The sequence below is a fragment of the Limanda limanda genome, chromosome 18, assembly GCF_963576545.1.
Source record: "Limanda limanda chromosome 18, fLimLim1.1, whole genome shotgun sequence".
Lineage (NCBI taxonomy): Eukaryota > Metazoa > Chordata > Actinopteri > Pleuronectiformes > Pleuronectidae > Limanda > Limanda limanda.
Genome location: NC_083653.1, coordinates 3005668 through 3077756, shown reverse-complemented (window position 1 = coordinate 3077756; position 72089 = coordinate 3005668). Strand labels below are relative to the sequence as shown.

Here is a 72089-nt window from a genome sequence, read left to right as displayed (position 1 = left end):
GCTTCATTATCTGACAGAGACAGGTCTGACAGCAGAGTTACACCTCTTTGTTTTTAGCATTGAGCTAACTCCTAGCCACTGAGCTAACTCCTAGCTAATGAGCTAACTCCTAGCCACTGAGCTAACTCCTAGCCACTGAGCTAAACCCTAGCCACTCAGCTAACTCCTAGCTAATGAGCTAACTCCTAGCCACTGAGCTAACTCCTAGCCACTGAGCTAACTCCTAGCCACTCAGCTAACTCCTAGCTAATGAGCTAAATCCTAGCCACTGAGCTAACCCCTAGACACTGAGCTAACTCCCAGACACTGAGATAACTCCTAGCCACTGAGCTAACCCCTAGCCACTGAGCTAACTCCTAGCCACTGAGCTAACTTCTAGCCACTGAGCTAACTCCTAGCTAATGAGCTAACTCCTAGCCACTGAGCTAACCCCTAGCCACTGAGCTAACTCCTAGCTAACGAGCTAACCCCTAGCCACTGAGCTAACTCCTAGCTAATGAGCTAACTCCTAGCTACTGAGCTAACTCCTAGCTACTGAGCTAACTCCTAGCCACTGAGCTAACTCCTAGCTAATTAGATAACTGTTAGATAGATAGATGGATACTTTATTAATACCGTGGGAAATTTAGGTCACCAAGTAGCTTATACAATTACACACTTATACACCTCACCGACATACATACATAAATCACATATACATAGGGATAGGGAGAACATATTACAGATACAGCCAGTGAGCAAAGGGTTATTAATAGAATCATAAGTGGTTTATTCTTTAAACTACATTTCACTTAGAGGTTCAGTGTCTGTTGTTAGAAACTGAATATAAAATAATCCCAGTGATGTTAAATCCACTCTGATGATGAAGAGGCCCTCAGATATTTCTTCTCACTCCCAGTAGAGCCACAGCTCCACCAGTAGGATACAGGAGCGTTATAGAGCAGTGGGAAGCCGGACTCTGGTAGAAGTCTTTGAAATGAGAGTGGGTCTGTGTGGAGCTTCCTCTGAAGTCATAATATATATCATCTAAAGGCTCTTTACGTTATAGAGAAACCAACAGTTCCCACAGTGAGCAGCACTTTGGAGACTGTGGAGAGAAAAACTCCCTGATTCACTGGATGAAACCTCTAGTACCAGACTTAAGAACTAGATTCTAGAACCTTTAGAACCAGACCCAATGTGGACGACATGATTCTACGCTAAAGATAACCACAATTTGTACTATTTAAATGAAACACCAGTGAAAACATCACTAGGATTATTATATATTCAGATTCAGCCAACAGATCTTTTCACCTGATTCTCACACACTGAACCTCAGAGATCTGCTTGTATTCATCATAGATCTACACATCCAGTAACATCATGTATCTTGGATCTAAGAGTGTGTGTGTGTTTGTGTGCAGGTTCCAGACGCGGCGGCCCTCACAGCTCTGTCAGAGACCCTCACTCAGGCCGGTGTTTCCCACAAGTTGTGGATGGAGCAGCCGGAGAACATCCCCACGTGTCTGGCTCTGAAGCCGTATCCCAAAGAGACGGTGCAGCCGCTGCTGCGCAAGCTCAAACTCTTCAAGTAACCTGAAGACTCTTCCTCTCACTGCAGAGCCTCCTCTTCATCAAACCTGTTTACTCTTCCTCTCACCAGAGGCCTCAGAGCCTCCTCTTCATCAAACCTGTTTACTCTTCCTCTCACTGCAGCCTCAGAGCCTCCTCTTCATCAAACCTGTTTCCTCTTCCTCTCACCAGAGGCCTCAGAGCCTCCTCTTCATCAAACCTGTTTACAACATGACCTGAGGGCGTCACATAGTTCCTCTGCATGAGAACTGCTGTAATACACAATATTAAAATAAGGGAAAATGCAAAATGTGTGAAACTGCATCAATTTGTTCAGATTTTACAAACACAAAATAAACCTTTAGCGATGAATGTCTGTTGTAGCTTATTGTGATCATGATTTATTATTAATGTGCCACTGGGCTTTAATAAATTGTGTTGACACGTACATCACACACACGAAACTACCATCTAATAAAGTCTTCAATATTTAGAATTCAAATATATGTTATTGTATTTTTAATTCTTAATGAACATGGAACATTTCTGCCATTTCTGTTTTTAGTGCTGTGGTATGAAGTGAGTTCTGATCACAATATATATATGTTTGTAAAACCTGCTTCTGATTATAGAATCAGCTGTTATGATGGTTATAGATACACAAGCTGGTTGTTAAGGACAAAAACACAGACTTTCATAAGTGTCTGTACATCATGAAAGTGTTTCTTTATCTGTGTATCAAAAAAACAACTATATAACAAACTTTATTCATTAAGCATCTATTTCCAACACATTCTGATAGTAGACAATATAAAATACTACAAAATGTGGGATAAATTTGTCAATCTATAGATGAAGTGAAACATTTCTGGATCCAACCCCTTGATATTCAGCCTGCAGTGAAATCCTCGTTTGGTGCAAATCAATTCAGTGATTTTTGTGTTATTCTGTTAAAAAATAAGCCAGTAAACAGACGTCAGGTTTATTTAAAGTCTGATTTCTCTGTGTGTGAAACGTGAAGCAGCCTGATTGAATGTAAAGCCTGTGATTGGCCTTCGTTGGGGGTAAGTGCTCAACTGAGGGAACTTCCCCAGTGAAGTAACTTTTAATTAAGTTTTGATGTTGAGCTCTTGGTGTCAAACGTCATGTGTGAATAATGGTAGCGTGTGTGTGGTTGTGTAGTCGGCAGATAACCAGGGAGTGACTCAGGAGTAATTATTGATCGGGTTGTTTGTTTCCTCTGTAGTTTGACTCGACTCCACGTGTGACTCATGATCTCGTGGAAGTTTCAGCAGATTCCTCATTGTTTGGTTTGTTGTTGAGTTGTGTCTCACTCTAAAAACATCCGTAAACGCGGACAAGTTTACTGTACGTGCACGACAGCGGGCATGTACCCACTCATCATATGAGCCTCTGGGTTGTCACTGGTTCGATTCCCGGAGGATTTCATGTCTGACGGGTGTGACACCTGTCAATCAAAGAAAGAGACTGAAAATCAAAGTTTTAACATTGTCTCTGACAAACAGTCATTTAAAGATAAATGCATGGAAATTTAAATAAAATGCATCCAGCTAGAAAATACATCTGTTACTTAGTTATTTACATGAAATACATCTGTTTGACTGTGTGTGTTTGTGTTTGTGTAGATGTGGTTGTGCATCATCTCACATCAAATGTTAATTGACTGGAAATTGATCATCAATCGTTTTGTTTGATGAGTTAATGAGGTCAAAGGTCACGTTCTCAGCCATGTATAGTCAAATACTTATATTTATACCTCTACTATATATCATATATTATATCATACTCTCTGTATATTCTTTGTATATATAAGTCTACACATATTAATACATGTGTACATGTTATAATTATAATTATTATTATTATATTATTACTACTACTATTATTATTATTACATATACTGTTGCTGCCATTATTACTATATACTGCTATTATATTGGTATAATTACTATCATATATAAATATATATTATGTTATATTATATACTATATATAATGTACTATTTTTATATACTGTCTAACAATAACATTACCATCATATCATCAGTACTATTACCATCATCTTGCCACTGCACCATATCTACCTATTTATCTTGTGTTTCTGTTTTTATTCTATTTAACTCAATATTTTTTATTTTATTGTATTGTATTGTATTTTATTGTATTCAAATATACCGGCTGCTATGACGACTTAATTTCCCTTCGGGGATGAATAAAGTAATCTATCTATCTATCTATCTATCTATCTATCTATCTATCTATCTATCTATCTATCTATCTATCTATCTATCTATCTATCTATCTATCTATCTATCTATCTATCTATCTATCTATCTATCTATCTATCTATCTATCTATCTATCTATGTCAGTTTGTGTGTTTGTTTATTTGCAGGATAACACAAAAACTACTATACTGATTTTCACCAAACTTGGAGGAAAGGAACCAGTGTGATTTGATCTGATTGACATGTTGATCCAGAAACTTTGTTTAACAAAGTTTTATGATTAATAAATCCTTCAGGTTGTCTGCAGATAAACTGTGGCTCTGATAGTTTCATATTCTGTGCTCATTGACTCCAGCGCCCCCTGGTGACCCACAAAGGAAAAGTGTTATCCATAATGAAATAAAATATATGTTAAATTGGTTTTCATGGTCTTCATCAGCCTCTGTCAGTTTGTATGTTTGATGTTTGTATGAAGAATAACACAATTCAACAAAAATAATGTTTTCTTGATTGTCATGGATTTCTCACAGAATAATTCATGACTCTTGATAAAAGAACACGTTGGGAGGACTGATGTGTGCGGTTGTGTGTTCAACATGGTTTTATTATGTGTCTGTTGGGAATCGCACTCTCCCAGTTTTAAATAACGTTCTTCATTAATTGTCTTGTGTTGTTCGGTGAAGACAAAGACGTTTCCTCACGTTGTCCTGAATCTACCAGAGCCTCATGAATAATGGAGCTGCAGCAGGAAGCAACACCAGACACTATGGATTCAGTACACACACACACACACACACGCATATCTACACAGACACACATCTTCCCAGGTCCACACGTTGTTTTTGTGTTGTTGTGTGTCTTGTTATGAGGGACCATGTGATTGCATCATTAGTCATTTGCTGGGTAATTGTTTTGTTTGTGCTCTTTTTGTGTCTCTTTGTTGTCCTGAGGGTTCTCTCGCCCCATGGTCATGTGGCGACAACACAGACACACAAAACATACGACAACTGCAGTGTTGCTCTGTTCGTTGTGTGTCTTTGTTTTATTTCACATATGTACGTTATCATCACACATGTTCTACTTCTTCTTCATCATTACATAAGTTCTTCTTCATCCCACATCTTCTTCTTCATCACACATGTTCTTCTTCTTCTCCTGCGTCACATATATGTTCTTCTTCCTCATCCCACATGTTCTTCATCATCATCACATGTTCTTCTTCATCACACATCTTCTTCTTCTTCTTCATCATTACATAAGTTCTTCTTCATCCCACATCCTCTTCTTCATCACACATGTTCTTCATCATCATCACATGTTCTTCTTCTTCTTCATCATTACATAAGTTCTTCTTCATCCCACATCCTCTTCTTCATCCCACACGTTCTTCATCATCATCACATGTTCTTCTTCTTCTTCACACATGTTCTTCTTCCTCTTCATCACACATGTTCTTCTTAATCACACATGTAATTATTCTTCACATCATCACACATGTTCTTCTTCTTGTCCATCTTCTTCATCACACATGTTCTTCTTCTTCTTCATCACATATGATATTCTTCTTCTTCTTCATCACACATGTTCTTCTTCTTCATCACACATGATCTTCTTCTTCTTCATCACATATGATATTCTTCTTCTTCTTCATCACACATGTTCTTCTTCTTCTTCTTCATCACATATGATCTTCATCCCACATGTTCTTCTTCTTCATCACATATGATCTTCATCACACATGTTCTTCTTCTTCTTCTTCTTCTTCTTCAACGTTCTTCTTCTTCTTCTTCATCACATATGATCTTCATCACATATGTTCTTCATCATCATCATCACACATGTTTTTCTTCCTCTTCATCACACATGTTCTTCTTCTTCTTCAACGTTCTTCTTCTTCTTCATCACATATGATCTTCATCACACATGTTCTTCTACTTCATTACATATGATCTTCATCACACATGTTCTTCTTCTTCTTCCTCCTCTTCATCACACGGAGTCTTCTGCCCGCTGCCCTCCGCGGGGGCGCGCATGGACGCTCCTCGTGCCCGCGCAGCCCTGTTTGTTTGTGTTGAGCTTGGAAATGGCGGAGAGCGGAGAACGAAGCGAGAACTCGGGTTTGCAGACGCGAGTGCGCGGACATTGAGACACGGAAACGGACCGCCAGCGACCCCCGGGCTCGACGAGGATCCCCCCCGGCCGACGGGACTCGACCCGGACCCGGCCAGACGCGGATTCGTGGAGCGGGCTGTGGATCCAGCGAGGTGGCTAGCCCGCTAAGCTAACCAGGCTAGCAGCTAGCTCCGCGGAGCAGCGCTGGCTCTTTCCACGCAGCCGCTTGTTTGTCAACAGAGAGCGGGCGTTCGAGCAGCCTCGAGCCCGCTGGAGAAGCAGCTGCCCCCGGGGACCCGTGGAGCTCGACCCGGGCTCCAGCGAGTGGATCTCACGGTGAAGTGCGAGTGGAAAACAAAAACATTAAAAAAAGAGAAAAGTCCTCGGACAGTCCTGTAAGTTTAGCAGGTTAGCAGGTTAGCTGGTTAGCTAGTTAGCTGGTTAGCTAGTTAGCAGGTTAGCAGGTTAGCAGGGGCGAGCTAACCGCTGCTGCTTGGTTCCGACCCGCCGCTCACATGGGATTAACCCGCCCGGGGTGACGGGCTGCAGGCACAGCTCCACCGGCAGGATCCGCATCAGCAGCTGGGACCAGAACCAGGTAAGAGACCCGAGAACCACCCCCACACCCCCGGGGGAACACATGACAGCATGCCCGCCCCCCGGGTCCGGGTTCGGAGGATGCACCGCGGGCCTCCACCCTCCGGACCCGGGCTGCTCCCCCCCCCCTGGTAACGCAGCTGCAGCGGCGGTAGCGACACCATCTTGCTCGGTGGGACATTTTGCTTCCCTCGCCACCTGCAAAGAAGCACATCGGGCTGTGCTTATGTAAAGATGTCAACATTGCGATCGGCCGCCAGGGGGCGCTGCTCCTCGCTGCAGGTCACCTGCTCCTCGGAACCTGGGAGGGCATGTTGACCTCATGGCTCCTGCTCCTGGTCCCCGTTTGACTTCCAGTGCAGGAGAGAGAGGAGGGAATCTGTCAATAATCATATCCTCAGACCTTAAATCACCTTATACCTCAAACATCTGGACTGTCCATGTCTCCATCAGCTTCTGGAGACATTTAAATACATTAATAATGTCAGTATAACAGATCTAGAATCAGATATTAATGATCAGCAGCTTGAACCAGTGAATGAATCAATGATTGCTATCATTTTATTGGCAGGTTATGTTTAAATCAGAATTCTATGATTTCTTGTTATGTTTGAGTCCAAATCTTCCTTAAATATCTAGTTTATAATGATATTCAGAGAATCAGAATGAATCAGAATATTTTGCACATTGTCCCCATTGTTCGGCTCGACAATAATCAACTATTCTTCTATATAAATCTTAATATATGAACATTGCACTTCAACGTCTAACATCTTACTCGCTATTGTTCTGAAGTAAACAGAGACATCAGAGAAGTTGTAAACATGCGGACCAGAAACAAGAAGTAGACTCTAGAATAGAAACTCTACATTCACCTATGCACAGATATGAACTTCTACCTGCAGCTTGACTTTAAGTCGTCGTTAAGACACGAAAAACTCTACTTAAAAATCATATCCTCAGACCTTAAATCACCTTATGCCTCAAACATCTGGACTGTCCATGTCTCCATCTGCACCTTCTACTGCTTCTGGAGACATTTAAATACATTAATAATGTCAGTATAACAGATCTGGAATCAGATATTAATGAACAGCAGCTTGAACCAGTGAATGAATGATTGCTATCATTTTATTGGCAGGTTGTTTAAATCAGAATTCTATGATTTCTTGTTATGTTTGAGTCCTTAAATATCTAGTTCATAATGATCTTCAGAGAATCAGAATGAATCAGAATATTTTGCATATTGTCCCCATTGTTTGGCTCGACAATAATCAACTATTCTTCTATATAAATCTTAATATATGAACAGACCCCTGCATATCTTATGACTCCTTGAATAATCCAGTTAACTGCAACTTATACACATGTTCTTCAAGACTGTCAAGACTCTGACATGCACCCCCCCCTAAAAATGAGCTGTGATTGACAGCATCTTTTAATTGAGTCGAAGTAACGAACACGGACGTTGTCTTTCTCTTCTGTCGTTGCATTTCTATAAGATCAAGTAATTGCGCTTCAACGTCTAACATCTTGCTCGCTATTGTTCTGAAGTAAACAGAGACATCAGAGAAGTTGTAAACATAGAAGAAGACTCTAGAATAGAAACTCTACATTCACCTATGCACAGCTATGAACTTCTACCTGCAGCTTGACTTCAAGTCGTCGTTAAGACACGAAAAACTCGAGATAAAAATGTTCTGTTATCAGAAAAAGATGAAACTGGTGAACATTAAATCCCTCCTCTACCTCAGACCTGAAGCTCAGGTATGTTCCTCTGCTGCAAAGAGCAAAGTGCAACCTGCCCGTCAACAACAAAACAAAAACACCGTAGTAAGAAACAGGAAGTGGTCGTTAAGAGCTGTTTGTTTTTTTTATTGCTTCTTCAAAAACAGATAAAAACAATGACTCACTAGTTTCACCTTGGAACCATAAACCAGATCAAGCGATACACACATACAGTACATGATATGATTTATTAAAGATGCAGATCTCGGTGACTCTGGAGAGGAGATGAAGACCATTAACTGGACTTGCTGAAGTGTTATCGTTTCCTTCGGGTAGAAGACGAAGCACGTGAATATTAATTGGTTGAAAGTGTTTCTTCTTCATGAGTTTAGCTGCACGTTGTACGTCAGTCATCAGAGAACAATGGAAACAGTTTGATTCTCATGTTATTACCCACTTGCTGCAGAGCCCACCTTAAGGATGAGACACGTTTTTAGGCTTATTGTTGGTAGTGGGAGTCTCCCTCCTCCTCCTCCTCCTCCTCCTCCTCCTCCTCCTCCTCCTCCTCCTCCTCCTCCTCCTCCTCCTCCTCCTCCTCCTCCTCCTCCTCCTCCCAGCTAAGCTCTGTGTCTGTATGGAGAACGAGCAGCCATTTTAGCACTCAGCACCGCTGCAGCCGACCTGCCACTGTCACAGCATTCTTCCCCCGGAGCTGCCGGAGGTGTTTGAGCTGCTTGTGTTTGACCCCCCCCCCCCCCTTTAGGACACCTGCAGCCAACCTGTGGAAATGTCCTTCTGATGCTTTTAATAGAAATGAAATGAACATCCAACACAAACCCGAGCACTGGACTGGTTCAGTGAGGGTCAACGTACCACAACTTCTTCTGGAGACAATTGCACTTGAATGTCTCAGTTGTCAGTTGTTGTCGTGGTTGTATTGTGTAAATCTGTTTTTGATTGTGGAGTGAAAAAGTGTCATGTTTATGTCGAACTCACTTTTAACTAGGCCAAGGTGAAACGGCTAAAAATGTTTTATAAATGATAAAGAATGTCCAATCAGTTGCTAGCGGTATTTCTTTTAGGATTAAAGACTGTTTTTTCATGTTTTCTAAACTTGATAAACGACATTTTTCAAATCTGAGGTAGATCCACTGTCACATAAGCAATATATCGATAAATATTTAACCCTTGGATTGTGATCGCGAGTCACCGTTGCTATGGTGATGTCTGCCATCTGCAGAAGTTTGGAAACGCTCAAGCGGAAAACCAACAAATCCCTGCTCGTGCTTTTTCGCTATTGTTGCTTCTGGTTGGTAATATTTTCTGTTACTACAACTTCTTCTGGAGACAATTGCACTTGAATGTCTCAGTTGTCAGTTGTTGTCGTGGTTGTATTGTGTAAATCTGTTTTTGATTGTGGAGTGAAAAAGTTGCATGTTTATGTCGAACTCACTTTTAACTAGGCCAAGGCGAAACGGCTAAAAATGTTTTAAAATGATAAAGAATGTTCGATCAGTTGCTAGCGGTATTTCTTTTAGGATTAAAGACTGTTTTTTGTGTTTTCTAAACTCGATAAACGACATTTTACAAATCTGAGGTAGATCCACTGTCATTGCACTACACATAAGCAATATATCGATAAATATTTAACCCTTGGATTGTCATCACCGTTGCTATGGTGATGTCTGCCATCTGCAGAAGTTTGGAAACGCTCAAGCGGAAAACCAACAAATCCCTGCTCGTGCTTTTTCGCTATTGTTGCTTCTTCGTTGGGAGTATTTTCTGTTACTAAGCAACCTGCTGCAGAATAGACAATCTGCTTCCTGTTTACATCAGCTCATCGCTCATTGTACGTGAATGGTTACGCGAGGTTCCTTGTGGAGGTTGACGCTCGTGTGACTTGGAAAATGAACATGTGATACTGATATGTGATGAGGATTCTTTTGAATGTGAACATGCATTTCTATATTAACATTTCATGGTTCCTTCATCTGTCAACACACGCACAGTATTTTATATTTATATGTATCAACGATGTCCATTCAAATGTTTTTGATCAGGATCTGCAAAATAGTCCCTCTTCCTATTATTTTGGCTTGACCTTCAAGAGCTTTGGTCCTGCTGACCTGATGACATCAGAGCTGCTTTGCTTGTTATTATTAGGGACGGGAATCGGCAGGGACCTCCCGATACGATACTATCACGATACTTAGGTGGCGATACGATATGTATTGCGATTCTGTAAGTATTGCGATTCGATATTACGATTTCCTGGGATTTCTTTTGGTTATTTTTATGGAAAAATGTTGAATCATACCTTCAAATACAACACAGTCAAATTCACTTAGAGCTTTACCAGTTTTATTTCAAATATTAACATTAACTTAATGACTGCCGGGCAGCCAATAGAGAAAATAAATAAAGATGTGCCCTATTATTGTATAGCCCCTGTCAACTGCACACAAACTGACAGATTAAGAAATGTAAGCCACTTAGGCTACTTTTAAACAATAAATAAAAGTTAAAATTAAATAGAATGAATAAAAGTTTACTTAAAATATAAACTTTGAAATAAACAAAAAGTAGACTATTGTTGTTTGCATGTAGGCGATGCAAAGCTAGTGCTTGGGTATGTTTAGATTCTTGTGCAAAAACAAGAGCTGGTCAACATGCTCTGGGGTGATGTTGCTCCCCCAATATATCCCCCCGGTATAAACCAATAAATATGTTTTAAAAATCGATTTGGGAGGCAGCATATCGATTTAAAATCGCCATTCACAAGAATCGCGATTTGTAACTGAATCGATTTTTTTCCCCATCCCTAGTTATTATAATCACGTTTTAGAAACGTACAGAAATCTCTATTCTGGAAAGCAGTGGTGGATTAACTGTTTTGGTAGTGAAGCATAAAGTCCTCTGGACTCAAGTGTCATCCACCCACGTCTTGTGGTTCTGTGTTTGTTTACTTAAGGGATGTGAGGGGAAAATGATCTTTTTAGATGTTTTTGTTATGAACCAGCGACGTCTACAATTCTGCTCCAGTGTCAGCATGCGACCAGCGTGGGGGGTGCTTGGTTTACACAGTCCAGACAGATCAGTGTTATCACAAATCCGAGCGTGCAGCCGATCCCTGGTGCAGATCATCTTTGATACTATGCAGTGGGACGTGCAGGAGCTCTTGTTTCTGCTAAGTTGAAACAGATTGGCTGTTGCTGTAGCCTGCGTAGCACAGGCTGCTGTGTGCTGTGGTTTGTCCCTCAACTCGCTGCTCTGACTCAGTCTAAGACAGCAAAACACACACACGCACACACACACAGACACACACACACACACACGCCTACTGTCTTCAGCTGCTGTGCACGAGCAGAATGCTGGGAAGAGGAGAAGAGCGGCGCTGCTTCCACTCCGCGCTGCCTTCCTGCTGTCAGAGCGATGGCCTACATTCTCGCCTGGAAAAAAAAAACAAAAAAGGCTTGTGCAGCAGACTGTGTGAATTTGTGAGGGTTGGAAGGAAATGGAGGGAAGGAGAGAGGTAAAGGAGAAGAATGAGAGAAACGGACAGACTGCACAGTACAGGAAGGAACGGAAAGGGCAAGCGAGAAAACAGAGCACGGGGAGTAGTTGTTGTTGTGAGTTAACCGTCCGAGTCCCGATGGCACGTTTTCTCTTCTGTGAACAAGGTCAGGAGGACTCAAGAAGAAGATCTGCACAGTAGTTTTCATTTCCAGTGTGGATGTGGGTTGGTGATGATGTGTGTTAGAATGATAATACAGAGAATAGAGAAGGTATAAGAGGTAGAGAACCTTTCTTCCTCGGTGTTTGATTCTCTGCTGATGTGACCTGGATGTGTGTCTGTGGCCTGAGGACGCTGTCAGGTGACTTAGAGGAAGTTTAACAGTTATCATCTTGGCAACATATTGTGTGAGCACATCTTTTGTGAAGCGAAGCTGGATTGAAACTGGGTTGCAAAGGCTGTTCTTTAGTATTTTCAATGGATGACATCCCAAACAAACACAATACAAGCTCCTGAAGTCACATCATGTGTCAAAGGATCAAAAAAAGATTTAACCCCAGGTAGAATTATGTCAGTTTAATAATATCTCAAAAACGTTTCATCTCTTCATCAGTTATCCCTTAACAGTTAAACTTCTTTTTATTTAAAGCCACTGAAAGATGCTGTAAATTAGCTCCCATGATATATGTATTAACACATGATTACTAGGGGTGGGAATTGGCAAAAATGTGACGATTCAATAGTCCCCCATATTATTCAAAGGCATTACAAAAAATGAGGAAAATAAGACTGCTCAACTCACTTCAAATGTCACATTTAATTCTGTGAACAACATTGTCTTCTACACATTAACTGAAGTGCAAAAACTTTGTCCTTGAACATTCAGGACACAGGACCTTTGTAATTATCTTCTGAATAGGAGACCTCTCACATGAACGCTGAGCTCAATCGTATAATAAGAGTAACCTAGAGCTTCAATCAAATTGAGACCTGCAAGGTCATGACCCAAAATGTTAAATTCATTTGGGAATATTGGCATTTTTGTTCAGAAAAAGGAGTTGGTCAACATGCTCAGATGTTAAAGTTCCTCTGGGCCGTTACTATATCTCCTGCAGTGGAGAACATCCTTTCCTCATACACACTAGGTATCTTTTAAACTCTGAAACTCTCCTTGTCATTTTTTTTTAAATATTGCAATACTTTGTGCTACAGTATCGATGTAATCGCGGCCGCAAAATATCGCGATACTGAACAGAATCGATTTTTTTCCCCCACCACTAATGATTACGTTGTATTCTTACTCCCTGAAGAGTTTGGCAAACAAACAGATTCTCTCTCAAAGTGCATTGCAATTGTTTCATCTGCCCAAACAGCAGGAAAACTGGAAATGCAACCACATCATTACCTCGTCTAATTACGTGACTGTAACCAGTGGCAGGTGACTGTCGGAGAAAAGGTCTGACTGGAGTCCTGTGGTCGACCCAGCCCAACGTGAGCATCTGCTAACGATTTCACTTTTGATTCCTGTGCAGTGGCCACTTCACACCCGCTCCTGACTCGGGGGTCAGAGACGAGTGAAACCAGGTGAAGCTGTAGAGACGTGAGTGAGAGCAGGTGAGACAGTGAGAGCAGGCGTAAGGACACTGGAACTCTGTCCTCTAATTAGCATCGTTAGAAACCTCAGTGCTCTGGGTGAATAGAGGGTGGAAGAGCGTTTATCTGTTTCGGGACTCGGAGGATAAACGCAGTGATTTATTGCCCAGTAGCAGTGATCAACATCGACTGAGTGAAACCGAGCGTTTACAGGAAGGAAGTGGCTTGTTTGTGGTGAACGCCGGCTGTGAAATTACAACTGAGGGTTTCATAATATTGTGGTTTGTTATCTTTCCACCCACTCGTTATATTGAGGAAAAACACATTTGAATTGTGTCTTCAACCAGTTTTCACCCCGTCAGGTTTGTTTGTTTGTTGGTGGGAGTGTTTGTTTGTCAACATGATTAAACAAACAACTTCTCAGTGCACTTTAACTTAAAAACTCGAGGGGAGTTTTGTGCGATGTCATGTGGCTGCACCCTCTAGCATGTGAGGCCTTTTTGAATTCAATGGTTGAATGCTGTTCACATGTTGCAAGCGTGACTCACTGTGCCGCCTCTTCACGTGAAGCAGCAGTTATCGATTATGGCTTTTTTACAGGGAAGAAGCTGATTCGCTTGGTCGACGTGATTATCCAATAAACATCGTATGATATGTGCCAGGTCAGAGGTCAGAGGTGGTGGAGATGATCTGTAGCCGTGACAGTGACGAGTCTCCAGGGCAACGCTGGTCTTCAAATCTCAATTACTGCACGGACAGAACTCTTATGACATTAATTTGCTGACCTTTTTATAAAGGCTGTAAAGAACATCCTCAGCAATTCTTTATGTTTCAGACTAGTTATGCTAACAGAAAGTTTATAAGCCTGATAAGCATAGTTTTCATGAGGTGGGAGAAGAAGTTATTTCTCCATCTTATTCACCTCTTATTTATTTATTAGCTTTCAAAAGGGAAATCCCGCTGAATCACAGATGAAGCATCTTACTCTGTTAACAAAGACCGGATATATTACATGCATTTATAATTATTATAATTATAGATGCCTTCCATTACTATGAGATGTATGATTGTCACCTGGTCACGCTCATATCTGAAAGTATTTATGGTCTCTGTTAATTATTAGGTCTGTGTTTATTCTTCTCACTCATAGTTCCTTCTTAAGTTTGACTTATTCTAACCCTGTTGTCGAGGGGAGTCGGTCTGAAGCGTCTCTTCTGTCCCCGGACGTGGTCCAAAGAGACGTCCGTCCAGCGTCTCTTACGTCCTCTCTCAGGTTTTCATCTCCACGTCTTTTCAGCTGCACCTGACGTAGAAGTATGATTGGAGGAAAAACAGGTTTGGTGGCAATGCGAGTGATGACCGCACAAAAAGGTGTCAAGTCACTGACTACACAGCAGACAGCAGCTCACTGTGGGAACTCAGGTTGAGGAGAGAGACTGTGTTTACATACGTGCAGCGACGGTTTGAAACCAGAGTGAACCGGCAGCGGTGAGTCGATCTCTGCTTCTTCCTTTTGGGCTTACCACCAATCTGAGCTGGATTTGAGTTATTAAATACATAGTAAGGGATGCTATCTTGAGATCTGGATGGATTAAAGATCTGAACATTTGAAACTAAAGTGAGAAAATACAGTTTTTCTTTGCTCCTGTGCATGAATTAGATTTTCTTTTATATATATAATACACTCAAGTCTTTTTAAGTTTACTCTATTTCAAATCTTTTAGTCTTTGAGGGACATTCCTCACTGGTTTTGTGTCCACACTTTGTTTTTGTTTTTAAATGGTTCCTGAAGATCCAGTGTCGAGCACCACACTAACAAACACAAGACGAGGAAACTCACCACGAGAAAAAGAAAGCGCTGTGATTACGGGACACATCGAGCTGTAATTATTGACCTTATCAGCTGTAATTTGCCAGTAAGTCAAAACCACTTCACCAGATAGTGGGAAAAAACAGCTCACACTTCCTCTTTCCTGTTTTCAGCTCAAATGGATGAAGTCCCTTGTAAAAGAGACTTTCCGCCTCAATGGAACTAACCTGATGATGCAAAGGATAATTAATTCAATCATTTAAATGAATTGTATTTGTTTGATTAATATTGATATAAATAAGACTCCCTAAGAAAGCTAAACCACAACCCTCTCTCCAGTTGTTTACAGGTAAATCCTGCTGCTGCCTCTTTATCACACACGGGCATTTTATTAGGTGCATGTAGCTGAAACTAGTGCAGCCGTCCTGCAGTAAATCCAACCTTCATGAAGGTTTTATTGCTTCAGATAGTGTCCATGCCACTTTAGGAGGCTGCGGCTTAGTGTTGCTGTTGAATCGTTCGGCCGTTTCATTCCACGCCGGCTGAACGAGTAACAGAACCATCTCTCTGTGTTATTCACTTCCTCCGACGTGATCAAACAGTCGGATCAGAATCTCTCTGCAGCAGATGTGGTCAAATCTGAGCTGCACAAACCGTCATGAGGGAAAAATGTATTCCATTTGACTGCAGGGGTTTCAGAGAGGTGTTTCAATGTTCCGTAACAAGGTGTTGAACTCCGAGTGCCGCGGCATGTGATGCCTTTCCTCTCATTAACCGCATATCTAATTGGTTTATTTCAAAGAAGAGCAGACGTCTGATCCTGGAGTCCTTAATTGACCTTCCTTGCCGATAGCATGTGCTTGTGTGAGCCGGCAGACAAGTTCCACATCTGTGCCGCTGGTCACGTAGACCTTGTCCTTGCCCTGGCTTTGATAGAAGAGACATAAAGACAGTTTGGCAGTTCCAAAACAAGTCCTTCCTACAAGCTGGGACTAGAGTTGGGACCAAATCTGGTGAAAGACACATGCAGCTTCCTCTCGAACTCCATGAAATCAAGGACAATGTGAAATACAGGCTTGACTCGTATTGAAGACATGCACAGCTACAGTTAAAGACACGAGGTGTGGATGTGAGGTTCCGGAGTAGGGCTGGGCGATTTTTCGATCCCGATTCGGGATCGCGATAAAATTTTGATCGATTTCGATTATCTCCTCGTGACATGTATTCGATCTCACGTGGCAAAAGTAAGCGCAACAACAGTGTCGGAGTCTGCCGGCTGCCGTCTGCAGTTAGGACACGCCCACTTCCCATCGTGAGAGCTGCTGCAGTTGCGAGTTGAAAAAATGAGTGAAACTGAAGTCGGGGACAGTGAAAATAATGCCGAATGTGAGAGCGACATCCCTACATCACCCGGAACCGAAGACATTTTCGAAAAAAAGCGTAACGCGACGTCAGTTGTGTGGAAGTGGTTTGGATACGGCTAAAAGGACGAGGAGCAGACGAAGCCGGTCTGCAAAATATGCCGGCGGTCGGTACCAGCCAGGACGGGAAACACCACAAACCTTTTCAATCACCTGAGACAGCTCCATCCCAGTGATTACACAGAGAGTTTGACTCTGCGGGCTCAAGTTTGCACGACACCAAACAAAGAGACAGGAAAGACCACTACGTCTCCCGTTAGCATCGCTAACGTTAGCATCGCTAACGTTAGCGATGCTATGTTAGCAAAACAACAGTCCATCCAGTCGTGTTTTGCAGCCATTGCCCCATATGAAAACAATCGAAGCGGGGAAAAAATATAACGAGCGCTTTTACTTATTGCTTAGCTACAGATATGATGCCCCTGAGCACAGTGGAGAGGGACGGCTTCAGGAAACTGATCAAAAACTACATATCGTGATAAGAATCGAGATCGATCAATATGGAAAAACATATCGTGATAACATTTTTTCCCATACCGCCCAGCCCTAATGTGAGGTTCCGGAGTGTGAGGCAGTGCTGGTATTAATTTCTCTATGTATGTTTAGAACATGTATACGTTGGCCGGATCCTTTTACCATCCTGCTGCAAGAAAGGCAACACTGCTTCTCCTGAGCACACATGCACATCTGGAGCGAGTCCAGATCTTTATTAAATAAGCTTGATGTCTTTACTCGCGGATGTTGTCACTCTTGCCGATGAAGTTCCAGCTTTGCATGTCACCACCAGTACCTGAAATCTCAGTGCGCTCACTTTCTTAAAAGATTAATATGCTATATTTAATTCAAGGCAGAAATGAGAATGAGAGTCAATGATATCAAAAGCAGGGATGGACATTTTGTTCAAATACTTTTTGTTTGTGTTGTGTAGGGTTTAGAGAGATGAAGCTTGTTGTAAAACACACATTTTCACCTGTACCTGTTAACTCAGTATAGGTCGTAAACTCGGGTTTCATTTTGATTGATATTTTGATGAATATGATTGACAGCCGAGAGGTATACGACCTCGATACCGTTGCCGCTGTGCACACTCAGCGTTTGTAAACAGGATGTTTTGGCTTCAAGAAAGTGGGATGAAAACGAGACGTGTTGTCCATAGTTTATGTTGTATAAATAGTTTATGGTTTTGACCTGCAGGTTTTTGATTTCATGTTTTCCTTACCCGGGGCAGCAGCCAAACGAAGATGTCCTTGCAGCTCCGCGTTCAAAGGTTTAGGACTGTCAACCGATCGTGTTTCACATCAAATCTAAATGTGATGAGTTGTTTCCCACAGAACAAGGAAAGTGGTTCCAACTTTTCAAAACCATCACACGTACTTATGACTGTGACTCCGGCTGCAGATTTGAAAACTGCACTGTAACGCACAGCTGCAAGTTTCTCCAGACGGAGTGACTGATGTGCATGTTGCACCGGGGGGGGTCAGATCTGTGTCAGCGGAACAGATGGAGACAGGAACCGTGGAGGGACGCTAGATCCAGTCGGACATTTACAACCAGATAATAATGACCAGAGCTCAGACTCGTCCAAACACGAGGATCAGGACCAGGATCAGGACCAGGACCAGGATGTGTTAGGAGACCAGGGAGCTGTGTGTTAACAGTGTTTGCTGTCCTGGCTCCTAAACGGTGGAATGAGCTCCCCATCGACATCTGGACATCAGAAAGTTTACACATCTTCCGCCGCAAACTAAATCAGAATCAGAATCAGAAGTATTTTATTACCAAGTACATTCACACATAAAAGGAATTTGCTCTGGTTATTGGTGCAAACAACGAACATAGAAACATAAAAACGCAATAAATACAACATACATAGGAGAGCAAAAAAAATAGGAAACCAGTATATATTTACTCACTGTTTACTTCTTATTTACTCACTTTTTACCAATATTTATACAAAGTAACGTTTATTTTGACATAAACATTTCTGAATAAAAATATATAAAAGATAAAAGATATAAAAAGTGAAGTAAAAAGTGAAATGCTAAATGCAAAACAGTGAACAGTTTCAGATTGCAATATGCAATGTAATGCAGTATAATATAATATGATATGATATAATGTGTTAATTTAACACATCCTAGAGGTGTGGGGGGTGGAGTAAAAGTCCGAGTCAGGTGGGGGTCCCGGGCCTTGTTGATAAGGCCCACTGCAGTCGGGAAGAAGCTGGTCTTGTGGCGGGAGGTTTTGGTCCTGATGGCCCGCAGCCTCTTCCGACTATACTTTGAATACAAAATTTAAAAAATACTAACAATTTTTGAAACTAACAATTTAGTAGCACTGAAATGTCACTTACTTATAGCATTTTGTAGTTTTGCTTTATTTTTGAAGAAATTGTACTTTCTTGATTCTTGTTGTTCTTGGTTTGTTCCCTCGGGGTTGATGCACTTATTGTGAGTTGCTTTGGATAAAAGCGTCAGCTAAATGAAATGTAATGAAATGTAATGAAATGTAATGTAATGTTATGTTTGCATTTTTACGTCCGCAAGTCTTCGCTTTAAGGTTTTATTGACAGAAATATTTGAACTAGAGGAAGCTATGAAATAGTGGTGGGGAAAAAAATCGCTTCTGTTCAGTATCGCGATATTTTGCGCCCACGATTATATCGATACTGTAGCACAAAGTATTGCAATATTTAATAAAAAAAATAAATTATTATTATTTTTTTATATTTATTTACAATTATATATGTAACAGCCCCTGGCTGGCAAAGCATGACAAGGAGAGTTTCAGAGTTTAAAAGATACCTAGTGTGTATGTGGAAAGGATGTTCTCCACTGCAGGAGATATAGTAACGGCCCAGAGGAACTTTAACATCTGAGCAGGTTGACCAACTGCTTTTTCTGAACAAAAATGCCAATATTCCCAAATGAATTTAACATTTTGGGTCATGACCTTGCAGATCTCAATTTGATTGAAGCTGGAGGTTACTCTTATTTATATGATTGAGCTCAGTGTTCATGTGAGAGGTCTCCTATTCAGAAAATAATTACAAAGGTCCTGTGTCCTGAATGTTCAAGGACAAAGTTTTTGCACTTCAGTTAATGTGTAGAAGACAATGTTGTTCACAGAATTAAATGTGACATTTGGAGTTAGTTGAGCAGTCTTATTTTCCTCATTTTTTGTAATGCCTTTGAATAATATGGGGGACATGAATCGCAATATATCGCAGAATCGAATCGCAATACTTGCAGTATCGCAATATATCGCAGAATCGCAATACTATTGAATCGTCACATTTTTGCCAATTCCCACCTCTGCTATGAAATATCATTATCATACGAGGACACTCCCAACGTGCCTGGTTATTTTCCGGATGGTGACCCTGTTGTCTTCAGATCGATTCTTCATATATTTTAAACCAGGATTCATGATATTGAATGAAAAACCTACAGTACTTAATATTCATATCGTTTTCTTTGTCTTTCCAGTCTGAGGCCAACAGGCCCCCCCACCCCTGCACCGGGGATGGTGCCTTGCGACAGAGTGGCTGTGGAGCCATAACCTCACCAGCAGCACCAGCAGCACCACCAGCAGCAGCTCCATCATCTCGACTCTGAGACCACCACTGACCTCACCCCCCCCTCCAGGCTCCCCTTCCTCTTCTAAGCTTTGCTCAGAGCCCTGGACAAGGCCACCACAGACACCACATGACTCACCCACTGGAGCCCTAGATCAAGTGAGTGCAGCCGCTCAGCGTTGTGTGTCTGTCTGTGTGTGTCTGTGTGTGTGTGTGTGTGTGTGTGTGTGTGTGTGTGTGTGCTGCAGTACGTCTCCCAGGTGAATACAGTGTCGCAGCCTGTGGCACGTTCTGCAAACACCCCTGCTTATTATTCAGGGTCGATTCCCTCTGAATATCCCTGGAATAATCTGTCATATCGATTGGGGAATGTGTGTAAATGAGTTTCTACCTGAGGCTGAAGGCCATGTCGGTAGGATGGACGTTTACAAATGATGTGCCGGTGCATACATTGATTTATAAAACAAATTGTTAATACAAAACCAAACCCTTTTTTTTTTCCTTTGTGCATTTTAAGATCTCTTGAATAAGAGACACTTTCCTGCCTCTGGAACCTGAGGGAGCAGCTGTGTGTGTGTGTTCTCATTTACGCCGCACGCTCGGTTGGCTGAATCTGTGAAAGCCACTGTCTCCGTGCAGACTTCTCCGGCACGTCAGTTTAATTATAAAAAAGGCCGGTTAGTTCATGCTTAAAAGATAGTTTGGAGGAAAAGCACCAGGAAGATAACACCCCCTCCTCCTCCTCCTCCTCACCGCTCTCTCTCTTTCTCTCTCTCTGCATTATTCTCCTGCACCATGTGCTCTGAGATCCAGGGCCCCAGCAGGTTTCCCATCAGCCTCCCATGGCGCCTCTGGAGTTGAAATGAGGACACACACACACACACACACACACACACACACACACACACACACACACACACACACACACACACTCGCTCACAGATTACAACGAGGCAAATTTACGCAGCGGAGACCGGTGGCGTTCAATAAGCGATGAATATTCACGTGGGGGTTATCTGTCTGGCAGAGGACACGTTCGGAGGTGGATGCTATTCTAATAAATGTGGATCTTCTTAAAGTATTGTGTCGCCATTTTAAGGATTAAGAATGGAATGTAAATGTTTTATGTGCATAGAAGGGGGGCGGCTCCCTTTTCATGGCCTATAATAGAATTTGTTTTAACATTTGGGTTATGCATATTGTATGATTCGCTCGTACCATTTCCCTCGTGCGTCCTTACACTAGATCTGGGTTTTCTGCTCCCATTGTTGCACGGATGAGAGAAGTGTGTTAGTGCAGCACGCAGTCCTCCGGCTGCAGCTCGGCTCTGCAGACGGCTCCACGCTATGTATTCCATACACTCAGCTGTAGTAGCGTCGGTGGAACTGAGCCGAGTCCAAGGTTATTTCTCACTCTCGGTAAACATCCTGGATCTGGGTCTACACAGATGGTGGGAAACAATGGACTGAGACTTAACAGGGCATTCAGTCCAGGAGCCGGGACTCTTAAAGGACCACAGGCTGCTTCTGTTTCTGTCATGTTTACCACAAATCATGCATACATGCATTTCTCGTCTTTTACGCTTCGATGGTTGGTTTCTTTTAATTCCAGTAAACTAGAACGGCACTTGTAGAAACCCATATCTCCGCCAATCCCACCAGCTGAGATCAGATGCATCCAGATCATAATCCAGTTCTGCACCATCTTTCACCTCCTTATAGATATGTCAGATTTTTAATTGTACCAAGAAGATCTCTGCATTATTTCTTGATAAATTCACAAAAACACAAAAGTGAATTATTTCTTCCTTGGCCTATTCCCCATCCTTCCTTTGGAAACATAACCTCCTTGATGGAGGAAAGTTTAGAGACTTTAGAGATGATTTCATTGAAAATCAAGTGAAGTGCTGAATCTATTAATTCATTTTGAAGCGAACACATGGAAACCAGCTTCTTAAATGTGAATACCTGCAACAAGGAGGTTGTGTTTCCATTTCTTTGTGTTATTTAGCAGCATTACACACAAACTACTGTTCACCAGTCCTTTAACTCGGTGACTTTAGTTTTATTGTTTGTGTGTCACAGTTGATTGACCGTAACATTTCATACAGCACTTTGAGCTGCATTTCTTGTAATAAGGATGCTACATAAATAAAGTTTATTATTATACGACACAATATAAATAATCGCAGCCAAACCTATAATCATAACAAGTGAAACAGATCAGGGCGAACCCCGAGGGAACAAAAGGAAACCGCAACAGAAGAGAACTAAGCACAGGAGATCATTAACATCAAATGATATGAGGAATGATTACGAGTAATTAAAATAATAAACAAAGCGACTCACCAGGAAACCAGCTGTCACTGTCAGTAAACTGTTGAGGTATTTTAAAAACCTTATTACTTTTGTCAGTTCTATTGTTGTTTTTTCCGTGCAGCAGATTTTCCGGTCAGTTTGCTCCGACAGGTTCGATTCCCGGCATCTTCAGCCATGTTTACATGTGACTGCAGTTTGAAAAATATGGGTCAGATGAACATGCCACACGTAATAACTACTTTCCAGGTGCATCCACCCGATTTCTCTGTGGTTTTAGTTGTTGGTAAATTAGTTTTCTTTGTCCCGCTTATAACTTATCTGCAGATTTGTGGGAGGAAGGAAATGGATTTAACGTGGCTCATCTGCAAAAACTAACCGAGACTTAATCTTTGACTCTGTATCCATGTTTTTATTGATTTATTATTCAAGCTCTTCTACGCAGATGAAGCCTTCTTCATGTGCATCGTAATAAAGTTAGCTGGGCATGATGATGCTTGCAGGCCGGGTAATATTTATTAGCTTTTGTAAAGTAATATTGCAGCCGTCTCTTAAATTTAGCAAATTAAATCACTGTGCTCTGCTCAAAGTGAAGGTCACGACATTTATTTCAATACTAAATCACATCTCGGCCTCTTTTAAATTGAAGAGACGACACATAATCAATAATCAGACCTTGTTTTGGTAAAGAACATATTTTTGTAAACAATTATTGCGATTGCTTTGTTGATTTGTCGAGTAAAGTGACACAAGGCGTTTTCCAGACATAAACATGATCGGACAATCGCCGTGACGATAAGATCTTTCTATTCTAAGTTCGGGAGAAATTCTTTTGCATGTCTGAAAGCAGCTGTTTGCCTCTTATAGTTTATTTACTGATTAACAATGAAATCTCCTCCATGCAGTTGTGTCTTCACGCTGCAGCTCAGTGAAACGTGCTGCAGCGAACACAAGGCCGTGCACACGTCTCGTGCACACGTCTCGTGCACACGTCTCGTGCACACGTCTCGTGCACACGTCTCGTGCACACGTCTCGTGCAGCACGTGAGAAGATGGCTGCACCGTGGCCTTGTTTGACAGAAGCTCTATACATTCCCTGGTCATGTCCTATATTCCACGGGGGGGGGGGGGGAGGGGCCTTAGCAACAGTGACTGAGCTTCTCATGGACTGTACCAAGTCAGTAGAGCACAGAGAGGGGGGGGGGGGAGGCGTGTGCATATATTACTGAAATTAGCTTAAATAATAGAGTATGATCCGGTTAGAGGTTGTATTTACTTTAGTCGTATTAATAATGGATCATAATGAGTTGTCAGTCTTGCTCTCTTTTCTCTCTCCTCTCACATTTACACTGTCCTGCCTTCACCCCCACCCCCCCCCCCCCCTCAGATGTTACAATAAGAGCAAACTGTGAACGCTGTCATGTGTTAAATATCCCCGAGTTGCCCACATTGAGTCGTCATGCGAAAAGTTCATTTCAGGCCAATTTAACGGCAGAGATTTGTTTATTTAGAAAGCGTATTGTTTTATGCTACCTGGCTGAAGATGTAGATGTCGTTGGTTACTTCCGCCAATTGTGTTTTCGCCCGGCTTTGTGTGAGTGCAGATCCAAATAAACTATTGTCAGGGTTGACTTTACTACATGAACTTCCTTGAGATAATATGTGTTGTGATTTATTGCTATGCAGATACAATTAAATCAAAGTGAATCAAACTGGAAACTATTATTATTATTGACTTCCACGATGGCAAAGCATTTCCTTTGAATGTCCCTTTTCCACTATTTTCAAACATCTTATCGGCAAAAAGATTGATGTAGAAGATAACGATGCAGATTGATAATCAAAATAATCAGATTATTATTCTAGTAACGATGTTCGAGCAGCAACAAACAAGATGAGCAGAGACGTGAACCGGTGCATCAGAATCAAAAGGAACCTGCTGACATTGTTATGATGTGGATGAAAAGCCGGCTAGCAAGTATAACAATATTAATCATAAACACTTATCAGGTGGGAGGAGCTGCTGCTATATGACACATAATCATAATGGTGGGGAAACAGGAGAGACCAAAAATATAACGGTGGTTGTTGATGGCTTGTCGACTGATGACCACACGCACCCGGCTTCCCTCGGCGCTTCGGCTGTTTGTTAGACAACGTGTTAATATACGTGAGTTAATATAAATAAAATCATCTGCATAGAGCCTGGCAGAGTGCAGGGTGTCCACTGGGTTCTCGGTAAATCATTAAATGTAACTGCAGTGTAGTTTATATTCATGCTGACAATAAATTACACCCCTGTTGACTTATTGCCAAGAATATAAAGGAATATAAAGTGCACGCATTACTTGGGCTTGTCAACAATCATAAACGATCAGGCACACGGGCGCCAAGGTCATTGTGAAGAGATGGAAACTTTCTCCTCTGCTCACAAGTGTCACATCAGAGCGGAAACAATCAGTTGATCTGGAGGTTATTGACTTTTTTCTGTTCTGAAATCAAATAACTTGGCAAAACACGACAAAATACATATACTTTGAAGTTATATTACATTTATTCATGGATTGCAACTTACATCTCTTCACATGCTTCCGTTTCCTTCAGTTTCATCTTCTTTGTTTGATTTATTGCTTTGGATTTAAAACCCTAACGCCTGATAAATTAAAAGGCTTTTAAACTTTAATGTTTGGTTAAATTAATCGTGCAGGTTCACTGATAAATGCACACGGTATGCCTCATCAAATGTTGCCAGCGTTCCCTGTTGCCATGGTTACTCACCCCTGAATCTGCAGGATCGAGTGAATGAAAAATTCAGACTGAAGAGGCAAGTCCAAGATCTACAAGACAAAATATTAGGGAGGTATCTACATATAATGCTTCAGATCTATATCACAGAAAGAATATATGTAGAATCTGAGAAACATAAACAGGACGTTGATTCGTTTCTGAGCTGTGGTTCAAAACCCAAATATTTTATTGTCGTCGTTATTGATGACAAATTGTCGACTTGTCATTTTATCTCTACATTCTTCAGACATCCGCTTTCCTTATGTATTTGGATGCTTATTTGTTTGTGTTTTGGAGAACGACCATATGCAAATATCTCCTCCTGTCATCTTGTTCTTGTTTTTCCTCGGCTGTTCTAAAAACAAACTGAACTGTGACCCGACGCTGAAGTTCATGCACTGTGTGAACCTTACCACCGGCGTTATGCCACGACAATATACAAATATACCTTGTGTGTGTGGCCGTAGCTGCTCTTATGTAACAGATGATTGTGTCTGGAAACAACACCCTGCGGTTTCTCTGAAGGTACTCGAAGAAAAACACAGATTTTCACTCGAAATAACAGAGATTATCCTGACAGGAAAAAAAACAAGAGCAAGGGTCGTTGTGGTTTTTCTTTATTTGGTTTCTGACCCGTCTCTTTATCATGTGTTTCCTCTCTCTCAGGTCAGTTGAAGCTGAAAGATGAGTGCAGTAGGGGAAAGCCCCCTGGACCCTGCCACGCCGGAGTCACGCAAGAGGAAGGGCTCGCCATGCGACACATCAGGGCAAAGGTAAAGACACAACCACGTCGGTGACACCACATTCATAAGCAGAAGTATACAGTGCAATTAAATTCCTAGCAGGAGGGATGTGCTTTGATATTAATGGACCGTGGGTACGCTGAGAACGAGAGACAAGTGTCCTCCTGCGTCTTCTCTGCGCTGAGAGAGACAGAGGCAGCTTTCACTCAACTTTTCATAACTTCACCTGGAGGAATCGTGTGTGAAAGCAAATGTCAGATTTAGTAAAGATGGATATAAATCAGACTCATACAAAGTCTATGAAATGTCCCGTTGAGCCGACGTGCAAACAGATCGAACGCTGAAACTGGCTGAGGATGCAAATTGGATTCGATGACGTCATTAACTTATTTATCAGGTTATTTCAGTTCCACAGTTTCAGCTGCAATCCTCAGATTTGACTCTGTTCAGTCAGATGTCAGGTTTTGATCTCGTCTTTTTAACTTTTATCGGAATTTTCCCAGTTATGTTGATCAATAAAGTTTCATCTCATCTGGTCTGACGCGACAGTCCAAAGAAAAAGCCTGATTACAAACTAACATAACAATGAACATTTTAAAGCATTTAATCAGGGAATCGAACGGTTTTAGATTCCAGTTTGTCCTTTCAGATTATTTTAGCAGGAATATGTCCAGAGAATTCACAGTGAGAAGATGTGTTCAAGACATTTCTTTTTTTTTTTTAGAACTTTATTGAAGAGAAACACAAACATTCCTTGACAACATCACAAATTATATATGACAGACTGATTAGTGAAAAAATAATAAAGAAATATGTGGACAGTTAAGACATTCCATCGTACCACAGGATTCCCCTCAGTTAGAGAGGTATCCTGCAATAGGTTCCCACCTCCTCACAAAAACATCAGACCTTAATTGTAATAGAGCAGTTAAAGCCTCCATTCCATACACCTCCCTCAGCTTCTGTTTCCACTGTAGGTGGCTGTGGATTCAACCATTTTATTGTCACCATTTTCCTAGCAGTCATCTTGTGTACATGCCTTCAGGAGTTGGATCGAAAAGAAACTGACTTGGGGTGAATAGTATATTAATTCCCAAAACTGTATCTATCTCGCTCTTTATCCCCTTCCAGAAAGGAAGCATCATTGGGTTCAAGACATTTCTAACACGCAACAGACGCAAAACTGGAAAAAAACTAAAACAAAATACACGTAGGAGACAAAGAAGAAGATGTCAGCTTGTGGTGATAAGACCTGAAGGTGTTGATGAGCTCCTGGGATTTTCCAGGTGTTGGTAACGAGTCTGACTCGGACAATCTCCTGGAAATATGTGAAAGACAGAAACTCCGGAGAATGTCCTGACCTCCTTTACGTTGAATCGTTACACAGAACGATTTAAATAAGAGGAACAAGAGTCAGAAAGTTGTTTTCTGTGTAAACAGTTGTGAGTCTGTGGAACACGCTGTGTGGTGAAGGTCAGACTCAGCTGCAGTTTGGGTCAAAGGTCAAAACGGGACATGCAGTGACCAAACAGTGAATGTACTCACTGTCCTGTGTGTGTTTGTGTGTGTTTGTGAGTCAAAAAGGGGCAAAATAAGTGATGTAAGCTGATGTAACAGGCCAGTTAGCGTTTCTCCAGCAGCTACTGACCAGCACATTCACACACAGCAGCGTCTCTCCCTCCTCCCTCTCCCTCCCTCGCTCGCTCGGTTACCACGCCTGTGTGTTCTGGCCGGCCAATGCACTGACCTACTTTTGCTGTTGTCGTCTCACACACACACACACTCTCACACACACTTGCATATACACACATCTCTTTTTCTTTTTTTCCCCATGTTTACCACATACCTTGCTGCAACTCGTCGCTCTGGAAGTATATTATTGCAACTGGAGAACAAGGATAAAGCACAAGGCAAAGAGGCTTGAGTTAAGGACGGATTGAACTTATGTTGCACCAGCGTTCAACTCTACACTAATGTATGAGAGTTTTACATAATATGAAAACAAACAACAGGCCGGGGGGTGAAAGGCCACAGCAATAACATGCATTACACAACCTACCTGTTTGTTTGTACCAGGCTCAAACTTTTCTCATTGGAAATATTTTGTTCTCTTATGTGTTTATGTTAAAAATTGCATTTAAGTAATTGATAATAATCGAATTAAAGATAAATCCAGTGTAATTTGATGTTTAATTTAGTATCATAGAAGAAATGTATTCACAGGTTTTGAAGCGGGAGTCAACAGTTCAGATTTATGCGTCGCTTTGACAACATTAAACCACGTTAAGTCAGTTCTACTCATTCTCTCTCTTTGTTTTTTTGTATCAGGGTCAAACCTTTTTTATTGAAAATATTTAGTTCTCTTATGTGTTTGTTAAAAATGACATTTAGATAGTTGATAATTATTTAGTAGTTGATAAAAATCAAATTAAAGATAAATCCAGTGTAATTTGATGTTTAATTTAGTATCATAGAAGAAATATAAACACAATATTCACAGGTTTTGAAGCGAGAGTCAACAATTCAGATTTGTGCGTCGCTTTGAGAACGTTAAACCACGTTAATTTAGTTATGCTCGTTCTCTTTGTTTTTTTGTATCAGGGTCAAACCTTTTTTATTGAAAATATTTAGTTCTCTTATATGTTTATGTTAAAAATGACATTTAGATAGTTGATAATAATCGAATTAAAGATAAATCCAGTGTAATTTGATGTTTAATTTAGTATCATAGGATAAATATATACACAATATTCTCAGGTTTTGAAGCGAGAGTCAACAATTCTGATTTGTGCGTCACTATGACAACATTAAACCACGTTAAGTCAGTTCTACTCGTTCTCTTTGTTTGTTTGTATCAGGGTCAAACCTTTTTTTATTGAAAATATTTAGTTCTCTTATGTGTTTATGTTAAAAGTGACATTTAGATAGTTGATAATTATTTAGTAGTTGATAATAATCGAATTAAAGATAAATCCAGTGTAATTTGATGTTTAATTTAGTATCATAGAAGAATTATATACACAATATTCACAGGTTTTGAAGCGGGAGTCAACAATTCTGATTTGTGCGTCGCTTCAAGAACATTAAACCACTTTAAGTCAGTTCTACTCGTTCTGTTTTTGCCTCCACAGCCGTGTTCACACCTGCACAGTCATCCATTCACAAGTGGACAGCTCTAAGTACTTAATGTGAAAGCACCCGAGGCGCTTTGAGGAAGAACTGAGATCCGAGCCGTGTACGACCACATTCTTTTAGCGGCGTGCACGACCACGTCCGCACGTTACATCCTCTGCAAAGACAGAAGCACGAAGCCCTTCAGTCACTTCTCAAATCGCTTTATTACGAGTGTGTCAAACATGTTGAAACTCATGTCACCTCCTCACGTGGGCCTTGTGTGTGTGTGTTTGTGTGTGTGTGTGCAGCCTGGAGAAGAGGAGGCGGGAGCTGGAGTGCCGCTACATCGAGGAGCTGGCGGAGCTGCTGTCGTCCAACATGGGCGACATCGCAAGCCTCAGCGTGAAGCCCGACAAGTGCCACATCCTCAAGAGCACGGTGGACCAGATCCAGCAGATCAAACGGCGTGAGCTGGGTGAGCGAAGACACACACGCAGACACACACACACACACACACACACTTGTTACAACCATGTACTGTGTGAGTTGACAATTGCTGAAACTAATAAAATTAGACTGTGTATCTTCCCAACGACGTCTCCTCTTCCACTTCTGACAAAAAACAACAAACATATATATCGAAATGTCATTTCTATAAATATAAAGAGTTGACTCTCACTGAATACAGAGTGTATATACATATATATATATATATAAAACACAATATTTATATATGGAACGCCTGAGGGTGTTTTCACATCTACCGTGTTTGGTTCATAAATACAATTCTGAAAACACATTCCTTGTTTGTAGGGCACGTTTTTATGTCTCTGTGGTTCAAGTCTCAAAGTTTTAAAAGTGACTTCACGACTTAGAGCTGCAGCTTCAGATGTGATGTGAGCGATTAATGTTTTTTTTTTAGGTCTTATTTGTGTTTTGTTGTTTTCTTCCCGGCAGAGAAAGCAGCTCTTCTGTCCCCAGATGACGAAGTGCAGAAGAGCGACATCTCCTCCAGTAGCCAGGGGCTGGTGGAGAAAGAGGCACTGGGGCCCTTGCTGCTAGAGGTGAAGAGCAGACACACGCACACACACACACACAGACACACACACACACACACACACACACACAGACAGCAAATCATCCTCACTACTACTGCTGCTGACACTTTTTCTTTTACTCCAGCTCAAACCCACACAGTCTAACTTCCTTCTTCTCTCTCTCTCTCTCTCCTCCAGGCCCTTGACGGGTTCTTCTTCGTGGTCAACCGGGAGGGCCGCATCGTCTTCGTCTCTGAGAACGTGACGAGTTACCTCGGGTACACCCAGGAGGAGCTGATGACCTCCAGTGTCTACAACATCCTGCACGTGGGAGACCACAACGAATTTGTGCGGAATCTGCTGCCCAAAAGCCTCGGTGAGTGAGTGAGCGGGCGGGGGGGGCGTGGGTTTGAACGCCACACGTGATTTGGCTCCGGACGCCAGCGGCTATTATTTTTTAAAACATACTTAGCAATTACATTTTCAGTATCCTCAAATGTGACAGTTTCCATGCCAATGAAACCTCTTAAAGAGGCTGTGAAGCGGAGGAGGAGAAGAAGTTCTTTGGCAGCAGAAATCTGTGTAAAGTCCCTAATTCCAGATAATTCACTGAGTTTATTGATGGAAAATACTGTCGCTAAGGAGAGTTTGAATAGCTGTGAGGAAAGGTGGGAGGATGGACCATGAACATTTTTTAATTAACACTGTTTTAAGTGGTTCAGGCGACGCTGGGAAATCAGTCCGAGAGGAAAGCGTCAGAGCGGCGAGGGAAGAGAGGAAACAATGAAACATTTAGATAGTTGATAATAATCGAATTAAAGATAAATCCAGTGTAATTTGATGTTTAATTTAGTATCGTAGAAGAAATGTATACACAATATTCACAGGTTTTGAAGCGAGAGTCAACAATTCAGATTTCTGCGTCGCTTTGAGAACAATAAACCACTTTAAGTCAGTTCTACTCGTTCTCTTTGTTTGTTTGTGTCCGGGTGAAACCTTTTTTTATTGAAAATATTTAGTTCTCTTATGTGTTTATGTTAAAAATGACATTTAGATAGTTGATAATTTTTTAGTAGTTGATAATAATCGGATTAAAGATAAATCCTGTGTAATTTTATGTTTAATTTAGTGTCATAGAAGAAATATAAACACAATATTCAACAACAATTCTGATTTGTGCGTCGCTTTGACAACATTAAACCACTTTAAGTCAGTTCTACTCGTTCTCTTTGTTTGTTTGTATCAGAGTCAAACCTTTTTAATTGAAAATATTTAGTTCTCTTATGTGTTTATGTTAAAAATGACATTTAGATAGTTGATAAGTATTTAGTAGTTGATAATAATCGAATTAAAGATAAATCCAGTATAATTTGATGTGTAAGTCAGTATCGTAGAAGAAATAAATACACAATATTCACAGGTTTTGAAGCGGGAGTCAACAATTCAGATTTGTGCGTCGCTTTGACAACATTAAATCCTCAAATGTGACAGTTTCCATGCCAATGAAACCTCTTAAAGAGGCTGTGAAGCGGAGGAGGAGAAGAAGTTCTTTGGCAGCAGAATTCTGTGTAAAGTCCCTAATTCCAGATAATTAACTTAGTTTATTGATGGAAAATACTGTCGCTAAGGAGAGTTTGAATAGCTGAGAGGAAAGGTGGGAGGATGGACCATGAACATTTTTAATTAACACGGTTTTAAGTGGTTCAGGCGACGCTGGGAAATCAGTCCGAGAGGAAAGAGTCAGAGCGGCGAGGGAAGAGAGGAAACAATGAAACAATGACTTTGTTCACTGCAATAATGTTGGTTCAATCTGTGGCTCCAACCTTGAGGAGAGATTATAGTAAAGAGCGGAGGGGTGGGGGGGGTGCCTGGGTGGGGGGTCGGGGGGGTGGGGTCGTATAAGGACAAGCGATAGCGGCGTGCAGCGGGCGACAAGGTTGCGCAGTTTTCTGTTGATCTTGTAATCCCTGTTAATTCTGCACCAGTCGCTACAGCTGTCCTTTGTCCCCCCCCGATCGCCCCCCCACACACCCCACCCCCCCACCCCACCCCTCTGAAATCTGCGCTCACAGAGAAACTTGAAAACAATTTAAATTTCTTCCACATCAGTGAACTTCACTCAGATTATTCTTCTTCCAGTGGTTCCTGCAGTCACGTTATTTAAGGTGCTTACCGAGAGTTTGTTGTTGTGTTTGTGTTGTTTGTGTTTTATTGATTCACTCAGCCTCTATTTGTGATTGTTAGTGATTGTAAAGTGAGAAAACACTTGTTCCAAACACTTGTAAACTCTTATGAGCATAAACACAGGTTCATTCTGGTTATTCAAGAGTCTTTTCTTAATTTGCTTCCAATTTAAATGATGAGGGAGAGAAACCCAGTCTCCTCCCTCTGATCAGAAGTGCAGCGGTGGAGGAAGTACTGAAGTTTAGTACTAAAGTAAAAGTACAAGTACCCAGGGAAAGTACTACATCAACAATCCTACTTCAGTAAAAGTAAAAAGTACTTACTTTTAAATTTACTTTAAGTATTAAAAGTTAAAGTACTCACGCAATGGGTTGTCTGTCAATGTCTAGGCTGTGCCATCTTGATAAAGAATGCAGATTTAGCTACTGGTAATACTCACGCCTCTACAGATGTCACTACTAGTAATAATTATAAGCAACAACATTTGTTTATTGGAAAGGTTGGTGTACTTATTGTGCTTACCCTCTGTAATACTGTTCACACTCTATCTTACAATTCTGCGGATGACAAGTTATCTACCAGGGAGAAGTGTGATAATGACGGTTTCTGAACTGGTAGAAACTCAATACTTGACTTCTAATGCTTGTTTCTTGCCCTCCAGTGAACGGTGTGCCGTGGCCACAGGAAACCAGCCGGAGGAACAGCCACACCTTTAACTGTCGCATGCTGAAGAGGCCGCCGGACGAGGTGGACTCTGAGAACCTGGAGGCGCGGCAGCAGTACGAGATCATGCAGTGCTTCACCGTGTCCCAGCCGCAGGCCAAGCAGCAGGAGGAGGGAGATGGTACGAGTTCACACAACAAGTTCACGAGCTCTCTTCTTCCTCCACAACGTCTCATTAACCTCATCAGAAACCTTCTCTCTGCAGTTCTGATACGTTTTCACCACTCGTGTTCGTTTTGTTTGCTCAGACCTGCAGAGCTGCTTGATCTGTATCGCCTGTCGAATACCTCGAGCTCAGCCCGTCAACAGTGAGTCCTTCATCACCAAGCAGGACCCCACAGGTACACACACAGAGACACACACACACACACACTATTTGCACTTTTACACTATTGAACCAGAAGCTTTTTGACTTGTTTATAGTTTTTGATCAGTGTTGCTTATAGGAAATATTGATTGATTATTTATTTAAGCCTCGGAAAACACATTGAGGAATAAGACCCTCATTTACAATGGTGCCGATGTTACAATGAAGAGTTAATACATTGAAAGAAAAAATAAATAAATAAGAATGAAATTAATATGCATATATATATATACAGTAATTCAAGGGAAAAGGTCATAAACAACCATTTTTGACAATTCAATAAAATACTATGGTTAAGTCAACTAACAGTCACAACCACTGCAGGAGAAGTCAGTTGTACATGAGATAAGATTTGAAAATATAGATATACCTTTACTTATAAGAAAACGACTCAAGTAAAAGTAATATCACTCTGGTAAAAATGTACTCAGATAAAATAAGAAATTGAACTGAACAGCTAGAAGTGAACATCTCAGTCCCACCTTCTGTATTTTAGCGTTAAGCCAGACCCAGCATGCACCTGATCAATCCACATTCCATCAGGTGTGTTTGATTTGTGACACTTAACATGTCTGCCGGGTGGTGCATTAAACCAGCCTGCATGAATCCCTCTGTATCTGTCTTATGAGAATCACAGAGAACAACCCAAAAAAGTCTGAGTTCCTGGTTTGACTTCTCTTTGTGTGTTTGTGCGTCACCTCCAGGGAAGATCATCTCCATAGAAACGAGCGCCTTGCGGGCGACGGGCCGGCCCGGCTGGGAGGACCTGGTCAGGAAGTGCATCTACGCTTTCTTCCAGCCGCAGGGCAAAGAGCCCTCCCACGCCAAGAAGCTGCTGCACGAGGGTGAGCGGCCACGATGGATTGTTCAAACAACGCTCTGAGAAACCACTGGCCCCGCCTCTGCCGGCTTCGCCATGGTTACCAGAGCTTCAGCTTCAGTACCATTAGAATAGATTAAATGCAATGATGCGCTTCAATAACAATTCTCTACTTAATTCAAGATTCAAGATTTTTATTATTAAATGCACAACAATAACATTAAGCAGTCGCTGGCAATGAAATGCTTGAGTCACAGGCTCTCTTCTAGCAAAGTAAAAAATAAAATAGAAATAGTATAAAATAGAATATCAAAATTTAAAATAGAAAATAAAATGTATATATCAAAAAAATATATATATATATACAACTCAAGCTCAAGAAAAATAGAGCAGCAATAGTTCAATTATTTATTTATTTTTTGCCGTGGTTTAGAAGTGCAGAGCCAGTATTTTTCTTTTAAAGTCATTATATTGAATAACAAAATATTACATAAAAACACAATTTTTCTATTTATCTTAATTGTTTTCTATTATAATTGTTGTAACAGTTGAATCTAGAGGCTCTTTTCTCTTTTTACTCATTAATTTGCATTAAAGTCAGGATACTGAATATTAAATAAAGAGTTTAGAACTTATTTGTGTTCATCTGCTGTCTTTGTTTTTTAAGTAATCATTCGATAAAACGTCTTTGAAAAAATGTTTAGTTTGGCCTCTAGTCTCCTTATGAATCCACATTTAAATTCCCTATATCTGGATTTTTATTTGGATCTGCACCAAAATGCTCACACTCATGGATCAGTCTAACCCTGAACACCCCCCCCGCCCGATAGAATTGAATGGGTTCTTCGTGCTCCATCGCTCCACAAAATCCTGCAAACAAACGTAGACAAAACATAACCTCTTCAGCAGAGGGAGTTTATTATGGAGCAGCTGCCACGACTCGCTGCTGAAGAGTCTCAGATCTTAAAGTCTGAATGTGACATGAACACAATGTCTAAACACTGTGTGTGTCTGTCTGTCTTTGTTTGTGTGTCTTTGTTCCCAACAGTGATGACCCACGGCAGCGCCATCAGCCCGCTGTACCATTTCTCGTTAAGTGACGGAAGCCCACTCAGCGCTCAGACTCGCTGCAAGTTCTTCTGCCCCCCCAACCCTGATGTTCAGCCTTTCATCATGGGCTTTCACACTATTGACAGGTGCGTTACTGCGAATGTAGACACACGGGTTTGTGTTTTAAGAACGATAGAAAACGATATCCTGTCGTGATGTGATGACACGTTTATCATCTTCATTGTCACAAGGCCACAGCTGCGGATGAAACTTTTGTAAATGGCTCAAAAAATAATAAAAACAGAGAAAGAAAAAACACATTGCACATGAACTGTACTTAGAGATGGGCTTTAAAAGGAAACCTTAATGTGATTTTGTCAATCACTCATCCTTGAAGTTATATTACGAATCAAATTAGTAACTTGTGAAGTATTAAAAATGATCTTTACTATTATCCCTGCTGTGTCAGGTAAAAAATGAAATAAGATATTAAATGATTGGATTCTATGTAGAACTTTGGAGGCCAAAACCTTTTTTCTTTCCTCTAACGGACGTTTATTTCAACTAGAATGACACAAGAACTTCTACCTCTGTGAAATTCAGACTCTAAATCAAACCAGTAATTGTCATGAAGACAGACACAGGATCAAATGTGTTTGTTCCTCTTCTGTCTCGTGGTCACCTTTTGATTTTCCTGGTTTCTCCCAGGGAACACAACACTGCTAGCTCTCAGGAAAACACTACACCGACCCTTGGCAGCCTTGCCCAGACGCCCTCCCGCTCCCCGACCCTTCCTCCCGGCAGCAACTCCACCCAAGGCTCCGCCCTCGCCTCCTCAGGCCTTCACCCCAACAACAACAGCAACGCCTCCTCCCACGGACACGGCCCGGCCACGCCCCCGGGCTACGTGACGCCCTGTCGGACGTGTCCCTCTCCTCTGAGCAGCCCACTCACAGCCGCCCCTACCTCGTTCATGTCGCCCAGGATGCCACGGGCCGGCCCTGGGTCGGGGGGGAGCCCTCGGGTCCCGGGGAACCCCTTCTCTCCCTCCACGCCAGGCCTCAGCTGTGGGTCGCCAGGGTCTTTCTCCCTGTCCTCCCCTGTCCCCCAGAGACAAGCCAGCACCCCCACCGGCTCCTCCACCCAGCCCGCGTCAGTAAAACACCCGGAAGGAGGAGAAGGCCGGGGAGAGGACTCTGTTAAAGCCCCCCTTCCTTCCGCCTCACAGCTGGGGACCCCCAGACCCAACCTGCTCCTGAATGTCAACGGGACGGCGGTGGAATCTAACAACAACAAAAACAACAGCACCTCATCACCTCATCCTCCGAACCCGGCTCCTCCCCCTCAGTGCCCTGCCTCACACAGCACTCTCACCGAGCGACACAAGATTCTCCACCGGCTGCTCCAGGACACGAGTCCCAGCGACTCCGCCTCCTCCGCCGCCGCCGCCGAGGACGGACCCAACAAGAACGAAGGCGACATCAAGAGGGAGGCGCCCGCCTGTCCAGCACTTAGCGCTTCGTCCAAATCCAGCTCCAGATCCACGGAGCCGCAGGACCACCAGCTGCTCCGCTTCCTCCTGGATACAGACGAGAAGGTGACCAGTACATACACCCACATTTTAAGATATTTTGACAGTTTGGTGACAGTAAGTGGACTCAAATAAAGAATTTAAACTCCCCCAAATTTGAATATACCAGCATCTGCCGTGTTATATCGATATTATTTAACCCCTGAGAACTAATAACCGTTGTTTTCTGCAGGACTTGGGCGACCTGCCTCCTCCCTCCGCCCTCAGCCTGCAGACCGTCAGGGTGAAGGTGGAGAAGAGAGTGAGCGTCGATGGGCCGCCGCTCTGCACGGGCTCGTCTGCCGCGGCATCCAAACCTGCAGCGGCGTCCGGCAGCCCGGCGTGCGGCAGCCCCAAGCCCGGCCCGGTCGGAGAGAACCGGAGGGACAGCCGCCGGGACAGCAGAGACTCCACGGTATTCACATGGACGTTCATCGCTTCACGCTTAACAACAAGATTTGATTTGATTTATTTAGATTTATTTAGAAGGATCCCCATTGGCTCTACCTTTAAGACAGAGCTACTTTTAGTGGGGTCCACATTTAAAACATACATACAGATATCAAACATTTGAAACATACATTACAATACCAATATCAAACATTTAAAACATACATTACGATACCAATATCAAACATTTAAAACATACGTCACGATACCAATATCAAACATTTAAAACAAACGTTAAATTACAAATATCAAACATTTAAAACATACATTACGATACCAATATCAAACATTTAAAACATACGTTAAGATACCAGTATCAAACATTTTAAAAATACGTTACGATACCAATATCAAACATTTAAAACATACATTGAGATACCAATATCAAACATTTAAAACATACATTACGATACCAATATCAAACATTTAAAACATACATTACGATACCAATATCAAACATTTTAAACATACATTACGATACCAATATCAAACATTTTAAACATACATTACGATACCAATATCAAACATTTAAAACATACGTTACAATACCAATATAAAACATTTAAAACATACATTACGATACCAATATCAAACATTTAAAACATACGTTACATTACAAATATCAAAAGTAAAAATACATTCAAATAATGATCATACAATTTGACATTACAGATATCAAAAATTAACTTAGTGGTTATGCAATTTTACCTTTGTCATGAATGATATAAAACACTGATATATCCAATTCCATAGAAGCGAAAACTGCAAACCATGTAAGAGAATACTACACATTTATGTACAGTACATCACCATCTAGTATCTCAAGTATGTTGTACCCAAGTGTTTCATTATTTGCTTTTTGAACATACATTTACGTGTCACGTTTATAATTTCTGTTGGTCGTAGGTTCCATGACTTCCTGCCTCTGTATCCCACAGTGCGTTTAAGAACATTGGTTTCAGCTCTGGGATTGTTTTTAGTTGACCTGGGTTTTTAGAGAAATCAAGAAACTGGTGTAAAGTTGATCTTTAATGTGTGTATCGTCCCTATAATCGATAAACTAGCAGCTGTGAAAGACCAGTAGACGGGACACACCCTCCTCCAGGCTGCGTCTCTGTCTCCGTCCCAGTCGGACAGACACGAAACCAAAACCTGAAGTGTAACGGCCCAGTAATCCCAACATGTGTCCGCCCACATGGGATCGATCAGGCCTGCATGCCACTGTTGCTTTCAGAATTCACACAAGCCCGGTGTCAAAAAGAATATTTCAGAATTAAACGCAGCACTTCTCCTCCGCTCAGCTTTGCTTCCTTCCCTTGGCCGTCGCCCGACAGCCGTTGTAAATCAAGTTGTATGTTTATTTTCTTGGACTTTGTCTCCGCTGTGGACTCGGCTACCAGCTGCAGCCTTTGAAGCTCGCTGGCCTTTGACCTTTTGTCTCTCCCCGTCTCTCTTTCACTGATTGTCTGTCACGCTTTTTTTCCCCACCCGTTATTCTTTAATTCTTCACTCTTTCATTCCATCACACCATTCATCCTTCAATCCCCCTCTCTTCTCGCCCCGTCCTCCCCATCTCCATATATGTTCATTTTGTTTTTTGCTGTATTCTCAGATGTCCGATGGCCCTCTTGACATGGACTCTCTCAGCCAGCTGCTGCCTGGCCTGAGAGGCCCGGGTGGGAACAAGCAGGGCGGCGAGGGTCCGACCACCCCCGGGAGCCCCCAGCTCCAGTCCCCGGGACCCCAGGCCCAGCTCCAGTCCCCCCTGTCCCAGCCCAAGTCGATTCCCCAGCTCCAGTCGCCCTCACCCCAGCTCAAACTGCAGTCCCCCCCCCAGCTCCAGCCCGGCGAGGCCAGCACCCCCCGCAATGTGAAGAGAGAGTCTCCCAGCACTCCCAACAGAGGTAAATGTCCCGGAGAGAAGGAAATGTGTTGGTTTGCCTACAAATACATTGTATGGAAGCTGTGATTTAGAAGTGCAGAGCCAGTATTTTTATTTTAAAGTCATTTTATTGAATATTAATAACAAAATATTACATAAAAACACAATTGTTCTATTTATCTTAATTGTTTTTTTATTATAATTGTCCTAACAGTTGAATCTAGAGGCTCCTTCTCTTTTTACTCATTAATTTGCCCTCACATTGTTTGTCTAGATGCCCCCTAGTGGCTGTTAGGGGGTATTGCAATGTAAACAAACCCTACATGGAACCAGCCTCTTTTTATATTTGGTGGTTTTATTATTTTTGAATTCATAGTTTAGTGCATGAGTGTTTTATAATTTTATATTTGTGCTTGTGTCTGTTTCCTCAGGGCTCAGCGATGGCTGCAGCCTCCAGACTCAGTCGGTGTTCGATTTCTGCAGCCCCCCCACTCCAAGCAAGATGCCCACCCAGGGACAGGGGGACCCCTTCCAGACCCCCAAGGACAGCAGCCCCTTCCCAGAGGCAGAAGTCCTCCACCCCTTCAGCTCAAGCACTGGTACACAACACCATAACGAGTCGACAGTTTGTGTTACAGTCGCAATTAGTCTCGGGGAAAATGAGTAAATGATCTCATGACATCTGTGGGAAACGTGTTTGGTCACATGACAAAAAGACAGAAGATCAGAAACCTGACGCTGCATCTTGTGTAGCAGTAAAGCTTTGTTGAGTAGTTTCAACCCTTTGACTCACACCTGACCATATACCCGGCTGCTCCTGGGTGTGTTCATCCTGAGTTGTGTTACAAGTCGTTCGGCTACACACGAGTCACTGCAGAGAGCTGGACGTCTCAATCAGCTGCTTCACAAGTCACATTTTAAGTTGGTTTTATGCGAAGGGGAAATATAACAGGGGTTTACTCAATGTTCTTTATTGTACTTGTGTTATTTTTGATTCCAGTAAACGATATCATATATTTTGAACCGGTATTAAATTGTTTTTCAGGCCTCACCAAGATGGACGTGGGAGATTCTCAGTTTCAGCCTCTGGCTCTGTCCGACACTTTGTCCTTCGATGGTCTGGGATCTCTACTACAGGCTCCGCTAGCGTCACCGCAAGAGTAAATATCTGTTTCTTTTGTGTGTTGTATAGTTGTTTTTGTGAAAGTTGTGCAAAGTTAGGTACTTATTACATCACATTCACATTAAGGCCATTGTTGGAAATCTTAGAGGAAGACGACACAAGTATAAATGATTGAAAACATGTTTTAATTCTTCAAAATTCGCTTGATGTTCGACTCTCATCTTCAGTGGATGTGTTTGGAGAGAACTTGACAATCTGGCCTTTTTAATACTTCAGGGTTTATAGACACGTCGCTGCTGATTGGCCGACACCTGACACACCCACCACCCGAGTAAAAACTTACCTTGAAGCCTGTTGCACGATGTTTCGAGCAAATATGAACCTGAACATGAGCATTTTTGTAGTTGTCTTTTAAGCAACACTGTGGTGATGATGCTCACTTGTGTGTGTGTCTGTGTGAGCAGGCAGTGTGTCCCCTGCACGCTGGATGAAGTCCTCGGACCCCTGACGGCCCCCGAAGGCCGGAACGACGAGAAGGCTCTGCTGGAGCAGCTGGTCTCCTTCCTCAGTGGAACCGACGAGAGCGAACTGGCTGAGCTGGACAAGGCCCTGGGTATCGACAAGCTCGTACAGGTGTGTGTGTGTGTGTGGTGCAGCCGGGCGGGGGGGCGGTCAGGTGAAGTGAGGAATGCAGTTACTTCACGTGCTTATTTTTAGCATCAGTGAGTCATCATTAATTGTACGTTGCTGCTAAAATTAATCCAAACACACAAAACAGTTTCTCAGCTGAAACGTTTGCAGCAACTTAACTGGATTTGACCAAAAAAAAAACACTTTCATGACCTCAAATGACTGAATAATTATATTTATATAAAAGATTAATATGATTTATTCTCCTTCCAGGGTGGCTGCTTCAACCCTCTGCCTCAGACCTTCCCCTCCCAGCAACCCACTGCCACCCCAGTGTCCCTGGACCCCAAACTCCCCAGCTACCCCTCCCAGTTCACAGCAGCTCCACAGGCCCAGTTCCCCCCCGAGCTGGCCACCGGGGGGCCACAGGGTCTGGGCTTCGGAGCCCCTCGGGGGGCTTTCCCCGGGGGCGCGGGCATGGTGAGGCCCGGCGTGCCGAGACCCCAGGGGATGGACGCTCAGCTGCGGCTGCCCCCCAACCAGCTCCGGCTGCAGCTGCAGCAGCGGCTCCAGGGCCCGCAGCAGGTGAGGAGCCCGGGATCATGGATTTTAATTCATCAACACAATAACATATTTATTTTGAAAGATTTTAATACTTGTTGATGCTTTTACAACAGTTCCAGTGTGAACTATTCATGTTTTGGTGCGTTGTCTCTACTCTGCAGTGAAATATCCAGTCTGATCAGAAGCTTTACTGATTATTTGAAAAGGAACCGAGAACATTTATCAACATTTATATAAATACACCTTTAAAAGCTAGAAGACTGAATGATTTTTTTACTGTTCGCTCATTTAAACACTTATATTTCCCCACATTCTTTTCTCAGTTCTCTTTCACTCACATTTGTCCTCGTTGCTCGTGTCGATCGACTTCTCAACATTTTCGTTCACACAGTATTGACCTGTTCTTCTCTGTGTTAGTCTGAATCAATAAGTCCTGATGAATCCTCTGATTTCATTCTGCCAGCATTGATTCATCATTTCCTCCCTCATCACTAATATTCAACCCTTGTTTTCGCTCTTCTCTTCTTTCTCCATCCATCCAATGATGTTTTAGTTTTTCATTAATCTATTTATTCCACCGTCTTCCCTTCGCTCTGTCATAGTCTCATTATTTACTCAATGTTTTTGTTTTTGTGTCTCAGCTGCAGAACCGGCTGGCGGCCATTAATCCGTTTCCTGCAGGACATGTGAACCTGGGCGTTCGTCAGGGCGTTCCACCGCCTCAGATTCCCTCACAGGTGAGTAGGGACGGGAATCAGCAGGGACCTCACGATACTTAGGTGGCGATACGATATGTATTGCGATTCTGTAAGTATTGCGATTCGATATTACAATTTCCTGGGATTTCTTTTGGTTATTTTTTTTTTTTAAATACTGGACCATGGAAAAATGTTGAATCATTCCTTCAAATACAACACAGTCCAATTCACTTAGAGCTTTACCAGTTTTATTTCAAATATTAACATTAACTTAACGACTGCCGGGCAGCCGATAGAGAAAATAAATAAAAATGTGCCCTATTATTGTACAGCCCCTGTCAACTGCACACAAACTGACAGATTAAGAAATGTAAGCCACTAAGGCTTCTTTTAAATAATAAATAAAAGGTAAATTAAATAGAATGAATAAAAGTTTACTTAAAATATAAACTTTGAAATAAACAAAAAGTATTCTATTGTTGTTTGCATGTAGGCGATGCAAAGCTAGTGCTTGGGTATGTTTAGATTCTTGTGTAAAAACAAGAGCTGGTCAACATGCTCTGAGGTGATGTTGCTCCCCCCATATATCCCCCCCCCCCCCGTATAAACCAATAAATATGTTTTTTAATTTTAAAAAAATCGATTTTGGGAGGCAGCATGGCGATTTAAAATCGTCATTCACAAGAATCACGATTTGTAACTGAATCGATTTTTCCCCCCATCCCTACAGGTGAGTCACAGCAAGTTGTTCATTGGAAGAATTAATAACCCTTAAGTTCTAATTAACTAATAAGGAATAATAGTAGTTCAGTTTAAATGCAGTAAGGTAGGAAGTCGTTTAAAAAAAAAAGTCAGACTATCCACTTTTGTGAATGTCGTCCTCATGCCTGTAAATAAATGCACAACAATGACTGAGCGATATTTAAGTTTAATAATTGAAGGTGAAGCTTTAAACAATGAAAACATGACGTGATTTAAACCAGATTATCAGGTTGTTCTCTTTTCCTTTCTGTGATTCTTCAAACACTTTCCTAAACTTGCAGATTCCCCGTACACTTTGTGGATAATTTGATTTGAAAGACTTTGTGAATGAAGACAGAGTTTCCTATTTCTGAATCTGTTTTGCCCCCCCCCAGCCTCCTCTGAACGCCCAGATGTTGGCCCAGCGTCAGAGGGAACTCTACAGCATCCAGCACCGCCAGCGACAGCTTTTCCAGCAGAAGGTCATGCTGATGAGACAGAACCTGGCCGGCGCTCCGGCTGCAGCCGTGGGACCCGTCGGAGCCGCCCGGGTCCCGAAAGGCCCCCCCACGCCGCCTCAGCAGCAGCAGCAGCAGCAGTTCAGCTTCCCACCGGGGTTCAACCCCATGCCGGGAAACCCCCCTACCTCACCGAGTCACTTCAGCCCTCTGGACAACAAGCTGTCCGCCCGGGTTCCTCTGAGCGGCCCGGCGCTGATGGGCGGCGTGCCGGCTCCGTTCAGCAGCAGCGTCGGCTCCTCGCTGCAGCAGAGTCTGTTTCAGCAGTTTGGAGGATCCGGTGAGTTCAGGTTCCACGGATGAAAGATTGAATCAATGGATTTAGTTTTGCTGCTACACAGAAATGATCTTTTCCCTGGACTCACTCAAAGCTCAATCACACCCATGGAGCTTTTTACTGCTTTATTAAAATGAGTTCTGTCGGTTAAACGCGTTATTAACGGCGTTAACGCAAACCCATTTTAACGCCGTCAATTTTTTTTGTCGCGAGATTAACAGATTAACTTCAGTATCTGTGTTCGCATCGAGTTTGACCTGCTCTTGCTTTTTTTTTTAATATTTCGCCAACTAAAATTTGTATTTTTAAGCTATTGTAGCGTCCCTGCTTACACTTCTTGGTGGTTTAGTACCTTTTATGATCCTCTACACGAACATGTCGCTCTTACTCCGTCACTCGCACACATCAACAACCCTTCACTTCCTCATTGACCCCCGATCCCCAACACAACCAGCCAATGAGGGCCTGACATCCCCCAGCAACCCCATCCTATTGGTCCAAACAGTGGCTGCACCGACGTTTAATGAAAGATCGAATCAATGGATTTAGTTTTTGCTGCTACTCAGAAATGATATTTTCCCTGGAATCACACCCATGGAGCTTCTTACTGCTTTCTCTAAACCTTTCCTTTCTTTCCAAAGCTTTGGTCCAGCAAGATCCATCCTTCCCTCCTGACATGAGCCCGACCAGCCCGTTGTTGTCACCTCAAAACTCCACCTCCCAGAGTCCTCTGCTTCAGCAAGCCCCTCCTCCTGGCTACCAGTCACCAGACATGAAGAGCTGGCAACAGACGGCGATCGGCAGCAACAGGTGAGGAAGTGCACGCCGTCCTCCGAGCCCCGAGGCAGAACGCCGCATCGTGTAACAATTCACCGACTGAACGTTTCCCTTCTGCAGCCTGTTCAGTCAGTCAGGACAGAGTGCAGCGCAGGCGTTCGGCCAGCAGGGGGTTTACAACAACATGAGCATCACCGTGTCCATGGCCGGGGGCTCGGGGGGCGTCGGCTCGTTACCTCCGATGGGGACGCCGGTGGGCATGAGCAACAGTAACCTCAGCAGCGTGGGCTCCGTGTGCAGCGACCAGCAGGTCAGTGGCTGGTTTCATCAGTTTCCTTCCAGGAGACATTCTGCTGGACGGCTGCTAAGTCTACGCCCGTCTAGACGTAGACGTTTGTTTATTTAGAAGGATCCCGATTAGCTCTACCCTAAGATAGAGCTACTTTTAGTGGGGTCCACATTTAAGACATACATACAGATATCAAACATTTAAAACATACATTACGATACCAATATCAAACATTTAAAACATACATTAAACTACAAATATCAAACATTTAAAACATACGTTACGTTAAACTAAAAATATCAAGCATTTAAAACACACGTTAAACTACAAATATCAAACATTTAAAACATACATTACGATACCAATAACAAACATTTAAAACATACGTTACGATACCAATTTAAAAAATACGTTACGATACCAATATCAAACATTTAAAACATACGTTAAATTACAAATATCAAAAGTTAAAATACATTAAAATAATAATCATACAATTTTATATTAAAGATATCAAAAATGAACTTAGAGGTAATGCAATTTTACCTTTGTCATGATATAAAACACTGATATATCCAATTCCATAGAAGCAAAAACTGCAAACCATGTAAGAGAATACTACACATTTATGTACAGTACATCACCATCTAGTGTCACAAGTATGCTGTACCCAAGTGTTTCATTATTTGCTTTTTGAACATACATTTACGAGTCACGTTTATAATTTCTGTTGGTCGTAGGTTCCATGACTTCCTGCCTCTGTATCCCACAGTGCGTTTAATAAAAAAAATTGGTTTTAGCTCTGGGGAGTGAAAACCTTCCTTCAGTTGCTCGTCTAGATTTTATTACATTTGTATTGAGTTGCCTGACGTTTCTCTCCGTGCAGGTGCAGCAGCTTCAGGTGTTTGCCGACGTCCAGTGCACGGTGAACCTGGTCGGCAGCGACTCGTACCTGACCCAGGGCGCCATCGCCGCCGCCGCCGCCTCCCAGAAGGGCCCGGGGCCGCCGGGCGCCGCGAGCAGCCAGGCGCAGCAGAAGAGCCTCCTCCAGCAGTTGCTCACCGAGTGACACCCCCCCTCTCGCCCCTCCAGCTCTCCTGCTCCCCTTCTTCTTCTCACTTCTACGCCTCCTCCTCCGTGCACCAGACCCATTGCTGTCTCTGTCTCACCTCTAGGATGGAAGGATGGATGTTTGGACGGCGTTGGCTCAGAGCGCTGATCCTGGGCTGGTTTGCTTTTTGCCGCCCAGTACTTAAAGAAACGACTCACGCGTCAGAAGGAGCAGCAGTGTGTCTGAACCTGCCTGTCTAATCTGTCTGACAACCTGTCTGTCTGCCTCAGCCTATTTAAAGGCAGTGTTGTCTTGCTGCTCATTCCTTGGTGACCTACTTCCTGCTTCCTGACCCAAGAAAACAAACTGCGACTTCATTGTAGATTTGCCAAGTTGTCGTCACTGTTAAATCAGGGCCGGCCTCCTTTTTTTTATTATTTTGTTTTTTGGGTTCTTCTTCTTCTGATTGGACGGTTTCTGTCGGGTTTCCGGCGCAGCAGCAGCAGCAGCAATGCATCTTGGGAGCATGAGCTGCAGCGTACAGTTGCGCTCAGCGTTTTTAAAAGTGAGGGAGTATCCCACACAACAGCACCTCTGGCTTTTTATTTTTTTAATTTCCGTTTTGTTTTGTTTTGTTCCTCCTCTACCTGTCTCTCAGCGATGTGGGAATGTTAAGGTTTCAGACCTCTGAGGCATTGTGGGATAGGAGCTCGGTCCCAGCTGGTTCTGTGACTGTCTCTCTCTATCAGCTACAGTGCCTGGTCGAAGTCGGAGTTCTGATCCTGAACTCGGCTTCTTCTTCTTCTTCTTCTTCTTCTACTTCTACATATTATTCTATGACATCCTCTGTTTCTACTTTGGTTGAATGTTTTTATTTTTTGTTTAAAGAGAAAAAAATGACAAAAAAAACTCCATCTGCTCTCACCGTCATCATCTTCATCTTCATCATCTTCACGATCATCAGAACAAGCTTTGACAACAGCCGGGTTGGATGGAAGGATCGATGGATGGCTGGAAGGATCGATGGATGGATGGACGGATGAGAGACAGACAGGATGCTGCTCAGTTTGGAACTTATGTGTCTCTCTCCCCCGGGAGGAGGTTTTATTTTTATTAATTTTTTTCAAAGTATATATAGAAAAAGAAAAAAGACTGTTATGATTATTTAACTGTCTGTCCGTCACATTTTATCCCCCCCACCCCTCACCTCCGCAGCTGTGAATACAGAGTCCTGTGGGGCTCTCTCTCTCTCTCTCTCTCTTTCATACTCTCTCTCTCTCTTTCATACTCTCTCTCTCTCTCTTCCATACTCTCTCTCTCTCTCAGCCTATCAGTGTTGGCCATGGGCACCATGCAGGTAGTATTGTACAGAACAGAAGGACAAAGACTCACTCTTCTCTTGTAACTGCTTTCCTTTCAAAAAAAAAAGAAAAGAAAAGTGTAATTAACTCAGAAAAGCAAAACTATGTTTAATGTGATTCGATCCAGGTTTTTATTTTGTTTTTTTTGTCCTTTTTTTTCACAAATTTAACTCATGTCAGCTCATGTTTTATTTCTTTTTGGGAGATTATTTTTTTCTGGCATCAGGATTTTGTTTCTCTAATTGTTGCCGTGGAGACGGAATTCATTCCACCTCCGCAAATGTGAAAAAGAAATCTGGAAGCGAATTTAAATATATCTAGATCTCGCACGCCCCGCCCCCCCCCCTTCTAGCCATGCTTTCTCCTCTTTTTTTTATTCTTACGTATGTACAATACTCTTCAAGAGAAATCTTCTTTCTCAGACCGTACATGTGTTTGTAACCATTGTATAAAAAAGAAAAGAGAAGCGTAACAATCCCGTAAAGTTCGTCCTTTGCTGCGATCACGTAACCCCGCCCCCCCCCCCCCCCCCCCTTGGCGATGCTAACGGTACCGACCCGTGTCCGCCCCCCCCGGTGGTCGCAGCAAACGTTGCGCTTCAGGATATTGTTCCTATATAAATGACATTTAAGTAGAAGCTTTAGTAATAGAAGTTCCTAACAAAGATGTGATGGATAATTATTTTTTAAGCTGTCATGAAATTGAAACAGGACGAGGTTGAGTCCCGAGAAAAAACTTCCTCCTCTTTTTTTATTTTCGCTTAAAAGAGTCGTTCCCGTCGAGGATTGTTTTTTGGGGATTCAACACCCCCCCCTCCTCCTCCTCCTCTGGTTCCCCACGATGAAGACTTCACTCCACTGGCCTCACACACAGACACACACACAGTTTTCTGTTGACTACTGTTGCTCAGTCAGACACTGGCTCGCTCAGCGATAACAGACTCTGGTCACATAACTCTCAGAAAACGTTACTCAATCCTCCGCTGAGACGTCTCCTCTTAATCATCTTCACGTGATTCAATGAATTCTCAGATTCACGTACGATCCTGCACGTTTTTGAAAAGCGTAAATCAAAGTTAAAGTAGCTCAATTCCATCTTTTTTATTTAAATCTTCCTTCTGTCTGATCACATGACCGGAGGAAAAAGGAAAAAGCAAAACAAACTCGTTTCAACTCTTAGAAAACGTTACTCAATCCTCCAGGGAGACGTCTCCTCTTAATCATCTTCTAGTGTCTATTTTTCCAGATTCACGTACGATCTGGCACGGTTTTTAAAATCGTACGTTAAAGTTAAAGCTCGATTCCATCTGGTTTGTTATCGTACACGACGGCTTCTGTCGGCGATTTCTCCTTTTTTTTAATTTTAAATCTTCCTTCTGTCACGAAAAACAAAACTCTGGAAGTGGAATCTGTGGAGAGGGATTTGCACACAACGCAAAAGGACCTCGCGTTCGGATATAAGGTCGACACGTTTCATCACACAACTACCTGATTCATCACAACTACCCCCCCCCCCCAGTCAGTGGAATAGGGCTTCTCCTGTGTACTTGCGTTTCACAGCTGATGATACTTCACCATATGCAACGTTACCCGGATATAAAGAGGGAGAGTATGCAAAGGTCAAACATTCCACCCACCAGTCCAGATTTTGTAAAGATGTGAGAAACCACTTTGTGTCCAGCTGGAACGCCCCCCCCCCCCCCCCCCCCATCCCACCCCCGGACCCCAGTCAACATCTTCACTCTCAATGATCTAAATTCAGACTGGACTTGGAGCAGACGCCTCAAAACAAAACGACTGAGACGCTCTTTTTATTTCTTCTATTTTTCTATGTGTGTATTTATTATATAGAAGCATGTGGATAAATCATCAGTAGGCGTTTAACGAGCACCTTTCTATTACCTCATGACCTCATGACCTTTCGTTTTGACCAAGTTTTCACATTGTGAGCAGCTTGTTGTTAGTGGTCACTTTGGTTTTTCATCCACCTCATCAGTGTCTTTACCTTCATTACCTGCTCCTACGTTCTTTTCTTTTAACGTCAGCACTTCTTGGGTTTTGAGAAACTAAAACCTTGGTCCTGTTTCTTTGATAAATGACAAACTTATGATCGATGACACAATCGTTTTTACAACTTTCGTCCCCAAAGAGACTTTTTTCAAACCCGTTACTTTCCTTTAACCTCCACTGCAACCATCCAGAAAAAGCGTTTTTTTTATCAGTTTAAAAAAAACGTCCGTCTACCTCTGATCCAGACCTCACTACTTCTTCAGTTCTCAGACACGGTTTCCATTCCACTTTCACTTCCTGTTGTTTTAAGAACCCGGGTTAAAGGAAAGTAATGGGGATATGAATATGAATCCCTGTCACGTCCGAACTGTAAGACCCTCGTTGGGTCGGCGCTTAGATTTTGAATTTCGTCCCCGCGTTGCACTTGAGACAGAAGCACTTGAGTCCGGGAGCGAGGGAGCAGAGAGAGGAAGTGATGCGGGTCGTGACCAGACGTCCTTCCTGCAGACGGATCTGGTTTCTCACCGTGTGAACGCCGGCGTCGGACGCTGCTGTGCCGGTCGATGTTAAACTCAAAACGCTGCACAAAGTGGGAAGAATGTATTTTAGGAAGGTTCCTGTCTGACTCCGCCTCCTCTCGTCTGCTCTGATGCTTTCACACGTTCAGTATTGTGACCCCACCCCCCCCCCCCCCCCCCACTTCTCTGCGTGGAATAGGCATTCCTATGGAAATGGTTTCCTCTACACCTTCTGTTAGATGCAGGAACTCGACAGCACCTGTCGGCGTTTCCACGACAACATGCCAAATACAACCAATGCATATGTAATGTTTTTTATGCAACAGCCATTCAGTGGAAGTCCCTCCTCTCTCACTGCAACCAACAGGTACAAGGTTCTTTTATAACATTGCTTTCGAGATGTTAACATAATGTATATAACAGAGAAATGTGAATATGTATTTGTTCAGAATCAACAAACAAAAAAAAAGAAAGTAGTGCTCCGAGTTTGTGGTAAACAACTACTCGCCTCCGTCATGTTTTTATTTTATGTTTTTGATTTTCTACTTTTTTATTTTTCTGATGACGTGTGTATGTATATGACTATCAGTGAGTGCGTATGTATGTGTGATTAATACTGTATATCTGGTGTTCTCTAAGATGGAAAAGTGGAAGATGTCCTGGTTTGATTCTTTTCTCCTTTGACTCTTTGGACCCTGCACAGTACCTGTGGGCGTTTCAGAAAACTAACCCAGAGAATGGTTTAGCGACTGCTGAATGTGATTTTACTGAGAGAGAAGCAGCGGACTGGCTTTTTTTGTACGGGTTAATTTAAAAAAAATGGAAAAAAAAACACAGAAAAAAGGCCATATTATTTAATTTTTTTTCTCTGTTGTCAAAAGTTTAAGCAGATCTGGGAGAGTGGAGCCTTGGTTTTGATGGAGATGGAGGGGGGGGTGCATCGCCTGCTGGGCTTTTTTTTTATTTTTGTTTTCTACGTGTCTGACTGATGTAGCCTTGTTGTTTTTTTTTTTTGCATTCGTCAATAGTTCAATGACCAAAGCTGAAAGATGTCGGATGGATTTCAGATGCAAAACCTCATCGTCATAATGTAGCGGCCCTGTGTTCATCTGGATTCCCTCTCTCTCTCTTTCTCTCTCTCGCATGTTCGTCTTTCCTCTCTTCGTTCGCCCTCCTCAAGCTCCGGCCTCTAACGCGCGACACGCCCCCCCCCTACTTCAGTCCGTTTAGAGGCGTCGCCCGCTTTGCCAATGAGCCTGAATGCTATCAATTCGTTTACAGGAAGAAGGAAAACATTGTTAGCTATGCACCTTATACCGATACAAGCATTTCCTCACGTTGACGCATGTAGAGCCGACACTGGAGCGAACCCCCGAGTCATAGTTAGCGTCACAAACACACAGACACACACACGCCACAACGTCTCAGCTTCTAACGCTTCTTTTGTTCCATTCACTAAATACTTTATACCAAACTTGAGGTGCCTCGTGTATATATATTTTCTGCAGTGAAGGTCGCTCCTTTGCTGTTTAACAGTAATAACCTTGTTAACCAGGGTTTTTTTAAAACCTTTTTTCACCTTTATAAAAAAGAAGTTTACTGTATTTTAAATGACTTTTTTACTCACATAGAAGATTAATCAAATTTATTCCAGGAATTTGCAAATACAATCTAATTTTGCACTTTATATCGGATTTGCTTGGAGTGAAAAGCTCATCGCCAGCTTTCTCAATCAGACCAGTAAGAGGAACGTCCCCCGAATGTACCGAGAAAACGTACGTTTCATTAGTTTGATTTGAAATCGCTCAGGTTCTCCACGAAGAACTCGACAGTGGGAGAAACCCATCGTCCAAATGACGACTAAAAATTGTAAACACACTTTACCTTCTTTGTAATGTAGATCTCTCTCTGTCTCTCTCTCTTTCTCTGTCGACACCAACCGATCCTCAGTGGAACTACTATGCCAGTCTTCTTCTTCTTCAGGTGGCCCCCCCGCTCAGCGCCGTCAGCGGACGCCAGGCGATCTGTTAAAACCTCCTCTTGCTTGAATCTCAGAACATTCCTGCTCACGACACAGTTTCAGCAACACTCGGCTCTGTAGCTGCAGCAGAGCCGCTCGGCGTTTCCTCTCTCGCAGCTTCCGACGTGTTATTAGTAAAAGTCAAAAGTCTGTTTGTGCGACACTAATTGTGCACTGTCGACATAATTGACAACACTTACACTGTGTTGTCTGTCTCCTCTGTTTGCTTCTATTGTCACACTTGTGCATATTGTAGAATATTTAGCGCTGAACTGATACCAGGATCGGGCTAAAGCCTGGTGTAGGATCGGGCCAGTGCCTGGTCTAGGTTGGGCCAATGTCTTGTTTAGGATCAGGTTAAAGTCTGGGGTAGGACTGGGCCAATGCCTGGTGTAGGATCGGGCTAATGTCTGGTGTAGGACTGGGCTAAAGCCTGGTGTAGGACTGGGCCAATGCCTGGTGTAGGATCGGGCCAATGCCTGGTGTAGGATCGGGCTAATGTCTGGTGTAGGACTGGGCTAAAGCCTGTGTAGGACTGGGCCAATGCCTGGTGTAGGATCGGGCTAATGTCTGGTGTAGGACTGGGCTAATGCCTGGTGTAGGATCGGGCTAATGTCTGGTGTAGGATCGGGCTAATGCCTGGTGTAGGATCGGGCTAAAGCCTGGTGTAGGATTGGGCCAATGTCTGGTGTAGGATCGGGCTAATGTCTGGTGTAGGATCGGGCTAATGCCTGGTGTAGGACTGGGCTAATGTCTGGTGTAGGATCGGGCCAATGTCTGGTGTAGCTAAATTTTCGATGTCAGCTCAGTTCATAGCAAAAAACAGTAAAGGAGGATACAATTCTCAATAGTCACATTCCTGTATTCCCACCTGTCATTGGTCCAGAGTTGTGCTCGTGCACGGCTGAGATCCACAGTCCTTTTAAATCTTAACTCCACTCATTCCTCGTGCAAACGTTCGGATCTTTGCTCTTCGTGAACCTTCGGCTTCAGTTGTCACGTATCGTCAGCGCTGCCTTATCGGGGGGGAGCTGGGAGACGTTCAGAGAGTTAAACAGAAGCTCGTTGTTCTTAACTCTCCACTCTGTTGGTTCGGAGGCGGCGATGCTTCCTCCGGAGAATTAGAGAAAGAAAAAGACCAAGGTTCCACTTCCTCCCTTGTACAAATTAATATAAATAAATATATATATATAAATATATATGATACATTTTACCCATTTTTGTCCAGTTTTGTATATTACACATGTAAAGTTTGTTTTTAATGAGGCATCGGAGCAGCTATTACAAGACAATATGAGTGACATTGTTCATCTGGGAGAATTTTATGCATGTTATATTTTCTCTTTTTCTCTCTCTGTCTCTTTTAATGCCCCCCCAACCCCCCTGTCAAGGTGTGTAACGTGAATATAAAGAAATCTACCTTTTCTTTGGAATGTTGTAGACAATCAGTCTCAGGCCGGGTCCAGCGCCTCGGGGAGTGAGAGCCCTGAGGCGAGCGACAAACAAAACGCTCTTTTTGTTTGTTTGACAATTAAAAACTCTCTTTGCATCTACTGGAAGTCTAAATTTGGAGGTTTGTTCATTCATATGTTCGTGGCTGCTCAAGTTTACACACAAACACACACTCACAGACACACACACTTCTCGACTACACTCAAAATACAAACACCTCGTGCATTTGATCCCTCTGCTTTCTTTTCCAAGGTGAGGATGCCGACCTTGAGGAAATGATGCTTTGACTAACAAATCTATAACATCTATGAATGTGGGAATGCAACACATTGCAATAAAAGCACCATTTGAAATGCAGCATGTTGTCCTTGTTTCTTCTTTTACACAACTAGAGAAAAGAAATCTTGGGTTTTATACATAAATATAAGTGATTCACTTTCACATTTAATATAAACTTTTAATCATAGTATTGCTTTTACTATACAGAAATGAAAAATGTTTTAATCTGGAAAAACGTTTCAGCTTTTAGCTTTCATCAGTGTTTTCTGACTCCATTATACAAATGTAAACTACCCATATATTTGATATTTCATTTACAGCACGATGACATTTATGAAGATGTGAAACAACGGAGTCACATCCAGAATCATGTTTTTCTTTTTCTGCACATTTATCGTAAACTATCAAAGTTCCGATCTTCTCACAAACTTCCTCAGTTCGTCTTCACAGATTTAGTACGATGCTCATAATTCACAATATCTCTCCCGGCAAACATTCATCTCGTCCGTGTTGTTGCTCGAGAAATGTGACGATAATGTTTGATGAGTAAAAGCATGAGACACTTGTCTCTAGACTTTTGTCTGACAGATGATGAATTTGTCCTCTGTCTGGACGGTGTCTCCGTGTGTCCCGATGGCGTCTTTGGCGTCCGGCGGTGGGTTCTTGTAGGCGTGGTACTCCACGATGGGGTAGGTGACGGCGGTCAGCAGCAGCATGGCCAGCAGGATGTACAGTTTGATCTCCAGACACAGGAAGGTGCTGTAGGCGAAGGCGATGACGAAACCCAGAGACTCCCACATGCGGTAGTTGGCGAACGCCGCCTCTTTGTCGGCCGAGAAGAGGACGCCGTAGAGCGCTGCAGGACAGGAAGCAGACAGGAGGTCAAACAAGGGGGGGAAGTTCAGGTGTTCAGCCCGGAACCCACCGGGGGGGGGGGGGCTGATGGGAGTTTCTTACCGTTGGTCTGAGTTTGCCAGACGGCGTCGGACATTCCCCACAGAGCCGGAAACACGAAGAACACGGCTAGCTCGTCCGGATGCGGCTTCCACATCAGCAGAGCGATGATGCAGCCGAAGTTCGTCAACGCGGCTGAAAAAAACACGACAGATTCAACACGACGTTAGCAGAAGAAATCTTTCACGTCGTCGGCCGTTCGGCGTCTGTGTGGCTTTACCGAGGAGGAAGAGAGCGGCTCGTCCCGTGTAGCGAGCCAGGCGGCCGAAGATGAAGGAGCACAAGGAGTTGGTGGCGCCGAAGCACATCATCACGAAGCCGACGTAGTGGATCCCCAGGGCGCACGTCACGTAGTTCTGAAAAACACAAACACACAGGAGATCGGTTTCAGCTCATCAAAGGCAACCGATCCTCACCTGGACCCGTTGTGTTGTTCTATTTCCTGTTTTATTTTGATAAGTCTTCGACCTCCTGCTGTGCTTCAGTTTCCCGCCTGTTTTCAATCATCCGATCAACATCTACTTCCTGTGGTTCACTTTCCGGTTTGCCAGATTCACCTCGTACCTCCCTGTGTGTAATTCTACTTCAGTATCTTGTGTATTTATTGGTCTGGATTTCTCTCGATGCTTTTTGTCGTGCTGTGTTTCTGTTGTGGTTTCGTAGTGTTGTGTTTTTGTGGTGGTTGTGTTTGAATTGTAACTTTTGCGGTTGTACTGTAGCTCTTGCGTTCTTGTTTTCCGTGCTTGTATGAGAAGCCGCACATTCAAACAGCTTCATGCTCTGAATTCACTTCCTGAAACAACCTGTCATGTGTTTTCGTGGTGAAATTGAGTGAAATCCTTTATTAGAGCTGCAGCGGCGGCGGACCCCCTTACCTTGGTGTACTCCCCCGACAGGAAGCTCTGCTCGAAGCCGCTGTACATGGTGAGCGGGATGAGCGTCACCAGCCTCCAGTCCTTCAGCAGCCGGAACGTGGCCAGGAAGGTTCGGCCGAACGGCTCGTGGCTGCCGCGGAACTCGCTAGCCTGCTTCCCGTCGATGTTGTCCAGGAACACTGAGATGATGAGGATGGCCACAACACCCACACCTGCCACGCAACACAACAACACAACGAGTGTACAGCTGCACAAGTTCCAGTTTAATCTTCAGACAAATCTACAAAACGTGCAGTGGAAGGATGGATCTCAGGACCCGTTTGCACTTAGAGTTATAACGACTCAAAACAAGCAGCAGTTTTAAAGATAATCTCAAAAAAACATTCGGAATAATAAATACTGGTTTAGAAAAGGAGCTATTTTGACTGTTTAATTTCAAAGTTGAGATATGATGCAATTTCTGAGGTCACGTTCGTACACTGTGACCTCATCATGTGACGCAGTGAGGACGACGACCTTACCGATGTAGCTTCCGACGAGTGTCCACACCAGTTCCTGAGCCGGCCTGGTGGTGGTGCTGTTGCTGGCGCTGACGTTGAGGCCACAGTCGGCCGTGCCGCAGTAAATCAGCTGATCCTCTGGGATGTTCGCTGCCCGGGAGAAGAAATAGATAAACACGTTAAGCGTTAATAAAATGACAGAAACATGATGCTGCTGCTGTAGAGAAAATTTCAAAATTTGTATTAATTTATTTTATTCTGTAACTAAACAAATAAATAATTCAGACTTCAACAGTTTGGACAAATGCAGAAATAAAAATAGAACAAATTACTTTGTCCTTCCTGAAATGCAGCGTCGTCATTTCAGCTGATAAGCACCAATAAAATAATATGATGTGTAGGTGTCAGCATTGTGTGATTCGCCCTTTTCTTATTCTCGTCAGTTACACTTTGATCAGTGACGGCGTCAAGGACACAGGAGGAGGAAGTAGATCCAGAAACATGTGAGACACAGGAAGAGGAAGTGGATCCAGAAACATGTGAGACACGCAGGAGGAGGAAGTAGATCCAGAAACATGTGAGACACAGGAAGAGGAAGTAGATCCAGAAACATGTCAGACACACAGGAAGAGGAGGTAGATCCAGAAACAAAGGAGGAGGAAGTAGATCCAGAAACATGTCAGACACAGGAAGAGGAAGTAGATCCAGAAACATGTCAGACGAACAGGAAGAGGAAGTAGATCCAGAAACACGTCAGACACACAGGAGGAGGAAGTAGATCCAGAAACAAGTCAGACACACAGGAGGAGGAAGTAGATCCAGAAACACGTCAGACACACAGGAGGAGGAAGTAGATCCAGAAACACGTGAGACACAGGATGAGGAAGTAGATCCAGAAACATGTGAGACACAGGATGAGGAAGTAGATCCAGAAACGTGAGAAACACAGGAGGAGGAAGAAGATCCAGAAACACAGGAAGAGGAAGTAGATCCAGAAACATGTGAGACACAGGATGAGGAAGTAGATCCAGAAACATGTCAGACACACAGGAGGAGGAAGTAGATCCAGAAACATGTCAGACACACAGGAGGAGGAAGTAGATCCAGAAACATGTCAGACACACAGGAAGAGGAAGTAGATCCAGAAACATGTCAGACACACAGGAGGAGGAAGTAGATCCAGAAACATGTCAGACACACAGGAGGAGGAAGAAGATCCAGAAACACGTCAGAAACACAGGAAGAGGAAGTAGATCCAGAAACATGTCAGACACAGGAAGAGGAAGTAGATCCAGAAACATGTCAGACACACAGGTGGAGGAAGTAGATCCAGAAACATGTCAGACACGCAGGAAGAGGAAGTAGATCCAGAGACATGTCAGACACACAGGAAGAGGAAGTAGATCCAGAAACACGTGAGACACACAGGAAGAGGAAGTAGATCCAGAAACATGTCAGACACACAGGAGGAGGAAGTAGATCCAGAAACATGTCAGACACACAGGAAGAGGAAGTAGATTCAGACACAGGAAGAGGAAGAAGAACCAGAAACATGTGAGACACACAGAAAGAGGAAGTAGATCCAGAAACATGTCAGACACACAGGAGGAGGAAGTAGATCCAGAAACATGTCAGACACACAGGAAGAGGAAGTAGATCCAGAAACATGTCAGACACACAGGAGGAGGAAGAAGATCCAGAAACACGTCAGAAACACAGGAAGAGGAAGTAGATCCAGAAACATGTCAGACACAGGAAGAGGAAGTAGATCCAGAAACATGTCAGACACACAGGAGGAGGAAGTAGATCCAGAAACATGTCAGACACAGGAAGAGGAAGTAGATCCATAAACATGTCAGACACACAGGAGGAGGAAGTAGATCCAGAAACACGTCAGAAACACAGGAAGAGGAAGTAGATCCAGAAACATGTCAGACACAGGAAGAGGAAGTAGATCCATAAACATGTCAGACACACAGGAGGAGGAAGTAGATCCAGAAACATGTCAGACACACAGGAAGAGGAAGTAGATTCAGAAACACGTCAAACACACAGGAAGAGGAAGTAGATCCAGAAACACGTCAGACATGTGATGTAAAGATCGCGCATCGCAGGAAAATCAGTTATATTTTAGAATAATTTAAAGCATTTATTGTGGAGACGTGGACAAAAGGAAGAACATATTCATTTGTTTGAGTGAATCCAGATAAATGGTCCGATCTAAGAATTGAACGTTTTCTTTAACAAAGGTTCTTTAACTTTAACTACTTGTTCCCGAGTGTCACCACGTTCCTCCTCCCTCTTACCGACGTTCAGGTCCTGTCCGAAGATGAGCGACGACATGAGGTTTCCCCACACGGCCGACGACTGGAAGATGAAGAAGAAGATCCCGAAGTATTGGTTGATGACGTCGGGGCCCTTCTCGCCGTCCTTGGTGGCCTGAGCGTTCCCGGCGATGCTCAGGTACGTGCATTTGGCCGACCACAGGGGGGAGCCCCCCAAACCCAGGATCACAGAGGTGGGAATGAGGGTGTACCTGAGGAGTTCATCCAGGAGAGCGGTTATTGAAATGTACCACGAGTTAAACGGGTCTTGGCAGAGGTTTGAGGTTGTTTTTACCATCCTGGGTAGAGGTTTCCGAAGGAGTAGGAGACGTAGCAGACCATCCCGGCGACGATGGTCCATTTACAGCCCAGGTTCTTGATCATGATTGGCGGCAGGAACATGGAGGAGACGATGATGGAGGCGTAGATGACGCTCAGAGAGGCCACGCCCATCCCGTCCTCCGCATTCAGACTGCTCTGCACACAGCGAGAGACGAGGTCACGTCAACGATCAGGTACTTCTTTTATTGTTTACACTTCATGATGTGTGTTTGCCGCTGATTGATTTTGATTCAGGAGCAGAACCATTTTATCACATATTTTGTCCTAAATTGAATATTTGTATATGTGGACAAACACACAAGGTTGTAATTGTGTGTATACAAATTCTACATTTATCACATTTATCCTTTTATATTAGTCGTCTATTCTTATTGTCACACTAGTCTGAATTTAACTGCACACATTTTATGACCATAAAACAAAAAACTTTATATGCAAATAAAACCTTGAATCCAGTAACTATGGAAACCCTGCACGTGCATGAAGGTATTGTCCCTAATTAATAATAAGAATATAAACAATAAGAATAATAATGAAATCCTTAAAATCCTCTATGATATCGACCGATATACAACTATTTAATTTTAAAGAATAATATATATAATATTTTCATTTAAAGATTTAGTGCATTTATGGTGTAAAACAATATTCCAATATAATTAGAAATAAGAAAGTAACACAACGAGTCTAAAACTCACTTTATTCTTTTTTTTAAAGGTTTATTAAAAGCAAGTTATTCTGACAAATACAGCGACAGGTTTGTGTAGCAAGAGGAAAACAACATTACAGGGATTTCAAAACTCTTTATTTACCTGTAAACTCTGCAGGCCTCCGTACGCCGTGAACAGGAACAGAAACCCCACCGACACCACCAGCACGTTCTTGAAGTTGCGGCTGATCATGACTGCGTTTCAGAAGAGAGACGTCCACACGGGTTCCAACTTAAAAACAAATCCACAGAGAAACACACGGGGAAAAGAAGTGTGTTTTATTTAAGGTTTAACAAAAGTCACACAGCGGCTGAACGGCTCCAGAGACAATGATCTGCTGCTTATGACTGTGATAAACTCTTGTGCTGGAGATGGGTTCGATCAAAGTCCAGACACACACACACACACACACACACACACACACACACACACACTCAGAGTAACCCTTATCATTCAGCCTCTCCCTTCCTTGTGTCCAATTTAGCTTTAATTCAGTCATATATTCTGTCTCCTCCTCTTCCTGTTGAGTTTAATTCAGGCTGTTGTCGTCTTCTCCTCGGTTGTGTTGTGTTGTGTTGTAAAGTTGTCGTCATATATAGACTAATGCACAGGAGCAGTGACCCAGAGCAAAGGTTAACCTGTTAGTTTTCATCTGTTTCCCTTTGACAGCCGGACGGCTTCTCGTTGTTTGAACAGCTTCTGCAGACGTTATTCTCGGGGACCAGGAGTGAGGAAGTCTGCAGAAACTCCACAGAAACTCCACAGTCCCTCACTCGCACAATCACATTCACAAAATCACACAATCACCTCCTGAGTTTCTCTGCAGGATTTCAGCTCAGCTCGCTGCTCGTGCTTCAGAGGCAGGAGAAGGGAAAGCTGCAGCCGAGCTGTGGTGACTGATACGTGGTGCTGCTATTTTTAATCTGAGTGTGTAGACGCAAATGTCAGGACCTTCGTGGACTTTAGTGTGTGTGTGTGTGTGTGTGTGTGTGTGTGTGTGTGTGTGTGTGTGTGTGTGTGTGTGTGTGTGTTTGTGGGTGTGTGTGTTTGTGTTTGTGGGTGTTGGGGTGTGTGGGTGGGTGTGGTTTAAACTCCAAAACACACACAGTCTGATGCAGCTTCTTTTATTGTCTAATCTCTTACTAACATGTTGAACTCTTCCCAGTATGTGTGTGTAAGTGTGTGTGTGTGTAAGTGTGTGTGTGTGTTTGTGTATGCATGTAGTGGAGGAGAAAAGGAATAATCATAATAATACATCTGGACTTAGGACCTGGGGAATTATGATTGACACGCTGTCTGATGTGTCTTTGATCAATTAATCGAGAAATTAATCTACAGATTCATAAATGGTTAAAATAATGAACAGTTGCAGTTTTATGCTTTTTCTCACCACCATTGAAATAAAGAACCTTTCACACTTTAAGGAACCACGGTGAATATGCACAGAACCTTCTCCTACAGAAACAAGGTTCTTCAGTGGGTGAAGAACTAGAGACAAGAGGAACAATCATTTTTCTGAGGGTGCTAAAGATTATTAAACACATGTATCACACCAACTTCTGTCTCACGAGGTATCTGGTGTCAGATGGTAGTGATGGTGAGGTTGATGATGATGATGATGATGATGATGATGATGATGATGATGATGATGATGTTGATACTGATGATGATACACTGGTTCCTCCAGGTTTGGCTCAGTCTTGAGAGAACTGACTTCTTGCTGAACTCGTCAGGAGGTGGATTCAGATCTCAGAGCCGAAGAGAAGTCGTCGCTGGTTCCACTTCTTCAAATATGCTCAGTTCCTCTTGTTATAAATATATATATATATATATAAACATAAATACATATATATACTCACCAGAATATCCACATGTCACAGATATAGACTGAATAAAGATCTTCAAACACCTTCATCATCAAACTTCTCAGCACAGAGAAGTCATGAAGTTCCATTAAAGATCTGATTTTGTGGACGTTGTCACATTTACACATTTGATAAGAATCAATCAGAGCTTTTATTCAATATCTTTATTATCACGATGTTTTCTCTTCTTCTCCAAAGAGACAGAAACTAATACATATCTTTACGTCAGAGTTGAAGATATGTTTACGTGTTGGACGTGTACATTAAAATGTCAGTGAAGTGATATCAGAGTATTTAAGATATCCACCTTCAATAAATACAGATACGCTGTAATTATCATTTCATGATCGTAGCTGTGATGATGACGTGTTGATCGCCGTGACAACATCCTGACTTTGGACCCGTTTACACTGGGAGCGATGATCCTTTGTTCAAACCAAGCGTCTCAATGATAAGGTTTAAATCTCAGCTGCATCAACCTGTTTTTTTACTGACCTCTCCACCCTGTTGTTAACACCTGTTGTTTGTCTTATCGTCTTTATGATTTCAAAGTTTTCCAGTAAATAGGAAACCATTTGTCATCTCTTGATAAGATTCACGTGACGTTTCATCTTTTTCTGTTAAACTCTGAACCTGAAATTTCTTTAACAGAACACAAATCTATCTAAAACTTATTCCAGCACTTTTATCAATGTCCTTAAGATTCCCTATGTGTTTTTTCAGATTTCTCGTAATAGATTTTTTTATGTTTTGAAACCACATTTAAATGTTTTATCAGTTTGCACTTTGTACTCAGTTAAAGGAAGATGTCCCCGTCCGATAAGCTCGATCTGAAGAGATTAAAATAAAATCCACTTCGTGTATCTGCTGCTCCATGATTTTTTCTTTTAAATTTGTGAATCAGTGAAATAATCTGCTAAATTTTCTGGTCCAATTTGAGCCTTTAAATGTAGAAATATCCCAGTTGTTCTAAAACTAGAGGATGTCGTTTGGATAAATCATATAAAATCAAAATGAAATTAAAACTAATCTTATTTGGCCAAACATTTGTCAAAATGTTGATACAAAATGTATTTTATATAAGTAAATTCAAAACCTCAGTTTATCTTTTACTCTGCCTCCGTTTTATAGGTGCAACTATTTGACCAGCAGGGGGAGCCAGAGGCCACAATTTAATCCACCTGGACAGATCCAGAAACAGCAGATTTCCCAGAATTAATTTCACCAAAGTGCATTGTTCACTGGAAGTTGACTTAAATGACACAATATATAATACATTTATTTAAAAAACAGGGCTCAAAACTCTGATTAATTCGAAGTGTTTAATGTAATGTAATGTTTGTCAATTTGAAAATGTTTTCAACTTGTTTCAAGGAGCTGAATAAAGTGTTTGTTATTGTTGTTCAGGCAGAATATGTTTAATATGATATAAGAAGGGATTCAGGTTATAAATAGGATTGATACACACACACACAGAAACACACAGAAACACAAACACACACACACACAGACACACACACACACACACACAGACACACACACACACACACACACACAGCCAGGCCCTAAGGTAGAGCATTACAGGCATTAGAGAGGCAGACAGGCAGGTATGTCTGCTCTGCTTCAGATATGAACTGAAAGCTCCGTGAGTACAACTGCTTCAATAATACTGTGTGTGTGTGTGTGTGTGTGTGTGTGTGTGTGTGTGTGTGTCAGTCAGTAAAGTGTGTTAATCTTCGTCATGAAATTTGTCCCAGTTAAAACTCAAATAAGTTGTAATTTGGCAACTTTAGAAAAAGTTTTGGAACAGGAAGAAACTCTTATGTAATAAACGTTACAATAACCAGGTCACATTCATGCATTTATAGAATCAGCCAATCACGTGGCAGCAGTGCAATGCAATACACATCCTGTAGTAGTGGTGTAGTGTCGCCCCCTACTGGTCGTTTAAGAGAACACACGTTTCACACTTTTCTATGTGTATTTTTGTATTCAACTGATATGATAACTGCTTTCAGAGGGAGATTAGAACTGTGAGTGAACTGCATGCTATTGGTCATGTGACTCCGACCCGAGCAGGGAACTGAGAGAATAACAGGAGGATTGTTCGAGTCTCTTTCTTTCTTTTGATGTCTCCGAGGTGAAGTCGTCCTGATGCTCTGAGGCCGGTGAGATCTGCAGGAAGAATTCATTACTCCTCAGTGAGCCGGGTCACACTCGCTAATCCCAGACCCCTACCTGTCCGAGGGCTGCAGAGGAGCCTGGGAAAAGACTCTCTCTCACGCACCCACTTATTCTCTCTCTCTCTCTTACTCACACACACACACACACACACACACACACACACACACACACACACACACACACACACACACACACTTCCTTCCCTTTTCTCACCCAGTCCTCAGGCTCTTTGGTCCAAATCCCTCCTGGAATCTCAGACCTGTGTGTGAACCAGACTTCAGTCGCACTGATATGAGTTTGTAAAGACAAAGTTTGTGTGTTTGTTTGTGTAGATATGTATGTTTGTATGTGTTTTTACTTATGTGTATATATGTTTATGCATTCAACGATAAAAGGGTGTGTGTTTTTTTATACAAATCTGTGCTCATATATATATATATATCTTTAAGTGTGTGTATTCATGTGTTATTGTATATATGTGTATGTATGTGTGTGTATATAATGAAACAGAGAGTAGCTTAGTTTTCAGTTTCAGTCGTACACAGAGAAATCCCTGTGAGTGTTTTCAGGTTATATAAACTGCTCATGTATGAATGTGTGGATTAAGAACAAAGATCTCAGGTGGAGGTGAGAGGTTATCTCCCTGGGAGGAAACCAGTGGACGAGCAGACGTCACTGGTTTCCTTCCTCTCACAAAAACAATGAGCCACAACTGGAACAGAATTATACAAATCTACCAATAGTATAAATCTACCATAGAAAAGAGAAAGTAAGATATATAAGAATCCATGAAACATTATTTTAAATAAAGATATGAAAATTAAATAATCCCATTATAATGTTGGATTGCTTAATCTGGTTATTTAATTTGACTCCAGTGACTTCAGCGCCTGAGTTTGGAGAACAATGATCTATGAATAGATTTTATTCATAAATCATCTTAATATATTCTAATAGTTTTATTCTTATGTATTATTCCTCGGATTCCCTCAATAGAAACACACTGAAATCATCTTTATTCGCACACCTATTACTTTTATCATTTTATTTTATCATTACTTTCAACTATTTAGTTTTTTTAATATTATTAGCTTTGATTTTGAATTGTGTTGTATTGTTTTATTGATTTTTTTATGTTATCTGTTTGTCCATCATTGTGAACTTTGGAGCATAACCCAAAATAAACTCTTTGTTATTGCACATGCAAACTTTTACCTGATCCTGGTCAAATATCTGGAAAAACAATTCTATATATATATATATATTTACAGGGTTCACTATCTTATGCTGCTCAACCAGGGATGAGCTCATCTCGTGTCGCACACACACACACACACACACACACACACACACACACACACACACACACACACTCAGGATGTGTCAGGTATGTGAGTAACGTTTCTTCTAAAACCATTAATTCCACTTTACGCCCACAGGCCCATTGTCTCCTAATCGTCCACAGTCTGTAAATTAAGATGGATGATGAGTCTCTGCTTCCTCTCACTGTCCAGAACTGATCCAGAATCTCCTGGACTCCGACGCTGGGAGCCAGTCGGCACGGAGGCGACCGCTCGATGGAGCCAAGGTGTCGAGGTCCTGTTGATGTATCGAACTCGACCAATCATGAGTCACTCTAATCTGTTGATTCCTGTTTTCATAACATCAATAAAACCAGAAGCACTTTGACAGGAAGAAGCTAAAATGACAGAAACCATCTTTGATTAAAATGTATTTAACACCTGCTTGGACTTTTTAGTTTGGTCCATGTCCCATCCACTAACATAGAGAAGGTGGAGTTGCTGTTGTTCACCTCATTCTGCTCATTAAAGGCCACAAGCTGATTGGTTGATAGAGTTATTAAAACAACCTGATTGATTTAGTTTGGTTTAGTTTCCTCCTCTCCAGACTCATAGATCTGAATGTTTGTCTCTGCTCTCAGACCTGAAGTCTGTGAAGTTGGGTCTGGATATCGTCTGGAGTTTGAGTTTCTCCTGTTCTCACTCAGACGTTTCACCAGGAGTCGGCAGGAGAAGTGGAGGAGAAGTGAAGGAGAAGTGAAGGAGAAGTGAAGGAGAAGTGAAGGAGAAGTGAAGGAGAAGTGAGGGAGAAGTGAAGGAGAAGTTCTGAAACGTCAAAAGACGCAGATTCTCGATGGAAGGTTATTTTACACCGAGTCGTTCTCCAGGAAAATAAAAGGCATGAATAAATAAAACCCACGAAAAAGAGCTTCAGCTTCAAAAGGACGTTTTTTCATTCCTGGCAGCTTGTGTGTGTGTGTGTCTGTGTGTGTGTGTGTGTGTGTGTGTGTCTTGTTTGTGCCAGGCTACATATTGCAAACAGGCTTAGTGTTTTACAGTAGTGACACCCGGGAGTCAGTCCCAAGGCAAAGTGTGTGTTTGTGTGTGTGTGTGTGTGTGTCTCTCTGTGTGTGTGTGTGTGTGTGTGTGTGTGTGTGTGTGTGTGTGGTAGAGAGAGAGAGAGACACCAGACAATCCATTGTGTTGTGTTTGCTGACATGGTGCATCATCTGCGGGCTTGTTACTGTCGCTTTCCCAGAAACACAATGAACAGAGATGCTGAGCACAACACTCCACGGCTTTATTTAGCTGAATGACTGACACACACACAAACACACACACACACAAACACACACACACAGACACACACAGCAGGACGACCCTCTCTACCCCCCCGACCCACAGCCGCCCTATAGGAGCACATTAATATCAAAACATTCATGTTGAATTCACCTGTGAACAGTTTATCTCCTGTGACCTTTCATGACTCACATCACAGTTTCCTTCACTCGGGACCAAGTCAATAGAAACTGAGGCTGTTATCAACGTTTTGGGGGGGGAGTGTGGGGGGGTACTAATCCCACGAGTTGAGGAACGTCTCCTCGTCGCTCGGTGTCGTGCGGGAGGTGAAGAGAGAGAGAGAGAGAGAGAGAGACGCAGACGAGAGGATGACAAGAGGGAAAAAGAAAAAACTTCCATGAATTATTCAACTCTCTCTTTGTCTGTTCTCCATTTATCTCTCAATCCTCTTTTTCTGCTCTCTTCCCCCCCGAGCTGCTGCACATTGTGTGTGTGTGTGTCTCTGTGTGTGTGTGTGTGTGTGTGTGAGAGTGTTTCTATTCTTGTGTTCGTGTCAAGCTTGGGGCATTTGTGATGTGTGTGTGTGTGTATACTGTGTAAGTGCTGTATAATAGTGCAATAGTGTCTTGTGTCCACCCCCACCTCTTTCTGTCTCTCTCTCTCTCTCACACACACACACACACACACACACACACACACTTAAAATAGCCTGGTAATTAGACAGGCAAATTACAGTCTCCTTGCCCGCCTGCAGCCGAGGACTGTGGGAAACGTAGGCAGCTTAAGTGTTTCCTTTATTGCTGCGGTGGCACAGGACCAGGAGAGTTTGGGAGATTTTTCTAAAGGCAGAGGAGGGAGAGAGAAAGAAAGAGAAGGAATCAGGGGTCGGTGTGATTATCAGTCACTGGATTCAGAGTTCATCACGTACTTCGGTTTGGAAAGAGCCGAGCGCTGCAGGAAACGCATGCTCATTAAATGTTGGTGCAACCGGGAGACAGGAAACAGAAATAGCTAACGTCCTTTCCTGTGCTCACTCGGAGACTAAAGTGCACATAGAGGGTTTTTCTTTCAATTTAAAAACAGGGTGGATTTAGATTCCTGCTGCAGAACGTTGACAAATAACTAGAATGTCCATCAGAGAACTTTCCTCCAACAGTTTCCTCAGATTCAATTAAGCTGCACCAGATTCCACTCATTCATATTATCAGTTTTCTAACTTTCACTAAGTTTGGTTATAATCCATCCTGTTGTTTTTGTGTAATCCTGCAAACTAACCAACAAACAGACAGAATCTCCTGAGTGGAGGTAAAGATCTTTGTTTTATCTCCTGAACACGACGGAGAAACATCACAGTTTTATTCAGAATCAATCAAATCTAACCACACGTTTTCTTCATATCTGCAAACTGGAACTGCTAATTGCTACTTGGGCAACTTTTAACTTTGACATTTTGCCAAAACGGACTACAACCTAAATATCAATTAATCCTGTGTGACTTTAACAATCAAACAAATTAAGAAAACCTTTACTTGAGAATCTGACTTTATCCATTAGTAGCTTGATTGTCAACGTTTTCCTTTGCAGATGGAACTTGGCCAGTTGTGATGCAATCGCACTTTAACGGCTTCATCTCACAACAGAGGTTCCTCAGTCGTTCCTCTGCTGGTTCCTCCGGAGCAGGTGCAGGATCCTCAGTCTCTAGTCATAAGCTCATCTTCAGTATTTTAATATTAAATCCTAATAGAAGCTTCCGTGTGGTCGTCTGGCTCATCAGATGTGTCTCTAGCCTCCTGAACAGGATCTCTACCTCATCCTAGAACATCTGTGGAACCAGGTTCTGAAGAATGAGCTGGAATCTATTCAAACCTTGTATTGGAAACCTGTCACAGATTTGCATTATTATCAGTGTGAATATTTAACATTTTTCTGCTGTTATTCTGTCAAACCCCTTGTGAGTGAAATGTCTTAACTCTTCCATGAGAAATACTGATAACGCTTCAAACTCTGGCGTCAATTTATAGACAATAATGAGGCAAATACACTGATTCAACTTTCATATCACCTCTCAGTCTGTAAATAGAAGCTGTGGACCGACGCTGACCTCACTTCACACTTTAATTAAAAGGTTCTGAAGAATGAGCTGGAATCTATTCAAACCTTTTATTGGAAAACTGTCACAGATTTGCATAAATGCCGCTGAGAATATTTAACATTGTCCTGTCGTTATTCTGTCAAAGCCCCTGTGAGTGAAATGCTGGTAACACTTGAAACTCTGGTGTTAATGTATAGACAATAATGAGGCAAATACACTGATTCAACTTTCATATCACCTCACAGTCTGTGAATAGAAGCTGTGGACCGACGCTGACCTCACTTCACACTTTAATTAAAACACTCAGTTCGATGTTTCTGCTTCAGACTCAGCAGGAATGTCTTGTAAACTGAATCAAACCTTGTCAGCAAACACACATCGACTCTGGTGTTGCTCTCATTGTTTTTTCCTAATTCAGCGAGTGTTAATCACCTCAACAAGCCGAGGTTCGCCAAAAACCGCTCTGAGTCCCATTGTTCCCCGGGAGCGAGCCGGCCAGCTGATACTGCACAAACAGGCCCACACACACACACACACACACACACACACACACACACACACACACACACACACACACACACACACACACACACACATGTACAGTCACAGCTCGGCAGACAGGTGTGGCAGCATTCAGGATGTGTGACCTGTGTTTGGAATATTACAAACTGGTCGAGCTGGCCCTCGGTTCACAGGGTTTGCTCTCTGCAGCACTTCACAGTGTCAGAGTTCACGTCAAAGGACCAAAACAATAAATGTAATGTGTTATTTTAGAATAATGTCATGTGTGTAGCCGTGAAGTTCTTTGTCTCACAACATAAAACAAATGCACATACACACAGAGAAATATCAAATACAGAATATTTACTGTAGATTACACTGATGACTGATATCGATATCCTCAGCTGACAGTTACCTCAACTTAGTTGGGACAATCAGGCTGTGTGTGTGTTTGTGTGTGTGTGTGTGTGTGTGTGTTTGTGTGTGTGTGTTTGTGTTTGTGTGTCTGCTTCTATAGGGGCTTTTGTGTGTGTTTCAGTCACAGTCTGCTGGTGACAAAGGCTGACTTAATGGAGTGGTGCTGAGTGGCAGAGGCTGACACACACACACACACACACACACACACACACACACACACACACACACACACACACACACACACACACACACAAACACACACACAATGATTGACACAATAATTGACACTATAAAGAACCCCTTGTCTTGTGAGTCCATATCTAACACGTTGTATAGATTGTTTTTATCCCATCTATGTTTTATCCCATCTATGTTTTATCCCATCTATGTTTTATCCCATCTATGTGTATTGGATCTTTGCAATGTTCTTAATATGTGATGATCCCAGTTTAGTTCAAGTCTTCCCACCAGTGAGTCAGCATTGTTCCGAGCACGTTGGAGAACTGGCCTGACTCTGTGGGAGTCATGACTGCTCGTGTGGGGTGAACAATGGATTTGTGACCAATCAGACGCCTCCTGACAGGTTTGTGTAATGAAGAAGATTCTAATCATCGACTAAACTGTCTGTGGGAAGAAAACAAAAATATGACACACACTGTATATTACTCCCCTAAACATTAAAATCAAAATCCATGAATTATACTTAAAGAAATACGTAATCCTGCACACAAACAGACAAGTGAAACAATAACTTCCCTGCAGAGGTGAAGAGTATACATGTAATATTGTGTAGTACACTATACTAGTCAAGATACATACAACATACAATGATAGACTTCCAAAAGCAAAAATACACAATTATGTCTAAGGAAACACTTTGAATGTGACACACACACACAACTGGTGTCTTCCTTCACCTTCACTTTCACTTAAGGTTTACACCTTACACTCAGATAACAGCTCAACACGTATCTCCTCTCTGACTTCTCTGAATACCTTGCTGTTTATTTATGAACAGGCACGGACCTGACAACCCTGTGATGACTGTGAGAACTGTCGCCGCCGCCTGTTCCATAAAACGACCTTCACACACAAACCTGACCTCTGAGTGATGTGACCTGTGTAATCCCTGGTTGTTAATGAGTCGTGTTCTCTGGGTGGTCTGTTCACTGCGTCCACACAAGGACTTTTGATTTGTGGATAATTTCATTTTCAAACACTTTTAGTTTCTCTTTGGTTTCGCTGCTGTGCCCGGTGAAGGGAAACATCACCAGGGTTTATTCTAGGAACTTTAATTCTGACCTCTGCGTCACCGCGGCCTCAGAACACGGAGACGGAGGAACACACGTAGGAGTGAGTGTCGGCTGCACCCGGTTCACATGAGGCCAGTGAAATCCTGCTGAAACACTGAGAAGACTGAGTATCTCTCCATGTGTCTGGCAGAGGGAGTTTTTTATACTTCTGAGGAGAAAGCCTCCAAAGTGAGAATCAGTTCTTTTAACTCCCAGCGAGCTGAGCTGTGCTGTGGCCTGAAGCCGACTCCTTTCTTATCATCTGAGAACATGTGAAGAGCTGAAGAGCCGTGAAGACAGAGCTGTCAGATTCAGATTCATCCAGAGACCTCGTCCACACTGTGATATTTTAGTTTTACAACGCACCACTGTTGCTATGTTTACGAGCACTTTGAAAACTCTGCAGGCTCCGTTTGAGTTTGAATACTAATCTTACTTTTGTTCTCGACGGACAGAAATGTGATCTTTTAGAAACGATGATGCAGACTATGTTTTCAGGTGATGTAAGTAGATTATTTCTGATTTGGAACCAATAACGTTGGAACTTATATCCTTATAAAGATGGAGGACACGTCCCCACTTCCCTCCCAATACCCAGAAGAAAAAGCCTTGCACAGTGAAGTTTATATTCCATTCACTAACATGGAGGAGGGGGAGTTTATGAACTTTATTTGCAGTTAGTGGCCTGGAAAGAAATCGTACTTTTAAAATTGCTGCTTTAAACTTAAGACGTATTAGTGTGGATGCAACCAAACATGTTATGAATTGAATTAAGGATTAATAAAGATTTCATAGTTGAGTCCAACTAACTAGATTATAATTCATCTGTAAAGATATATATTTAGATGTATATATTTTATTTTCTATTTTAAATTTTTGATATTCTATTTCATTGTTATTCTATTTTATTCTTTTTCATTCTATTTTATACTATTTCTATTTTTATTTTATTTTTTTGGGTTGAAATTACTGAGCATTGCTTAAAGAGAGTGTGTGGCCCAAGCATTTCATTGACAGTGACTACTTCATGTTATCTCTGTTCATTTGACAATAAAAAAATCTTGAATCTTGAATCTTGAATATTGAAACTGTCTTTTCTGGAGCTTTTATCCACATTTCCTGGCCTTTGTTCTTTCACTCATTCATTAACAAAAGTCAATAAATTGTGGAGCTTTATTTGAGATTTAAAATGTATTTCCTATATCATATTGTTCATACTTGAGTTCTGCAACACAAGACAGGGATGATGGGAAAACATATAATGAAGGAATATGAGTTAAATCCCTGATGAGGTCCAGACAAATGTAACTTTAACTCCCGTGTTAATAAGTGAATTATAGATTCCTCTTTGAAACCCGGTGTGAGCAGCCATCAGATGTTGTTCTGCTACATTAAGCTGCCGTCTCCACCATGTTTGTCTTTCATAATTGGAGTTTGTGCTCAGCAGATTATTCCACTCTGTTATAACTGTTACTGTGCATCAGGCCAGAACAGCCCTGCAGCTGTTTGTGAAGAAGTTTAGAAACCAACGCTCCGTTCTTCTAACCGCAGCCTGATGCCTTCTCCAGATGCTACTACGCTCCTCTCTGTGGGTTTGTCACCTCCTCGCCTCCTCGCCTCCTCTCTCCTTGCCTCCTTGCCTCCTCGCCTCCTCTCGTACCTTCTCCTCTCCTCGCCGCTCAGCATGTCGGCAGCGTAGCAGGAACTTAATAAGTCACGGTGGATTTCAGGTGGTCAGCACAGTGAAATAAAACAAGCTGCTGCTGCTTTATCAGATTTTAAAGCATTAAAATAGCACTCAAGGATAAATCTGAAAGTTTAAATATTATCATGTTAATGTTAAGTTAAAAAACAAACAACGGACAAAGAGGAAACAGGGAAACAGAACATATACGATGACAATAGGCAACAGGCCTCCAGTCACAGAGAGG

The 72089-nt window shown here is 42.4% G+C and overlaps 3 protein-coding genes across 4 annotated transcripts in view; 2 read left to right on the top strand and 1 right to left on the bottom strand.

Annotated features, from left to right (window-relative positions):
- Positions 1–1864, top strand: part of ptrhd1 (peptidyl-tRNA hydrolase domain containing 1) — a 2185-nt gene extending 321 nt beyond the window's left edge. The window contains exon 2 of the mRNA XM_061091456.1: positions 1407–1864. Coding sequence (XP_060947439.1) covers positions 1407–1577 — 171 coding nt within the window. The 3' untranslated portion in view covers positions 1578–1864. The remainder of the gene's footprint in view (positions 1–1406) is intronic.
- An 18354-nt stretch (positions 1865–20218) lies between these two features.
- ncoa1 (nuclear receptor coactivator 1) lies at positions 20219–46893 on the top strand. Its single transcript, XM_061091508.1, has 21 exons — positions 20219–20312; positions 25922–26028; positions 29421–29587; positions 30070–30176; positions 30348–30525; positions 32995–33177; positions 33305–33397; positions 34128–34268; positions 35292–35439; positions 36002–36890; positions 37057–37278; positions 38926–39217; positions 39627–39794; positions 40241–40355; positions 40783–40951; positions 41222–41533; positions 42154–42249; positions 43347–43749; positions 44388–44556; positions 44644–44833; positions 45699–46893. Exons 2-21 carry the CDS (start codon positions 25940–25942, stop codon positions 45879–45881), a joined length of 4314 nt encoding a protein of 1437 aa, XP_060947491.1. The 5' UTR covers positions 20219–20312; positions 25922–25939; the 3' UTR covers positions 45882–46893.
- Positions 46894–53809: 6916 nt separating this feature from the next.
- Positions 53810–60083, bottom strand: unc93a (unc-93 homolog A). 2 transcript variants are annotated; one of them, XM_061091692.1, is made up of 9 exons: positions 60015–60083; positions 59310–59438; positions 58451–58632; positions 58138–58367; positions 55853–55981; positions 55332–55543; positions 54677–54812; positions 54460–54591; positions 53810–54358 (listed from the first exon to the last, which is right to left on the bottom strand). In XM_061091692.1, the coding sequence occupies exons 2-9, from the start codon at positions 59397–59399 to the stop codon at positions 54072–54074; spliced, it is 1398 nt and encodes a 465-aa protein (XP_060947675.1). In that variant the 5' UTR covers positions 59400–59438; positions 60015–60083; the 3' UTR covers positions 53810–54071. The 2 variants fall into 2 exon arrangements, with proteins under 2 accessions (XP_060947675.1, XP_060947674.1); XM_061091691.1 differs by lacking the exon at positions 60015–60083 and having other exon boundaries at positions 59310–59581.
- Positions 60084–72089: the final 12006 nt, after the last annotated feature.

What these genes read in the sequence shown, in the direction of transcription:
- ncoa1 (XM_061091508.1), top strand. Translation starts at nt 25,940, where the DNA reads ATGAGTGCAGTAGGGGAAAGCCCCCTGGACCCTGCCACGCCGGAGTCA. An exon ending in TGGGGCCCTTGCTGCTAGAG is followed by an intron (nt 30,177 to 30,347) that starts GTGAAGAGCAGA and finishes TCTCTCCTCCAG; the next exon opens with GCCCTTGACGGGTTCTTCTT. An exon ending in CCCCTTCAGCTCAAGCACTG is followed by an intron (nt 39,795 to 40,240) that starts GTACACAACACC and finishes ATTGTTTTTCAG; the next exon opens with GCCTCACCAAGATGGACGTG.
- unc93a (XM_061091692.1), bottom strand. Translation starts at nt 59,399, where the DNA reads ATGATCAGCCGCAACTTCAAGAACGTGCTGGTGGTGTCGGTGGGGTTT. An exon ending in CGGACAGGACCTGAACGTCG is followed by an intron (nt 55,982 to 58,137) that starts GTAAGAGGGAGG and finishes TCTCCCGGGCAG; the next exon opens with CGAACATCCCAGAGGATCAG. An exon ending in ACTCGTCGGAAGCTACATCG is followed by an intron (nt 55,544 to 55,852) that starts GTAAGGTCGTCG and finishes GTTGCGTGGCAG; the next exon opens with GTGTGGGTGTTGTGGCCATC.